General features: G+C 41.4%; 2 protein-coding genes and 1 long non-coding RNA gene across 3 annotated transcripts; 1 reads left to right on the plus strand and 2 right to left on the minus strand.

The window, feature by feature from the left end:
• Positions 1-892: 892 nt before the first annotated feature.
• Positions 893-4,764, minus strand: LOC140788319 (uncharacterized). The gene is made up of 2 exons (XR_012109011.1): positions 2,023-4,764; positions 893-1,976 (listed from the first exon to the last, which is right to left on the minus strand). It is a non-coding gene; the product is annotated as an uncharacterized lncRNA (long non-coding RNA).
• A 5,102-nt stretch (positions 4,765-9,866) lies between these two features.
• Positions 9,867-32,163, minus strand: LOC140788315 (hexose carrier protein HEX6-like). Its single transcript, XM_073137524.1, has 3 exons — positions 31,806-32,163; positions 31,407-31,729; positions 9,867-11,067 (listed from the first exon to the last, which is right to left on the minus strand). Exons 1-3 carry the CDS (start codon positions 32,002-32,004, stop codon positions 10,006-10,008), a joined length of 1,584 nt encoding a protein of 527 aa, XP_072993625.1. The 5' UTR covers positions 32,005-32,163; the 3' UTR covers positions 9,867-10,005.
• A 7,609-nt stretch (positions 32,164-39,772) lies between these two features.
• LOC140788487 (uncharacterized mitochondrial protein AtMg00860-like) lies at positions 39,773-55,523 on the plus strand. Its single transcript, XM_073137748.1, has 2 exons — positions 39,773-39,910; positions 55,176-55,523. Exons 1-2 carry the CDS (start codon positions 39,773-39,775, stop codon positions 55,521-55,523), a joined length of 486 nt encoding a protein of 161 aa, XP_072993849.1.
• The last annotated feature ends 16,566 nt before the right edge of the window (positions 55,524-72,089 follow it).

Here is a 72,089-nt window from a genome sequence, read left to right on the forward strand (position 1 = left end):
AAAAATGGCAATTATTAACCCTAGAAATATGAATTTTTGTCGACCGCGTTCGAACACATTTTGCATTCTCTGTATTTGCGAACTTGATGCAGGCGTTCGCAAGCATGTTCGAACACGCCCCACCCATGTTCGAACGCGACATAGAAAACTTATTTTTTTCTAAATTAAACACTAAAACAAGAATAAAAGACACTCATAATAATGTATCCATGCTCGAGACGACATCGGTGAAGTTCGAACTGTAGCAAATGGAGATGAGGATGGGTTGTTGATTTAGTTTAAGGGATAAAGGCAAAGGGGAAGAAGTGGTTGAGATCCTAAGGAGGAGGGAGGACTCGACAGACGAGGGAGATTAAAAGTTAGAAGAGACCTTGCTAGTGGTAGGGTGGCTGGTTGGTGAAGAGAAAGGAGAGAGATTAGGGTAGAGAGACTAGAGAGAGGATAGAGGAGGCAAGAAATCAATATTCATTAAGCATAATGATTTTGGCTATCATTCACACCATTATAGAGGCTAGCCAACAAGCCAAAATAACAATTATTAACCCTAATTCTAGTGGACTCCTGCCGATCACGTTCAAACGCGCCCGACCACATTCGAACGCACAGAAGGTGTTCACTGTCATGAAAACTGATGCAAGTGTTCACACACGGGCGTTCGAATGTGCCTGACCGCTTTCTCTGTTTTTGCAAACTGATGCAGGCGTTCGAGCATGCCCCTTTTCACGTTCGAACGCGACCTATAGAAAATATATTTTAATAAAAATGAATAACTAATGCAATAAGAAAAGACTCTAACAAGGTGTATCATTATATGACTTGGTCAAATTGGATCTATTTGCGACACATTGGGCTCATAGGGTTAAGCCTATTATCTAGTTATTTATTTGCATTCTTTTTGGCAGCTACCTTGTTAGTTGAGTCATAAGATATATTGTGAACCCAATTTGACCCGAAGTTGTATTGGTTGATTGAGTCTTTATCTTGGTCAGTCTAGAGTTAGCCTTTATAAATATGTGGAGAAAACCCTAATTTTATGATTATCTTAGTATTGGATTGATTTGCCACCCCTACCTCTCTCTATCTCAATCTCTTTGCCACCAACCTCATCTCCTCCACCTCCCTCCTTGCCAACTGCAGCATCATTGTTGGTTCATTCTCTTCTAGCCTTTAGGGTAATAACCTGATACTGCCATATGACTCTCATGAGGGTTCTCCCCTCCCCCCTCACCCCTCACCGTGAATATCACATGTGGATTAGGCGCTCAACAATATACTGTGAGAACAAAGAGACCCAAAAGTAAAATGGAAGCAGAAAGGAGCCTACAGGCCACAAGTAATCCATCCAAATACATTAGAAAGGGCGGAAACCCTTACAAGAGTACATGCAAAAAGTAAGATACAATAAGGAGAAAATATAAACCCCTTATACAAATAGTACAAAAAGAGCACGAAAGGAAAGTGGCCTATCGACCTAATGGTAAACTACTGCCAAGCATCACGCTAGGGTGTCAATCAATCTACATCATATTTCAACATGGAATGAGCCTAACACTCTACAAGTGGAACTATCACTAATCAACTATCATAGATAACAATACACCCATCATGAAAAGTGCATGTGCAACTATGTAGTTAATCATCATGACATAAAATGAAACATGCATGTCGTGTATTTGGTTAGCATGGTCTGACCAGACTGTTACTAACCCTATCCACCACTTACACGTGGCAGGCTTTCCACACGAGCCCTCGATAACCAACAGCATGCTTGACAACTATAAAGGCCCCCACGGGAAGGTAGACTCTAGCGATAGAATCGTGTGTCCGTCACCCGGTGAACAGCATGATAGGTTATCCATCACCACAGACTAGAGACCTTAGTCATAAGCATATCACATAAGTTAGTATCACACATCGATAAGAGTATATAAGCCTTTGGCTCTACATCATCAAACCACTTTGCAGAAACTCATACTCTCATCAATCAATAGTAAGTCGCTCATTGCTCGGCAAAACAGCTACCTCATTGTTTGGGATACACAGATTAAGATCTTAGGCATAGACCCTACTATATAATAATATAAATATCCCATGCCCCTAACCCTTGTTGGGGATGTGTCGGGTACTATTGAGACGTAAAGGTCATTGCCTTTATTATTGTGCTCATGTGTTAGTGGCATGATAAATTAAAATATGACTATCAAAATGTAATAGCAAGAGGGGTTGTCATATCTAACCATGATGATAAATACACATAGTAGTTGTGTTAGGTTAAACAAATGTGTCACTATGGTAAACAAACTATCATGTCATAGATGCTTATATTTATCACGCATCACATCAAGGGATAATAACAAAGGTTGATAGACCACTAGCTTGGATTCACTAAAATCCTTCGCAATAAGCAAGCCATTCTAATCACGACCTGCTCGGGGCAAGCATTGGTCCCAGGGAGCTATGCAACAAAATTATTAGGTTAGTGATACGAACTTGGTCGGATTGGATCCATTCTCTTCATATTGGACTCGTTTGGGTCGAGTCTAGTTATCTAATTTAGTCATTTACCTTTTTTACTACCTACTATTTTGGTTCCGCCATAAACTTAAGTACCTACTATTTTGGTTGAGCCAAAAACTCAAGTACCTACTAAATATGGACCCAACTTGTTAATTCATTAATTAGGTCTAGATAAGTTAATTAATTATTAGTTAGGACATGTATCATGAGTCCTAGTCGAGATATTCCCATCCTTTCATCGGTTGGGTTGATTTTATGGAGTCATTGTGTCGTCGTTTCGGTCCAATCGAATACGATGATTTTCAAGTGTTGCTAACCAAGGTTATTCAAAAGGCCTCTGTATGAAGATATCAAAAGAACTTTAAGAGAATTAGCAACCGAGTTGAAGGGTGGGGCGAATTCGTTGAAGAGCACCTACATTAGCGGTCTTCGCGCCGATATTCAAGTCGAGGTCAAGACTTTGAGGCCTAGATTGTTGGATGAAGCCTTCACCCTCGCTGTCATAGTAGAGGAGAACATAAAAGCAACAATGACAACCATGAAAGGTAGTCGGACTACCCTTCAAACTAGCAAACCAATGAGCACATCCACAAGCCAAGCGCCATGGAGCAACACTACACAAACGGCCTCAGGTCCGGCACATCCATTGCTAGTTTGGCCAAGTATCAACTAGCCTTATCCACCACAACCTGGTCCAAATTAGAGGGTACAACCATGGATGAATGGATGACGTCTTACCCCAACGGAATTAGAAGAACGATGCTCTAAGGGACTTTGTTTCTATTGTGATGAGCGCTTCGTTCCTAGACATAAGTGTGCTAAGCAATCAGCTGCTTTCATGCTTATGGAAGAATCAAATGAGGATGATGTTGAGGGAGACATTGAGGACCAAATAGAGGAAGAACCACACAACATTGAAGAGGACGACGAACAAGAAGTTCACGCTAAGTTATCATTGCAAACCTTTGCCGGTGAGACCACTCAGAAAACCCTTCGAGTGGAAGGTATGATTGAAAAGCATAAAGTTCTAATCTTTACTGATTCAGGTAAGACCCACAACTTCTTGGATACGCAGATGGTGAGATGCTTGGGATTGGAGTCGGAGCCTTTCATAGCTTCGATGTGGCAATAGGAGATAGAATGGTACTAAGAATGAAAGGCATATGTTGCAAGGTTCAGCTAAACATTCAGGGCCATGTCTTCTACATCGACCTCTACCTACTGTCCTTTACAGGAGATGGTGAGATGTTGTGCGTGCAATGGCTTCAAAAAATTGGACTGGTCACCTTTGACTTCGCAACTATGGCTCTAGAGTTTAGCTATGAAAATTGCCCTATCAAGTTGCTTGGAGAGCCTAATAGAGATGTCAAAAGCACCATGCGGTCCCTTGAAGAGCTAACTAGAGTCGAGGGCCAAGGATACCTCATGTATCTAATCATGGGAGCCAAGGAGGATGATGTTTTACCTTCTTTAGCAGCTGATTTGAGAGTTGTCTTGTAGGAGTTCAAAGATGTGTTTGAACCATCGCATGGCTACCACCTCATAGAACTCAAGACTACCAAATTGAAATTATCCCGACGGCGGGTTCGGTTGATGGTCAACCATATCGTTACCCCTCCATCCAAAAAGAAGCAATAACTAAGATGGTCCAAGAGATGCTATTTAGTAGAGTGATGAGACCAAGTCGGAGCGCTTGTTCTTTATCGGTCTCGCTGGTTAGAAAGAAGGGTGGTACTTGGCGATTTTGTGTGGACTATTGAGCACTCAATGCTATCATCGCCAAAGACTAGTATCCCATTCCAGTTGTTGAAAAGAGGAATATCAAAGTTGGATTTGAAAGCGGAATATCACCTGAAAAAAAAACTTAGACACAAGTATATATCTAAATACTAGGCAATGATATCACTCGTTCGCTTAAGTAAAAGTCTGTAGAAATATTAAGAACGAAAACAGAGATGAACGCCAAGATTTTAACATGGAAAAACCCAAACGGAAAAAAAACCACGGATCCAAACTCGGATCAAAACCAATCACTAGAATAGTAGCAGTTACAAGACTGACTCACAAAACAACCTGTCGATCTAAACGACTTTGTTCTTCTCAGTCTTACTCGCTAGAACCCACGATTCACTGCTTCTCGTGATTGAAGTCCAACCTCAGTAACCCTTGAGATTGATCTTTCGTCTAGATAGCCTTTAAGATGAAAGATTAACTTTTTTAATGTTGAGTGGAACCTTGTTAGTTGAAGAACCGATGTAGCCTCAAGAAGTCTCCTTCAATAATGCTTCTTCAACCACCCTCAAGATAGGGCATCACAATCCTTATATATGATCTCCAAGATAGGGCCAAATCCAAGTCTTATCCGTACACACGAAAGTCCAATTTTATCAAACTTCGTTGTGCGTTCGAACGCAGCCCGGGTGCGTTCGAACGGCATGACTTGAACTCAGGTGCGTTCGAACGGGCCCGAGTGCGTTCGAACGCGACAACTTGAATTCTTCAAGTTGCGTTCGAATGCGTTTGTGAACGCAGCTCTCGGTCTGTGTGAACGCAATACCCGCGTTCGAACGTGTTTGTGAACGTGGTGTGAACTCGACGGCTTTTCTCCAATAATCTTAAAATTCTTCAAACCAGAGATATTCTAGACTTGTGTAAAGCTCATATACATGAAAAAATACACTTAGAATATTTTGTACATAATTGCCAACAAATAAAAACCTAACATCACCAAATAAGAGTCGAACCAGCCAACATGCACAAAACAACGTTCCGCTCCCATGACGGCCACTGCGAGTTTCTTGTTATGTCTTTCCGACTTGCCAATACTCCAACCACATTTTAGAGCTTAATGAATGATATTTTTAAGCCTTTGTTATGATGTTATGTGTTAATATTCTTTGATGATATATTGATTTATAGGCGAACGTGGAAAGAGCACTTACAATATCTAAGGATCGTTCTTGATATATTGCGGCAACACCACTTGAAGGCCAAGTACTCCAAGTGCTCATGGAGGCTACAAAGAGTGGACTATCTAGGCATATCTTTTTTAAAGCATGGTTCGGTTGATGCACCACTTCCATGACACACCGACGGCTAGACATGAGGGGGTGTTACGCACCTATAAACGGCTATCCCAAAGCTGCGTATTGATAGGTATGAAGAAAGATGTGTAGGCATATGTGCAGACCTACGAAGTATGCCAAAGAGCCAAATTTCAATCAACAAAGCCCGTCGGCTTGTTACAACCGCTATTGATACTCAAGCAAGTTTGGGAAGATCTAGACCAGGACTTCATTAATGGTCTACCCACGGTGAGAGGTCATATAGTGATCATGGTCGTGGTAGATAGCCTCAATAAGTATGCACACTTCTCAGCTTTAGCACATCCGTACATGGCAAAGAAGGTTGCAGAGATCTAAGTGCGCGATGTGGCCAAATTGCATGGTATGCCAAAATCAATTATTTATGATCGTGACCTTATATTTGTTAGTCAATTTTGGTAGGAATTCTTCGCTCTTCAAGGCACGCAATTCCACATGAGTTAGCATACCATCTGCAAACGGATGGCCAATCTGAGGTGCTAAACTGTTATTTGGAGCAATACTTGCGATGCTTCATGGGAGATAAGTCGCAACAATGGCTACTTATTTACCATGGGCTAAATAGTTGTACAATACGGCACATCACTCGGCCATTGGCATGACACCATTCAAGGCCGTGTATGGCTGACTGTCGCCCACATTGCGCACCTACCTTCCATCAACCTAAGCTGACCGAACCGAGGTGCATCTATGTCTTGCGTGATCGAGATGGAAGTGCTACGAAGACGCAAGGTGCACCTAGCTGCTGCCCAAAATCAAATGAAACAGGTCTATGATCAAAAGTACCAAGAGAGGACTTTTAGGGTTGGGGATTCAGTCTATGTGAAACTTCAACCTTATGGACAAAGCTCGATTAGACCCATTCTCAATCATAAATTGGCCTCAAAATTTTTTGGACCATACCAGGTGGTCAAGCGAGTTGGGCTAGTGGCTTATTGATTGGACCTACCCAAGGAGTCATGAATTCACCCCGTTTTTTATGTCTCAAGCCTTAAAGCTCAGATTCCTCCTACGGTGCCGACAAGATCTATTCCACCTAAGCCGAGAGTTGAACCAAGTGAACCTATTCCAGCTCAGATTCTAGCAAAGAGGTGCACTCGAGTTCAAGGTAGATTGGTGATTGAAGTATTGGTGGAGTGGTGCAGGCGCACTGTTAACGAGGCGACTTGGATGGCCAAATTGATACGATTTGGACTTCACCGATGACATCTTGAGCATGGATACACTTTAGGAGTGTCTTTTATTCTTGTTTTAGTATTTTTTTTATAGAAAAAAAGTTTTATGTATGTCGCGTTTGAACGCAGCGTTCAAACGTGCTTGTAAACGTCTACATTAGGTTCGCAAAAATAGAGAACGCGAAATGTGCATTCGAACTTGATCGGGCGTGTTCGAACGCGGTTGTGAACGCCTGCATCAGGTTCACAAATACAAAGAACGCAAAATGTGCGTTCTAACGCAATCGGCAAAAATCTACTATTTTAGAGTTAATAATTGCCATTTTTGAATTGATTGGTTAGCCTCTAAAGGTGTGCATGGCAACCATGAAATCATTATTGAATGAATTGAGTTTTGCCCTTGTCTCCCTCAATCGGCCAATCACCCTAGTCCCTTAGGGGGCGGCCCACTCCTCCCCCTTCTTTCAATCTATCACTTTTCCCTAACCCTTCCATCATCCAGAACCCTTCCCTTTCTCCTCCACGTATTCACCGGTGCCACCCCATTACCGCTAGTCCATCACCCTCCATCATCACCTAGGATCTCATGCCTCCATCCATAGATCCAAAGATGTACTCCTTGATGTTCGCCCACTAATCGGACGATATCTAGAGATCCCACCATCCGATTCACCTGAAACTAGATCTTTTGGAAAGATCCTTTCCATGGCTTTAACATATTAAAATTTCATGTCGATCTGATGGCTGTATCTTTTAAGATCTAACTTCAAAGTTCTATGTCAGATCTTGTCCAGATCTGAAAATCAGAATAGATCGAGCCTTAACCAAAAGGGGAGATCGTATCACAAATCTGACTTCATAGTCCTCTATTTGGACTTGACACCTTGAGGACAAGGTGGACAAAAGCATGGTGGAGTAATACGAACTTGGTAAGATCAAATCCATTCTCAGTGTATTGGGCTCGCCTGGGCCGAGTCTAGTTATCTAGTTTAGTCATCTACATTTTTAGCACTTCCTATTTTGATTAAATTTAAGTGCCTACTAAATATAGACTCAACTTGTTAATTCGTTAATTAAGTTTAGATAAGTAAATTAATTACTTTAGTCAAGTTAGGACATGTATCATGAGTGCTAGTACCACTTGGACTCGCCAAGTCACCTTCGTTATAAGAGTAGTCTGAATTTAACTCGGTCAAGGGTTAGCCTCTATATATAGATGTAGAGAGCAGCCCTAATTATCATTAAGCAAGGATTATTTGGCTAACGCTTGTCGCCCCCTATCTCCTCTCTTCTTCTCTTGGCCGTCAGCACAACTCTCCCCACCTTTAACTGAGCCACCTTCTTCTATGAGCAAAATTCTCGACCAGCTTCTCAACCATTTCTTCCCTCCTTAATCTTCTCCTCAATCTCTATTCCCTAATATTCATCAAAGAACACATCAATTGCTGCACCAATCTAGCCATTAAGGGCAGCAAGCGTGCAAACTAGTCCAACTAGATCCAATTCGGATCATTATTCCACAGGTTTGTCTCTCTAACTTTGTGCACTACTTCGATGATATCTCCAGATCTAGCCAACCAACTATTACGATATTGAATTTGTTGAAAGCTCTCTTCTAGATCTACAACATATTAAAATTTCACATTAACCCAATGGCTAACTCTGCTAGAAAATATCTCAAAATTTCTATGCAAATATGTCCAGAACTACACCTTGTTATGATTTTATCTTCCTTGAGGGTGATCGTAACAGACAACACCTATTTTGATGTTTAAAGGATAGTGAAAGAGAGAATAAATAAAAAAAAGGAAGGAGGAAAAGAAGGGAAGAAAATACCTACAAAGGGCACAGACTCTGCTAACATAAAATCAGGCTTGGGCCATGATCAGGAAGATTTTATGATGGGGCTCGGGTTGGCCCAACCTAGTTCGAAGGGAGGGGTCTTCCCCCTCCTCACTTCACACCATCCCCATGAGGAGGGCTCCTCGCCAGTGGCAAATCAACACTGGACCACCATAGGCAGAAGGGGGAGGAGGACTCACCAAGCCGACGAATTCATAGGCTTTGTCCACGACAACAGCAACCACAGTGGCAGTCGGATGGTAGGGGATAGAAATAGAGAGGGGATGATGGAGCAGCAGCCCACTACCCTAGGACTGGCCACCACTCACGTCGTCAGTGGCATCCATAAGGGATATGATTTCTTCACTTACTATTGTTACAATTATATCATTGTCGTTGTGATTGGAATCCGAAAACACTTATACAATATGAGTTTCTTTAACGATGTGACCTCTATCCCATTATTTAATTTCCTTAAATCTTTATAAGTTAAATACTTAACACTAGAATTCAGATTTCTATTTAAACTCACAACTGGGTCACATATTGATTGAAATACTTCAATTAGTCAAAATTTTGATACAATCTAGACCATGCTATAATATTTGGTGTAGATTTAAATTCGTCAAATCTCTTATTTTTATTGTATCAAATCAAAGAGACATGCAAATGTTACATCATATAGTCATCAAGTTCATCTATAATTATGATTTAAAATTGGGCTTCTTACAAATCACATTCTATATTTTATCTATTTTGTGATTCATATTCCGTCTTTGACAATTTTATAACCCGACCCCTCCTTTTTCCCTATAATTCTTATTTAACACCATAGGTTAACTTAGACGGTATTAGAAAAAGAATATTCTATTATAATATACAAAATAATTTATTAATAGCTAAATTACTCATGTCTTCTTCATCCTCTTTTTATTCTTCCCAAAGAAGAAGAACAAGAAGAAAAGGGGGAGGAGGAGGAGGAGAAAGAGGAGGGGGATGGGAAAGATAGGAAAGGCGGCAGCGGCGATGATGACAACAATGATAATGGTGGATGAGGTAGGTAGGGAAGATTAAAGAGAGATTTAGAAAATAAGGAAATAGTGGGGGGCATTTTAGTAACTTGATCGATATTAGTGAGTCAAAGTAACATCAGTGTTAAATGAAAATTATAAGGAAAAATGAGGGGTCGGATTACAAAATCTTTAAAATTGGAGCATGAATCACAAAATAGGTAAAATATAATGTGTGATTTATAAAAATCCCTTTAAAATAAAAGCATAACTACATCTGTTTTCTATTATTTGATATCCATTTAATACAAATTGTCATTTTGATTTGGCATCACTTTGATCCCAACATTTGTGCATCTAATTTGCTTCCATCTGATTAACCCCCACAATCCTCTTCCAGAACCAATGCTCCTCCCACACTTGGGCAATCTTTTCAATGGGCAAGTTCTTGGTTTCTGGTAGCAAGAAATGAACGAACGCAGTCATCACCAACAACCACCCTCCAAAGAAGAAGAAGATCCCATACTTCATATTGCATAGCATAGCTAGAAACAATTGGGCTACAAGAAAAGTGAAGAAGAAGCTCACTGCAACTGTGATGCTCTGCCCTGCTGACCTTATCTCCAATGGGAATATCTCACTTGGAATCAACCAACCAAGAGGCCCCCATGACCATCCAAATCCAGCAACATAAATACATATCAACACCAAGACAAGATATGCATAGCCTTTGCTCATGCCACCATGATCTCCAAGTTGTGTTCCGATTATTCCCCCAATCATAACTTGGGAAACAAACATTTGTATCCCTCCTACCATGAACAATGCTCGTCGACCAAATTTATCGACTACAGTCATCGATATAAACGTAGACCCTGTACCAATCACTCCTGTCACAACCGATGACAAAAGAGAAGCACTCTCTGCTAGACCGATGGTTCGAAACAAGATTGGTGAATAGAAAGCTATTACATTAATCCCTGTCACTTGCTGGAAGAATGGTATCATGATAGCCATTACGAGCTGCGGGCGATACTTGGGTTTAGTAATTCTTCGAAACGGGTGACGAACGGACCTTGAGGTGTTACTGGCTGTGATCAAATCCTGTAACTCTTCGTGGACATCATTGGAGCCTCGAATTTTTTGTAGTAAATTTGTTACACTTTGAACATCCCTTCCCCGTTGAATTAGACTGTTAGGGGTCTCAGGTAGGAAGAGTGCGCCAAGACTCAGGAATGCAGCAGGGACTGCAGCAAAGGCCAGTGAGACTCTCCATCCCCATCCTCCCTTGATCTTTTCTGTGCCATAATTAATGAGGTTTGCAGCGAGCGCTCCTATGCCGACACTGAATTGGAAACTATTGTTGAAAGCTCCTCTGTATTGACGTGGAGCCATTTCAGAGAGATATAGTGGAACTGACTGGAAGAAAATAAGTTAGATATATGCCAGATGGAGATAACTTTTAAGGCTAAGAATTTTCAGCTTAACAGTATTATTATATAAGTAGTTTGAGAGAAGTCAATGTGGAAGCCATCAATGAATGCTCCTCGACATTGACGTGAAATCATTTCGTAGAGTCATTTAATTGAATGGCGATACACTTATGAGCAATTAATATAGACATACTGAAAGTAACATATGTTGGCAGTAACAATCCGATTTAAATAGTCATAAAAAATTGATATAATAAAAATAATAAAATTAAATAAATTTATACATTATAGAATATAAAATTTTGCATAAATTGAGTCGAATATTAAATATTATCTTCTTAAGACAGTGCAGTACTATTTCTCAAATATAGAACTAGAAAACTAAAAAATTTATGACTGGAATGAATTAATTAGATAATATTTAGTATATACTTATGTATAGAAATGAACAGGTATGACTAAGGGGTGCAAAATTTCAGTTGGAATCTAAGTCATCTAGAATCAAAATGGCACATCAAAAGGATGCATCTCTTTAAAAGAAACTAAAAATTAAATTTAGACGACTCGTGAATCGAATCAAGTCAGGCAATACATGTGAGAAGGTTGGTACTTTATCAAAAGGATGCATCGTTTTACTCACAAAAATGGGTACTCTTTTGGGGTCCAAACCCATGAGAAGGTTGGTACTTTATATACTCTAACAACATTCTCCGATAGACAATGTGCTAAACTCTGCCATGATAGCTACTTTAAAATTAATTTTTATTTATTTTTTTATAGATTTAAATAAGTGAATATATAACACTAAAGTACTTTTTGAGTTTTTTTAATTTTATTATGAATCAATCATTAATAATAGGTAGACCTCACTCAAATTTGAGTCAAAATTTGTATAAAATTTATATTCAAATACATAATTTTTCCTAAAAAAACACCACGCGTTAACAATGTCTTGTTGCAGGAAGTGGAAAAAAAGTCACTCTTCAAGGTTTGTGAGCAGAATGGGAGTAAGGGCTTCTGCAAGTTTCACCCCCCTCCAGCCAAATAGAAGAACTCCAAATCCTGAAAGTTTTCACCTCCTTGTCTTTTTGCTTTTGCTATCGAACATAGTTCGAGAAGAAACTAATGATTAAGGTCTATTTATACAGCATGCTAAAAGTCTAGAACCTGGCTGTCGGAACGAGTGTTTAGAGATCAAGTACAATTAGATCTATATTTCTCCACATTGTATAGATTATTACAAGTTCAAATGGTTTTATAGATCTATATTATATAGATTATTACATTGTATAGATTATTACAAGTATCATATATATATGTATATGATAATATACATATATATATTTAAGTCATTCTCTATCAACTAGATATCCTTGTCGTCGTGATTTTGTAAATTTCGTTCTATAGTTTCATTTACATTATAAATTGTGTAAGAGCTACATTTTTATAGTTATAAATTCGTGAACAAAATCATAATTAATTGAGTTATAAAATATATAGATTTTGAAATAGTTTTAAAGATTCGGTCCTTTATGGAGTTGTAGCACTAACATAGTTGCTTCTCATCTTTATTTAAGGGACTGAGAGGTAGAGGTTGAGACATCCATCAAAATAAGAACTCTAGAAATTTTTAATCTCAACTTAAATGTGTTCTCTAATTCCTTGAGGAAGTAAAATTTCTGTCTATTATGACAAGAGGTTTTACATATGTCTGATTGCTAGTTCTACATCAGAGATCGATTAAGAGCATCGGAATCTAATTGACATCCAACATCGACATGAAGAGTTTGATGCGTGATACATAGTGAATATTGCAAACTAGATATGAAGCAAGAAATGGGGATTTCAACACTTGGTCAATGGACTATCTAGGGGGTTAGAGCTACTTGTTTATACAAATGAAATATAATGAATTAGACTATGATTTGATTTCAATCCTCTTGCAAATGACTTAATCGATTAGGATATCAACTAGGACTTTGACTAATCCAATTAAAAAAATAAGTCAAATAGGCTAAATCGACTTAATCCATTAAGCCCAATGTTCCTTGAGTTACCTAATCACCTTTGAATCACATCACTTCACCATGCTTCCACTACGGATAGAGTGGAATCCATGGTGGTTCGATTGGATCAATGGAGGCTTAGTGCAGCTTGGTGATTGGTGGAGGAAGGTAGCTAGGGTAATAGGGAAACAAGTGGGGTGGGTTCAGTGAATATTGTGAGTTGAAGATCATAGGGGAAGAAGAGGGAGGAGAGGTTGAACCTAAGGGACTAGGTAGAGTCGATGGAGGAAGGAGGGATGGGTGGTCGAACCCTAAGTAGGTGGCCGCTTGGAGTGAATCAAAGCGAGATAGAGAGTGGGACAGTGATAGGTATGCCTTCCTAATTCCATGATCATTGCGAGACCAAATTCTTTGAAGAAATTGGATTTCAACTATTTTGGAGAAAGTTAGGGTTACTATAAATCTTCAAGATTAAGAGTGTTCTTGAGAATCAACGATTCGATAAATATAGAGTATTGGGAGATAATAGATTTAGTGTGGAGGAATGAATCTATCAGAGTGGATCGTGGTAGGATGGCTGAGTTGTTGGAGGATCTTAGCTTGGGCAGCAATGGTGGTGATGGTGGACTGCTGGTGCAGGGAGGTAGATAAATTAGTAGAAGGGAAGATGGAGGAGTTGAACTGTTTGTTGGGGTCAAGAGGGATGGGTCAGTCGAGGAGGTAAGTGGCTTGATCAACCCTAGGTGGTGGTTGGCCAAACTTGGATGTATGGACAAACCAGGGAAGAAAAAGAGAGAGAGAAGAGGCAAATACCATTAATTTCTCCAATAATCCAAAGTGGTTGCCCTTTTACATATTTAGAGGCTAGCCATACATTCAAAACACTCAAATTAACCTAATGCGAGTTGTCCCCATCGTCGATCATTTGAATGGCCTATTCTGGCGTTCAAATACCAAAACTCCACTTTGGCTCTCGAGCTAGGGTGTTTGAACACCCAGACTCAAGACAAGAATGATCTTGAATGGCTATGGCATTCAAACGCTAAGAATGGCTGTTTGAAAGCCTCTCTCCGAGAACCCTACTTTTGCAACAAATAAAAAACCGCTATAATCCATAAGAAAAAGAATATGATCTAAGGATTGAACAAAACTAAGACCGTATCAACCCACCACGCTTCACTCACATTACCCTCAAGGTAAAAAATTGGGAAAGCGATCCATGATATTAGACTCGAGCTCCCATGTTGCCTCATCATATAACAAGAACTCGATTAGATCGGATCCCTTCACGGCACATTGGGCTTGCTTGGGTCAAGTCCAGTTATCTAATTAAGTCATTTACATTTTTTAGCACCTACCATTTTCGTTGAGCCATAAACTCAAGTATTTGCTAAATATGGACTCAACTTGTTAATTCGTTAATTAGGTTTAGATAAGTAAATTAATTATTTTAGTTGAGTTAGGACATATATCATGAGCTAGTACCGCTTGGACTCACCAAGCCACCTTTGCTGTAAGAGTCCGAATTTAACTCGGTCAAGGGTTAGCCTCTATATATACATGTGGAGAGCACCTCTAATTCTCATTAAGGAAGGATTATTTGGCTAAGGCTTGTTGCCCCCTATCTCCTCTCTTCTTTTCTTGGCCGCCAGTCACAACTCTCCCCACTTACAACTGAGCCACCTTTTTCTGCTAGCAAGGGTCTCGATCATCTAAGAGCACATCTACTTCTGCACTAATCTAGTCATTAAGGGTAGTAAGCATGCAAACCAAACCATGTAGATCCAGTTCGGACCTTTATCCCGCAGGTTTGTCTCTTCCATCTTCATCCACTGATTCAATAATATCTCCAAATCTACCATCCAAATCATAAGATATTGGATTCATTGGAAATCTTTCTTCGAGAGTTACAACATATCAAAATTTTATATCAATCCAACGGCTAGATCCACCGAAAAATCTATCGAAAGTTCTATGCAAATCTATCGAGGACTGCACCTTGTTACGATTTCATTTTCCTCGAGGGTGATCGTAACAAGTTGGTATTAGAGCCGAGCAATCCTTGGTTGAGTAAGGAAATAAGATGTGGCAGATATAGCAGCCCATGATCCATCAATAACCGGCATTCATCAGGGCGAAGTACCTACAACAAGGGAGTTCCTTGGAGGTAAAAGCTTGTCATTTGGACTTTTGCATCTTCTGTTGTACCTTGACAATCAAAATATTGTTCAACTTAAAATACCCAATCCGTTGGATCACTGCCTTGGAAATTTGGAAAGTCCAAGCGTGTGGTTCTCCTCCGAATGGCATTGTCGGATTCGTGAAAGATTCTTGGTTCAAGTCTAAACCTTTGTGCATATTGATCACCTTCTCTAAATCCTCGAGCACGTCCATCACCATCTCCATAGGGATCAACCTCATCCTCATAGTGCCCCGGTGTTGCACGCTTCTCGTGTTCCACCACCGCCGGTCTTGAGTTTTGTAACTGAGGTGGGGGATGATGTGAAGGCATAGGTAGGAGGGGATCATTGACACTCATATGACGCAACTGAGTTTTGTAACTGCTGGTTCTTCTTGAAACTCCGTTCGTCGTCGAGAAGATGACGAACCCAATCGATTCACGACATATTCCTTGAATTCATTGTGATCTTTTTGTATGTTATCAACTCTATGTAATAATGTTTGGAACATGCCCCTTAGTTCATCCATATTTGAACCCATGGAAGTTAGTTGACTCGGTCCTACCGTGGTCGCTCTAAAGGAATTGGCATCACGGTTAGGATCATCGTGCATTGAGTCCTCCCTTGTCAGTGTGCTCTCCATAGGTTTTGTTGATGTCATCTTCCTTGTTTCAACCATTAATAGAGGTATGAGGTTCGCCTGCTCTGATACCAATTGATAGACTCTGATACCAATTGTTAGGCTCTGATACCAATTTGATAAGATCTGAAACCAAAGATAGGCTACGCTAAGATTCCTTCAAGATCTGAATTTATTACAAAAATCAGGTTGGATCTATAATTACAAACCAATCGAGTTCTCCGATAGTCAGATAAGATCGAGGAAAAATATTTGTCAGATATTCTCCGATAGTCAAATAATTACGAACCAATCGGGTTGGATCTGTAACTTCCTAATCTACAACTTTCGTATTTATGCCCTTCATAGATTCGAACTGTAGCGGGGACGAAAATATGGAATAACGTGGGTGATGATGGTGGTGACGGGTGGAGTGGATGTTAGGGTTATGGATGGGTATGGAGATGAGGGTGGATTGTGGAAATGATTAAGAAAAGTAGATGAAGGAATGAAGTGGTTGAGATCCAAAGAAGAGGGGTGATTTGATAGACGAGGGAGATTAGAAATGAGGAGAAACCTTGCCAACGGTAAAGGTGGAAGGATGGTGAAGAGGGAGGAGGGAGGAGTCTAGAGAGAAGATAGGAGGCAAGAAATCAAGAATCCAATTCCAATATGAAGTTGGTTGCCATCCACATATTTATAGAGGCTAGCCAATAAATCCTAAAACAATATGAAACCCTAATTCTAGAGGATTCCTGTCGATCGCGTTCGAATGCACTCAAAAAGCCCCTTCTCTGGATTTACAAACGCGACACAGGCGTTCGTTCACAAGTTGTTCGAACGCGGGTGTTCACAAACGCATTCACAAGGCGTTCACAAATGCGGACACCTAATGAAATAAGAAAAAATCCTAACTAAGTATATCAACATCTTATCTTTACCAACGAAATTTGTTGTCTTGTCACCCAGTTCAACCTCATGTCTACCCGAATATCTTCGCCCCATCATCATCATTGTATTGATACCCCTTACTAGCTCCCTTGACCTCTTTGTAAAATTTCACCATAAGAGCCCATTATTTATCTTATGAGCTCTTTTCCAGCTTTTGTCAATGTTGATCCTGTGCTACCTCAGATAGAGAATTCTTCCTTCTTTTATCTAGGTGTAGGGCGACAATAATGCCGATAGAATTTTGTTTCCTTTCTCCTACGTTTTCACTTTTCCATATTATGTTTTGCTCATTCTTCTCTGCTCGGGCATGTAGAGATTTCTTCCTCCTATGTTTGAGGGTGGCCCCTTTTACCCACTTCTCTTTAATTGCCTAAATATTGGGTTGTAGGCCTAGTGCCCAGGTAGGCTCTTTTTGAATTTTTTTCTATTGTCCTGGCTACTTTCATAACAAAAATTATCTTACAATTTTATTAGTTAAAGAAATTACCATTAGATGTTATGCCTTTAAGTTTATATAATTGTTATATTTGTTATTAATGTAAAATATGCATTAAATAATTATTTAGCTTATCATCATTAACATTATTAACAAAGGGTAGCAAATTAGTTTGTACCTCATTTTAATCACTATTTTAATTCATCAAATGATATTATTCCTTAACTCAGCTTTAATTATATTAATATATACAACTGTGTTATTTAATTAAATATAAAATATTAGTTTGACAATTCAAATCATAATATTAATAAATTTGTTATATTAAGTATTAGATTGTTACATTCATCACTTTCATGTCATGAGTTAGTGATATTCCATTAGGATTTGTGGACTATAGTTTGGGACCCACAGATCTTATGCTTGTAACCCGACATAGAAATCCTATTGGCAACCTACCATTACTATTTAAATTAATTGTATAAATTAGGATTAGTGTTACTCATCGACAATTATACTTGTTATATTTGTAGATTCGTTACCATATGAAGAGGATATGTTACGATTTAGCTAGATACGGCTTGGACTTGTCTAACCCGCCTCAAAACAAATAACTTTTGCTTTCAAAGAATAAATATTTCTGGCAATCGAGTTTGAATGCCAAGAAGTCGCATTCGAATGCCTGCATACGTTCTCAAATACAGAAAATGTATTTAGTGCATCCGAACTTGCTCAACCCGCATTTGAACGCCTGCATACGTTCATAAAGACAAAGAACGTATTTAGCACATTTGAACATGCTCAACCCATGTTCAAACTCAAACGGTGAAACTGCAACGTTCTAGGGCTATCTTTTGATTATTTTACTTGTTAGGTTAGCTTCTAAATATATGGAAGGCAACCTTATTGAACTATCGATAAATTATTAAAGTTTTCCCTTCCTATACCTCTATCTCCTTCCTCCAACGGCATCCATCATTGGACGTCATCTCCTTCCTCCTTCAATATAACCGTAAGCCCTTGCTTATCAAGGATCATGATACGATTCAGCTAGTTATGACTTTTGTTTAGTTTTTTTGTTTTAGAAATAGGTTTTGTTTTGGGAAGAATAGGATTTCTAGAGGATTTCTAGCAGTCGCATTCGAATGCGACATCCTACGTTCGAATGCGACTATCGAACGTCTATATACGTTCGCAAAAATAGAGACTATGTTTAATGCGTTCGACCGCGTTCGAACGCCTGTATATATTCGCAACGACAGAGAACGCGAAATCCTCGTTCGAACGCGTTCGACTGTGTTCGAACGCAATCGGCGAACTGCATTATCTTAGGGATATCTTTTAATTATCTTAGGGTTATTTTTTAATTATTTTGTTGATAGATTAGCTTCTAAATATGTGGAAGGCAACCTAATTTAGGATTATTGATGAAATATTGAAGTTTTCCTTCCCAACTCCCTCTTTTTCCTCCAAGGGCATCCAATCTTGGATGTCATCCTCTTCCTCCCTCCATCTGACCATGCCCCCTTGTCTCTCAAGGATCGATCCACGCTCTCCCCCTTTGTCTAGCTTTATGCTCTACCCCACCACCATAGCTACCAACCTCCACAAAACCTAACCACTATTTTCTCCATAACTTTTGATCTACAAGCCTGATCAATGTGATCTCAGTTGAGTTGGAGTCCTCACTTCAAGAGGAACAATCTATCCAAGTTACAGATCTATCAGACGATTAGATCTCTCGTAGATTTCCTCAAAAGTTTCTCCCTAAGGAGAGTTTAGGTTGATCTTCAGATTATTGCATTCTTATTATCCCTAAATCTTCAGATTATTGCAGGCGTTCGAACGGCGACCGAACGCACCTGTTTTCCACTTCTCTGGATTTGTGAACGCGATACAGGCGTTCACAGCGCGTTCGAATGCGGTGTTCAAACGCACAATTCACACTCTCTAGACATGATGCAGGCATTCACATAAACATTAAAACAAGGAAGAAAGAACCCCTAAAGAGTATCCATGCTCAAGACGACATCGGTGAAGTCTGAATCGTATCAATCCACCACGCTTTCGCAACCTTGCCCTCAAGGTTTGAAATTTGGGAAGCGATCTATGATATCTGACTCTAGCTCCCATGTAGACACGTTAGTTGGTTTGCCCAGCCACTCAATCAGCACTTCAGTCTCCAATCTGGATCCATGGCGTCTTCTCGTGTGGCCTAAGACTCGGACCGGTTTAGTGGGGCCATCTTCCTCCATTGGTTCGGGCAAGGCCGAACCCACCACATGGTTAGGCCCGATCTGGGCCTTCAATGTTGATACATGGAAGACCAGATGTATCCTAGTTCCCTCAGGTAGGTCCAACAGGTAAGCTATTGGACCGATTCGTTGTAGCACTCGGTACGAACCATAGTACTTGTAACCCAACTTCTGGTTCAAAATTGGTCTCAATGTGGATTGCTGGTACGGTTGAGCTCGAACGAACACCCATTGATCCACCGATTGTCCTTGGACCTCCGGTAGCCCTTCGATGAAGTTCATGGAGATGTCCTCCCAAATATGCTCTACTATAGGCAGTGGTTGCAACAGCCCGCTGGGTTTGAGCGTCTCTAATTTGACTCGTTGGCAGATTTGGCATTCACGCACATATTTCTTCACGTCCGACTTCATTGTTGTCCATATATAGTTTTGGGCCAGCTGCTTGTAGGTACGTAAGACCCCTCCATGGCCTGCTATAAGAGTATCATGGAAGTGTGCCATCAATTGTCTCTATAGCTCTTTGTCCGTGGGTACCTTGATCCGCCCGCGCTCGAGTACCAACCCGTTGGGTTCCTCATGCTCGGGGTGGCTTGATGGGTTCTCTCTCAACTCCTCCATGAGTCGGACCAGTTCACTATCCTCTGCCGCGGCTCTCCGTAGATCTGAGAAAAAAAGGAAAAGTGGGTGCTGAGAAAGAGACAAGCTCACTTGCGTCCCTTACGCTTGGAAGTTCAATCAACTGTTGATTTCCATCCAGCAGCACTCTGGTCATTCCTCCAAAATGTCATTGAGAGGTTTGTAAAGTCAAATGTCACGAGCCCCAAGCTTCGAAGCCATTGATGTCCAGCCACACTTGCATTTTTAGCTGCAAACTCATCCTCCAATCCATCTATTAGCATCACCGATCCCATTGATTTAGCGCAGCGATGCCCAGGTACAAACTTCTCATCACAACGAAAGCATAGGCCTTTGGCTCTTCGTTCCTCTATTTGACCAGGTGTGAGTGCTCGTCCCGGACCTGTAGGTGCGTACTTCACATCTTGGGATGGCTTCACGAGTGCTCGAGGAGGCACCATTGCAACAGCGGTCCTCAGTACGCCGGTATTATTTCCCACCGCTATGGTTGGTTGAGCTTGATTGCGGCCTTCTTGGCTCATCCAATTTTGTTTTAGGTGTAACTTCATGGCCCTATGTTTGTGTTCCATGAGCATCGCATCTTCGAAGGCCTCCTTTAAGGTTCTAGGCCTTAAAGCCCTCACATCGGCTTGTATGTCTCCCCGCAGCCCGGAGATAAAGGTGCTGCAAAGTTGCTGATCCATTTATAGGGGATGACATTTGCCACTTATCCTCTCAAATTCTTCTTGGTATGCTCCAACCATGGTCTTTTGCACCGTCTATGAGAGGAGAGCATCGAAGTCTTCATACCCCGACGCTCCAAATCGCCACGTAATATCAGCACAAAATTCAGCCCAAGTTTCAATAGCCTCATTGGCATTGGCTGCTCGAAACCAATGAAGCGCTGCATCTTCAAGGTGGAAGCTCGCAAGCGTCACCATGTATTCTTCCGTCGTACCTTGGTATGCGAAGAATTGCTCCGCCCTATAAACTAATCGATCGGATTGCTACCTTTGAATTTGGGGAATTCGAGACGCATGATTTATCCATGGACGTCGTTGTCTCATTCCAAATCATGTCCAAGTCCTTGTCTAACCGGAGGAGGATGCACTATGAAGGGTTGACTATCCCTTCTTTGGTTTTGATTAACTCGCCATGGTTTCAGATCGTATTGACCCACCCACGGATCTTGATCTCCAAGGCATAGTGGTTCACTCGTCGGATGGGTTCACCTGCAACTGGCCCTGGTAGAACCATCCTTGTTTGCCTCTGCTCATAGGGTGGTGGCAGCAACGGCTCTTGTGGTTGCAAATTCTGAACTGGTGGTTCATGGGAGTGGACTTGCGTCTCGAATTCCCCAAGTTCCCACATCATCTCCATCATCATCTCGTTGTTGATTGCCATTTATTCGGAAAGAGACCCCAACACGGCTTGAACACTAGATCGAGTGGTTTCGCGGGTGGAAGTCCCCACAACCGTTTCCTCCTCCTCTACTGGGAGAATCTCTTCTTCATCATCTCGCCGTGCAACCATGGCTCTGGTTGTTGTCATAAGGAGCGCGTGTCCGAGGAACGGTGGCTCTGATACCAGCTTGATATGATCTCCCCTTTTTGGCTAAGGTTCGATCTCTTTCGATTTTCAGATCTAAACTGAATCTGGCACGGCACTTTGTAAATAGATCCCAAAAGATGCTGCCATTGGATCAACTTGATATTGTAGCCGCGGAAAAGAGCTTTCCAACGAATCTAGTTTCAGGCGAATCAGATGTAGGAATCTTGAGATATCGTCTAATTAGTGGACGAATATCAGGGGGTCTAATCAAGATCCGTGGATGGAGGCACGAGATCCTAGATGATGGTGATTGGGGGTGGACCGATGTTAATGGGGTGGCATCGGTGAAAAGTGGTGGTGGAAAGGTTATGGTTGATGGAAGGGTTAGGACAAGTGTTGGATAGATTGGAAGAAGGGGGAGGAGGGCCACCCCTAAGGGACTAGGGTGATTGGCCGGTCGAGGGAGGTTAGAAGCAGCGTCGAGCGGCGTCGCTAGGGATCGAAAGAACGAGAGCGAAGAAGATGAAGGAGGCAAGGCAAAACTCAATTCTTCAATAATAATTCTATGGTTGCCATCCACATCCTTTAGAGGCTAACCAAACAATTCAAAATTAACCCTAAACAGTATATTTTCGCCGACCGCGTTCGAACGCGCCCGCTCGCATTCGAATGCGCCTAGTTCGCTCTTCTCTGGATTTGCGAACGCGATGCAGGAGTTCAAACGTGAGATCAAACGCACCTATTTCCCACTTCTCTAGATTTGCGAACGCGATACAGGCGTTCATAGCGCGTTCGAACGCACAATTCACACTCTCTGGACGTGATACAGGTGTTCACAACCGCGTTCACAACCGCATTTGAACGCGACTTACAGAAAACTTATTTTCTTAGGAATTAAACATTAAAACAAGAAATAATGACACCCATAAAGAGTATCCGTGCTCGAGACGACATCGGTGAAGTTCGAATCGTATCACGTGGTCTAGTACTCGCAACCGCTCTCTTTGAACCTGCAGAATTTCCAACCGACGTTCTAGGTGCAAACCGCCCATCTCGATTGCCCCAATTATTTTTCGCTGCCATCTTTAGAGCCTTATGCTTTTGCTCCATCCTCACAGCCTTCTCAAAGGCCTCCTCAAGAGTAGTAGGACAAAGAGCACGAACAACCGCTTTTATCTTCTCTCACAGCCCTGAAATAAATGTGCTCATCAATGTCGGTTCGGGCCAAGGTGGCTCGCAACAACTACTTACTCTTTCAAACTCAGCTTGGTATTCCAATACGGTCATCCTCTGAGCCATCTTACTTAATATGGCAGCAAAATCTTCATATGCCACTGTCCCAAATCTGCATGTAATCCTCCTATAAAAGTCAGCCCAACCGATAAATCCAACTCTACGAATAACCGATCTATACCAATGCAATGCAGTTCCTTGGAGGTGAAAGCTTGCCATTTGGACTTTTGTGTCCTCCATTGTCCCTTGACAATCAAAGTATTGTTCAACTTGAAACACCCAATCCGTTGGATCACCATCTTGAAATTTTGGAAAGTCCAAGCGTGTAATTCTCCCCCAAATAGCATTATCAGGTTCGCGAAAGATCATTTGTTCAAGTCTAAACCTTGGTACATGTTGATCACCTTCTCTAAATCCTCGAGCACGTCCATTACCATCTCGAAAGGGATCAACCTCATCCTCAAAGTGCCAATCCTCCTTATCGACGAAGCGCACCGGTGCCACACGCCTCTCGGGTTCCACCACCGTCGGTCTTGGATTTTGTAACGGAGGTGGGGGATGATGTGTAGGCATAGGTAAGAGGGGATCATTAACACTCACATGACGTAGCTGGATCTGTGGGGTATCAGTTCGATGAGGTCCCACCACTGGTCCTTCTTGAACTTCTTATCGTCGTCGAGGAGATGACGAACCTAATCGGTTCATGACATATTCCTTGAAATTATTGTGATTCTTTTAAATTGTGTCAACTCTATACTTCAATGTTTGGAATATGCCCCTAAGTTCATTAGCCAAGCCGATATTCACAGCCATGGACATTGGTTGACTCGATCCTGCCGTGGTCGCTCCAAAGGAATCGGCCTCATGATTAATGTGATCGTGGATTGAGTACTCCCTTGTCGGTGTACTGTCCATAGGTCTCCTTATTGATGTCATCTTTTTTGTTTCAACAATTAATGTAGGTCTGAGGTTCACCTACTCTGATACTAGATGATAAGCTCTAATACTAGATTGATGGGTTCTTGTATCAAAAGGTCGACTACAAAATAATTCCCTTAAGATCTGAATTTATTATAGAAAATAGTCTGCGCAACTCTGGGAAAATATTTGTCAAATATTCTTCGGTTGTCAAAAAATTACGAAACTAAGTGGATTGAATTCTTAACTTCCTGATCTACAACTTTCATATTTATGCCCTTCATAGAATTTGAACTGCAACTGGGATGAAAATACGAAATAATGTGGGTGATGGTGGTGGTGACGAGTAGAGTGGATGTTAGGGTTATGGATGGGTACGAAGATGGAAGTGGATGGTGGATGTGATTAAGGGATATAGATGAAAGGAACAAAGTGGTCGAGATTCCAAAGAAGTGGGGTGCTCGACAGTCGAGGGAGATTAGAAGTTAGGAGAAACCTTGCCAACAGTAGAGGTGAAAAGATGGTGAAGAGAGAGGAGGGAGATTAGGGTAGATAGATGATAGAGAGGCAAGAAATTAATAATCCAATAGCATAATGAATTTGGCTGCCATCTACATATATATAGAGGCTAGCCAACAAGTCCTGAAACAATAAGTAACCCTAATTCTAGAGGATTCCCGCCGATCGCGTTTGAACGCACCTGATCGTGTTCGAATGTACAAAAGGCATTCTCTGTATGTGTAAACGAGATGTAGGCGTTCGAACGCGCCCGACCGTATTCGAACGTGCATTACGTGTTCTCTGTTTTTGTAAACCTGATGCAGGCATTCGCAAGGGCGTTCGAATGCGACCCCTCCTGCATTCGAACATTCAAACATGACCTACAGGAATTTTATTTTAATAAAAATAAATAACTAATGCAGTAAGAAAAGATTCTAACTAAATGTATCAAAGGAGTGAAGGGCAAAACCCCTATGCTTCTTATGCAATGAACGCTTCACACCCTGTCATTAGTGTGTGAAAGTGACGGAGAGCATCATGTTGATTGATTAGTAAGATGATCCAGGAGAAAAATTGGCTGAGAAAGAGGTTGATGAAGAGCTTCTTAAGGAAGCCCTAGAGTTACTCGAAGAGAAGCATGTGCAAGCTGAAATTTCAATGCACGCCTATTGCAAAATCATTGCACCGAAGACGATTCAAGTAGACGAATTGGTCAAGAAGCATTGCATGCACATCCTTATTGATTCGAGGAGCATGCATGACATCTTAGATGAGCGCTTGCTGAGGAGGATTGGGTTGGAAGCTGGACCAACCAATGCATTTGATGTAGCAATTAGCGATAGAACGAAGTTGATGGTTGATAGTTTGTGTCACCGAGTGGAAATTTAGGTCCAAGGACACGAATTGATTGTTGATTTGCACCCTCTTGTTTTGTGAGGTGTTGATCATGTCCTAGGTACTCAATGGTTACAAAGCTTAGGATCGGTGACGTTCAACTTTCTCGATATGTGAATGACATTTTAGCAAAATGACAAAGTGGTGCGTGCGGCTAAATGTGGTGAAAACGCAATCTAGCCCTACCTTGCAACCTTTGGTGGAGCTACCACAGCCAAGGGAGTTAGCCTATCGTTTTTAGATGTCCCTAGTAGTAATTGAGCCTCCCTTAATCTCAAGTAAACCCCAAGAATTGTAGCAATTACTATCTAAATTTTCTATATTGTTTGAAGAGCCACAAGGATTGTCGTCGTGCAGAAATTCAGACCATAAGATAGCTATTGTACCGGGAGATAAATTGGCAGCTTTTTTCATGCCTTCTTTTCCCTTCTTTGAGGAGTTTAGGAGCGTAAGTATCGATGACCCATGTGTAAGAGGGTTATTGCAGGAGGTTAGAGCTGATCTGGAGAGCTATCCTAATTTGGAGGATAGATACGGGTTATTGCTTGACTGTAGGTGCATATGAGCGGCCGTGGATGTGTCATTCCGGTCCAAGCTGCTGGAACACTCAGGAATAAAAAAGGACATCAAGGCACACATGAGGGCGTGCGAGACATGTCAATGAGCTAAGATGGAAACGTTAAAGCCAGTTGGACTTCTTCAACCTTTGCTTGTGTTGGGTCGTGTTTGGGAGGACATCTCTAGGGATTTCATAGAAGGATTATTGCTGGTACGCAGATATTCGGTAATCTTTGTTGTGGTGGACAGGTAGAGCAAATATGCTCATTTTTCAATCTTGGCGCACCGTTTGTTTGCCAAATCGGTAGCCAAATGTTTCATCCAAAATGTCACCAAGCTTCATGGAATGCCTCGCTAAATCATTTCATATCATTATCAAATATTTATTAGTGAGTTTTGGAGTGAATATTTCAGGTTGTAGGACACAAAACTAAACTTGAGCTAACATACTACCCACAAATCGATAGGCAAACGAAGGTTATTAATCAGGGAATTGAGCAATACCTTTCAATGCTTTGTGGGTGATCTAGCGACATGACCCCATTTGAGGCAGTACGGGCGGGTGGTACCAATGTTGTGTGGGTATGATCTAGCGGCTTCATTGGAGCGGACTGAGGTTGATATGGCGTTGATGGATGCTAATCTTAGGAGGTTGCAGGTGCATCTGAGAGCAGCCCAGAATTGAATGAAGCAAATGTATGATCAGCATCATCGCGAGAAGGAGTCTAGTGTGGACAACATGGTGTTTGTATGAGTCCAGCCCTATCATTAAGTCACATTGCGCCCTATTTAGAACAAGAAATTGGCATTCAAATTTTTTGGTCCATTTCGAGTTTGTGAGCATGTTGGACTAGTTGCCTACAAGCTTGAGCTACCAGAGGGAACTAGAGTACACCCAGTGTTTCATGTTTCATTGTTGAAGGTGAGGATTGGGCTAGATTAAGTAGCGGGTTTGGTTCTACCCAAACTCGAGGAGGATTTGCATAATGTTGAGCCAATACGAGTACTAGCATGATGACGGAGACAACATGGCTCGAGGCTAGAGACTGAGATCTTGGTTGAATGGTTGGGCAAACCATTCGATCGAGTCCGAGATCGCCGATCGATTCCCCAACTTCATACCTTGAGGGCAAGGTGGGCTATTACGATTTAGCTAGATACGGCTTGGATCTGACCAACTCGCCTCGAAAGAAATAACTTTTGCTTTTGAAGAATAAATATTTTCGGTAGTCACATTCAAATGCCTGCATACATTTGCAAATACAGAGAACGTATTTAGTACGTTCGAACACGCTTGACCTGCGTTCGATCACAATTTGCGAAACTGCATTGTTCTAGGGCTATCTTTTGATGTTTTTGCTTATCAGGTTAGCCTCTAAATATGTGGAAGGCAACCTTATTAAACTATTGATGAATTATTAAAGTTTTTCCATCCAATACCTCTATCTCCTTCCTCCAATGGCATCCATCATTAGATGTCATGTTCTTCCTCCTTCAATTTGACCATGACCCCTTGCCTATCAAGGATTGTTCCACACTATATCCCTTCGTCTAGCTTAGTGTTCTAACCCACCATCACTCCCAGTGTCACCTCCCATTACCTAACCATTATTCCATCTTCCACTAATCATGTCCATCCCGCTACCATTTGACCATCGGTCAGTATTTCCCTTATAACTTCTTATCTACACCTCCGATTGATGATTTTGGTTGCATTAGATCCTTTATTTCAAGAGAAACAACCTAACAAAATCTCTGATCTATTGGATAGCTAGATTATCCGCAATTATTCTTGAAAGTTTTGCCTTAGATTGGAACCAGGACTGATCTTGAGTTACATTTGCAACTTCACCAAGAGCGATCGTAATAGGATCTCGTGGTGTAGTTAGAGTTGGTTAACTTAAAAATGATGTCTGCTGGGCAAGTAAAATTCTCTATAGTCTAGGAATAGCGTAATATTGAAATGATATTTTACTCTATGATTTTATTGCATTCATATCATACATAGGTAGATATTTATTCACTATTCAGCAAAATTATATTTAATTTACTAGTTCATAGTTATTCATGGATTATTGAAGCATTTCTGATTATGATATCTTCGATATGCATGTCTTATGATTGACGATGTTAATTACTTAATATGATTCGGACTTTACCGATGACATCTCGAGCATGGATACACTTTACGGGTGTCTTTTATTCTTATTTTAGTATTTATTTTATAAAAAAATAAGTTTTATGTATGTCGTATTCGAACGCGGGTGGGGTGCGTTCGAACGTTCTTGCGAACGCGATATGGGCACGTACGAACGCACTTGTGAATGCCTGCATTAGGTTCGCAAATACAGAGAACGCAAAATGTGTGTTCAAACACGATCAGGCGCATTCGAACACGGTCGGCAAAAATTTACTATTTTAGGGTTAATAATTGTCATTTTTAAATTGTTTGGTTAGCCTCTAAAGGTGTGGATGGGAACTATGGAATCATTATTGAATGAATTGAATTTTGCCCTAGCCTCCTTCATCTTCTTCTCTCTCATTCTCTCGTTCCCTGGCGTTGCCGCTTCTAGCCTCCCTCGACCGACCACTCACCCTAGTCCCTTAGAGGCGGCCCACTCCTCCCCCTTCTTCCAATCTATCTATCACCTTGCCCTAACTCCTACCATCACCCATAACCCTTCCACCTCCACACATTCACCGTGCCACCCCATTACCGCCCAGTCCACCACCATCCATCATCACCTAGGATCTCATGCCTCCATCCGTAGATCCAAAGAATGACTTCCTAATATTCGTCTACTAATCAACTGATATATAGAGATCCCACCGTTCGATTCACCTGAAACAAGATTCGTTGGAAAACTCTTTTTTGGGGCTACAACATATTAGAATTTCATATCGATCTGATAGCTTCATCTTTCGAAATCTATTTTCAAAGTTTTATGTCAAATCCTATCCAGATCTGAAAATCGGGATAGATTGAACCTTAGCCTAAGGGGAGATCGTATCAATAGTGGTATCGGAGCCCCCTAGCCGAAGAGGAGATCGTATCATTACTGCACCACTTGCACGTATCACCCTATTGTTAAAGTCTACGTCTCGGTAGTGCCTATTTACCCGCTCGACCCAGAGTTAGACGGCATGTGCAAAATAACAAATGAAAGTTCTGAATTAGAAATGGAAGGATTTCTTTAGTGCCTTGTCCTAGCACGAATCAAGTATGTCCTAATCTCTATAAGGAGCTACAAACTAGAGGTTGGATTACCGATTGGAAGGAGAACTCTAAAAATCTTAATCTCATCTTAGAAGAGTTTTCTAGTTTTCTCATGGAGTTTATGTTCCATCTTTAAATAAGGAGACTTCTATATTAGTTGCAAAAATGCTCATCGGCATCAAACATATGGGAAAACACATTTTTGAGGATTGATCCATTGCTCTGATGCTAACCAAAAGGAGGCAATATGTTTCACAAAATTGTTTAATCATGGTTTCTTTTCAAGATGTAACTTAATACTATGATATTGGAGTTTCAGAAGGGGTTTGCAAGTGAATATTATTTTTATTACTTAGAAAAATAAGATTGATCGGCTTTGGGTAAGTATGGTTTCTTCTCTCTCTACACAAGAGAGATTTTCCACCTAAAAAAATGTCATCTTGTGTTAGCCATGTTTACTTTTCCTATTCGTATTTGGCTTCTTATTTTTTACTCTAATTGGTTCTTCGCACATTGACTTGAGTTCAGATTGAGTAGGATCTAGATTTCATAAATGGATTTTATTTCCATGTTTCATTATATGCTTTTTTTACTTTTGACTTTGAGTTAGGCTTTGATTTTTTATATCTCTAAACTTATTCGGTCCAGGACTCCTATGTCCCCCACAAATTTTTTGTTGTGATAGGGAGAACCCAAGGTGGGGATGTAGCATATCTCAGCTCAAAAGAGATTCCAAACATATCTTCGATGTCGCTATGCTCTAGATGGGTGAAAGATTTAGATGGTGTTCTTCTATGGCTTTGTCATTTGCTATTTGATTTTGTGTGGGAGGAGCACTAGCGCATGCAATGGTTGCATGGGTAGATGAAACTCTAGGATGGGCTGAAGCAACACTCAACCATTGGTGAACTCGGCAGGTTGTGGGTGTGCTCGGTCTAGTTGTAGGTAACGTTCAAGAGCGCACAAATTGTGAAACAAATGAGGGATCAGCCTAGTGAAGCCCTCTATACATGAAGAAACCTAAAGAAAGGTGGCTAGGTCTACACCAAACTGCAAATCAAGTTTGGTTTAGGTTTAGGGCGTGCACGTGGGTTGATCAACTACGAGGATTAGGCAGGCCCTAAGATTACTATTTGGGGACGGTGGGATTTAGTGGGCTATTTGTATGTATATTTGTATCTAGCATTTGATTTGATTTTTGAATTTTATCCTTTGGTTATAAGGAGATTTTGAGTAAAAATTCTTGTGTGTTTGTGTTGTTTATTTTCTATAGTTATGTTTAGTTTTTACATAATCTTGAGTATCCATGGAAGATCATTTTTCCTAGATTAGGGTGAGTATAAATTTTCATGTTGGGAGGAATATTTATTAGGTAACTCAATGGTCACTACAAAAAAATTGTCCATGAAATTTTGAATATGGAGGACGAAGGCTTCATTGTTGTAGTATGATCTCCAAAACTACGATGATTTTTCTGTAAATGTGCATTCTTTTCCCTAATTCGTGGGACACTTTACTTAGAACAAGACCTACAAGCTAAGGACACCATGTGGACGCTTACACATCTCTATGATTGAATAATGCTTATCGAAATCAGACTAGCTACTTTTGTGGTTAGAATGTCATATTCATAACGGCCAAGTCATAGAAGATGCTTTCAGGTCGATGTCCCTCACCTTTGTGGAAAATTTGGATTTCATAGTTGTCGGTATACCAAAAGAGAACATCGGTGGTTTTATGTTTGCTAGGTCTTATATAATGGTTAGGCCCTACATGTGGACTTTGTTATTCTGTTGCAGAATTTAATATATATAGAAAAATCAAAGTAATGAAACTATAAATGCAATCATTTTGGCCCCATAACTAGTGTACGAGTTGTGGAGAATGGAGTACAAAACCAACTCATTAATCGATTATCTACTCAGCTAAGTGACTTCTACTCCACACAAATGCCACCTAAGATGATATTTACACATCTAGAAAAATCGACATTTGAGTTAGCAGATTTACTAAATATATAAGTCACTGAATAGTTTATCAATTTATATTATAACCTTATAATTTATCAAGGGTATCAAAGCCCGTCATTCAATTAGCTGCAACCTACAATTTGGTATAACTACCAAAATTAAATAAAAGCTCATCATTGAGTTATCCTATCTCTAATGAACATATTAGTACGTTATATGCTTGTTTGGATGTCAAGCCAACAAACAGTCCACATTTTGAGCTAATATTGGTGTCGTCAGTGTAGGCCCCGTGGCCTTAAGAATCATTGTGTTCTTACTTATTCTGCATCAGTCTAATCCAATTGGCAATTCTCTTCCTCTACGATGAGAAAAATACTATTACCATATTCACACATCAAAGACTAGGAATGGTAATTCTAACCTGATTGGCACATCCAACGCCGATGCCAAGCAAAACCCTGCCCAAGACGATCATGTACACGCTAACCGCCGCCCCTCCAAGGGCGGCGCCGGCGAGGAACGCCACGCCGCCAAAAACCATGGTCGGTTTTCGACCGTACGCCCTCGTGACCGATGACGCGAAGAAGGTGGAGAAGAACCCCGCGACGTAGAGCGACGACGTGAAGGCGGTCAGGAGCTGGCTGTCGAACTTGCAGTAGTTGCTGATGTGGAAGTCCTTCTTCATCTTGGCGTATACTTTTGGGAAGAACTTCTTCAGAAACGAATCCATGGATGTCACACCTCCTATATACCAGGAACTAATAATTATGGAGTGGCCAAAAATTAGATCATGTAGGTGGAAGTGAGAGATTTAGGTGACCTGAAACTCCGATATCGTAGCCAAAGATGACGCCACCCATGGCAGCCATGATGCAAGTGAAGACGACGAAGATGGTGATCGTTCCATTGTACCGCACCGGTTCGCTCTTCGCGGCGATTCCGACCTCCATGAGAAGGTAGGGTGGAGGTGGGATTTTGGAAGTGTGGGTACTCAAGTTCGATATTGAAGCGGAGGGCATCTCTCACTAAAGTGGTGGATAAGGGGTAAAAGGGACAAAAACAGCAGGAAATCTTGACTGAATGGTTTCGTTTCCTTGTGACAGGCGACAAATTCTACTATGGCGCTTCACTTGCTTGAAGGTCGCCAACGGAATCTTTGGTTGGCACTCCAAGCACTTGATGTTACTTACTTTTTATTTTATTTTATATTACTTACTTATATTTGGTCTTTTCTTTCTTTAAATTCTATAATTTTGAAGTATTTTCATTTCCAGCAGTTAAAATCTAATTACCAATTATTGAACTCCTATGCATCTAGTAGCCTTATTGACCAAACTGATCCGTCTTATAAATTTAAGTACCAAAATAGATCTGTTATGGACATGTTAACTAGCACCTCATTCCTAAAAAAATGTTAATTGATCATCATTTGGCGTTTTATTTTTAATAGAGAGGAGTACACAAAATAAAAATGTTAGGTTTTTAGTGTTTCACAATGTGTACAAATACTCTAAGTCTTTATTTATACATAGCATTTCTACAAGTTTTGATAAGGTTCAGATTGAAGAATTTTGAGTTTTAAAGATTTTAAGTCGCAACGTTCGAAGAGCATCCGAACGCACCCTGCAAGCATTCCAAAATTATGAGAGCAGTTTGTGGGCGTGCGAATGTAGCATGCAGCAGTTCGAAGCGCATTCAAAAATTTCAAAAGTAGTTTGTGGCCATTCAAATGCAACCTGTAGTTGTTCGTAGCCCGTTCGAAAATACAGAGAATAGATTTCAACCATTTGACCGTACTTGAAATTCATGTCAGGTCGTTCGAACGTGCACGACTGGTGTTCAAACGCACCATGGAGATTTTATGAAATTTGAAATTCTGTCCGTGAGTCTAGATTTTGCGAAATTTGAAATTCTGTGAGTCTAGATTAGGATGCCCTAACCTAGGATGGTTGGTAATTGCTTTTGAAAAGAAGTTATTGGAGTTATAACATTCTTTCACCAACAAGGTTCATCTCTTCTTCAACGTTTTTATACGCCACAACAAGTTGTTTAAAACTTCACAAAATCAAAACAAGTTTTTGCTGACGTTTTTATATGCCACAAAATTTTTCCTAGTCTATATACAAATGCTACATAAACCCTAGTTGGTAAAGGTTTTTGCTAGGCTTCGCATTTAGGAAAAGATTATTTTCTAGGCTTATAGACGCCGTTGGTAAAACATTTACTAACGTTTAAATGCCAAAAGAAATATGCTAGCTTGTGAAAATAGTCATCGGCACAAATATTTTAGCCAGCAATTATAAACGCCAGTTCATATTTTTACTGTCGATTAATTTATCAGTTTAAGTTGGATGGCGAATATTTACAGACGTCGATAAAAATACATGTATCGATGTTTAGATACACACCAAGAAAAATATATGTATTGACATTTACTAAATGTCAGCAATAAAACTTCAATCGATAGATCTATGCGCTACAAAAAAGATATATTTCAACATTTAGACATACTGACAAATATCGTTATTCGACATTTATTAAAAGCTGGTATAAGTGTTTTCCTTATCATGTTTATGTGTTTGGTCAGCATATAAACACACCAAAAAAATTTTTGAAACCGTTTTCACATGATAAGAAATAAGATATCAATAAGATAAATAACTTGTACTTCAAATAACTTATAATTTCCAAAAGAATGGCAAAATAACTAGTTAGTCTCTTGGATATAACTTCCACAACTTCAATAAAATATAATAAAGTTTGTCTTCAAAAGAAGATATATATGTCCAATACAGAATAAAAATGTATCACATTAACCGGACAATATTTCATAATAACAATTTTCAATTTAAATAGAAATATAATAAATTGTCTTAAGAAAGAAGACATATATAGTACAATACATAATAAAAAAAGTTAAAACTTAAGATCTATGACATTAGTCCACTTCATTTAGACACTTGTTTAATATGTAGAAAAATACAACATATAATCAATTACATTTGTAGATAAAAACCTTATATAAATAAAGGATAGGTAAAACAAGTAACTACAACTTACTAGATATGACAACCAAGTAACTTGATGTGAACTTGGTTCCAATGGAAAATATTTGGGTGTAAAGGAGAGTAGAAGAAGAAGAAGAAGACGACTTTCCCAAAGGGTCTAGGGGGATAAGCCAATTGAGGAGTGATATACCTTGCTAGAGTCTTTTCTTGTTGCATTAGTTATTTAATGTTAGAAAAATAAATTTTCTGTATGTCGCATTCGAACACGGAAGGGGGCACGTTCAAATACCTTTGCGAACGCCTGCATCAGTTCGCAAAAATAAAGAACGCGAAATGTGCATTCAAATGCGGTCGGGTGAGCTCTTTCTCCCTCTCTCTCTCTCTTCTTCTCTCTTCGTCTCTCTCCCTCTCACTATCCCTCTCTCTCTCTCTATCTTTCTCTTTTTCTTACTTTGGGCTCGGGCTCGTCGGAGCCGAGCCGCCGGCGAGAGGCCGGCAACTGGCTGGCCACCAGCTGCCGCTGCCCTCCCCACCGACCCGGTTCCGTAGTTCCCTCCCCTCCTCTCTTTCTTCTCTTCTTCTTTTCTCTTTTCTTCTTCTTCTTCTTCCTTCTTTCTTCTTCCTTTCTTCTTCTTCTTCCTCAATTGTTTCTCCTCTTCTTATTTTATGCACAGTGCTGGGCTCGAGTCCAGCACTATAGCAGGCCAATGCTGGGCCCGAGCTCAGCACTGTAGCAGAGATCCTTTATCCTTTTAATTTTATTATTTATTTATTTAGGTATTTCTGTCTTAATTAATACAAATAGATTTAGACATTATTTATTTTAATAATAATACATATTCATTATTATGATTATTATTAATTAAAGTTTATTGATGATTAATTAAGTTATAAACTATTACACATAAATATAGGTAATACTTATATTTTTTTTTATTTACTTATATGTATATTAGACTAATAGATAGATTTGTAAATTATAATTATTAGATTTATATTCTAATATTCTTATGATATACATTTTAAGTAATTTTATTAATTTATTATACATTATTATTTTGTAACAAATAAGATAATGACTACATAGTCCCAAATTAATCAAGATATAATTTAATTATAATTAGGTTTTTTTATCTATATTTATATTTTATTTATAATAAAAATCTAGCCAATTATAAAATTAAGTAGAAATTCTAAAATCTAATAAATCATCATATTATAATAGGATAAACAACTAACTTTATGTTACTTAAACATTTTCAGATCTCGAACCCCTTATTTGAGACCCCGTGAACCTTGCTAACGAGAAGTGTCACACGGTTGATGGGCGGATGTAAGGGATACGTGGTTTGTATCTTCTGATCTTATCCCTTAGATGCTTTTCTCAAATTAGGTTATATTATATATTTATGTACATGCATGTTTTGGCCTCCAGCATGATTATATGATTTTTGTCTACAAAATGATTATAGTCAAGCATATTTTATCATGCATTCGATTATGCTGATCTAGGATATGAGTACATTGGTGATATATATAGAGATGATTAGAGATGATTCTACTGTTATGATTGTTTACCGAGTTAATCTGTAGCATGAGTATGCATGTGTTGACGATATAGTTGGAGACTACATTGCATCATTTTCTCTTGATTCCTATTCCACCTAAATTCCTGTTATGCATTTACTTGTTATCGTACTGGATATATGCATTTGCTCTGTCATTTAGAAGGAAAGCATGAAATATGATTGATAGGATAGTTGATAGAAAGCGTGAGGATACTCGAGTGGGCACGAGGGTCAAGGCGTGCCTGGAGATGATTGATCGCTCGACATAGTCGCGATCCTGTTGGCCTTATGTCTGAGGTCGTTAGTCTGTGTGCGTAGTAGACATTCGGACACATGCCGTTCGCTAGGACATATGTGGTAAGTTATCCTCACGAGGTTTCTATCAATTATGTAGGTGCCCGGTCTGGATGGATGTTGATACCCTAGCGGGTGGCAAGATATGGTTATATTAGAGATACTCTTACGGGTGGCGGAGTATGCTCCGAGCCTTTGGACATGATATTGAGACCAGGTACCGGGTATTGACTGTGCACAGTGGTCTAGTATGATGATATTATACCGAGATGTCGATGATGATCGTGATGTTGAGAAATACATATAATTTCATTATTATCTGACATACCTGATTATTGAGTGGTCAATATACATCATATATGATTGCATTTGATATCATAACGTGATCATGGTCGGCATGCATCATGTGTCATATTTGAGGGAGAGTTATGATGATAGTATGATACAGAGATTTGTTTACTCATGGTCGAGGATTATATACTTGTATCAGTTATGACATGTTATCTACTTTTCATTTATATATTATTGAGGATACATTCATATACTCATTCATGATATGATACTCTTTCTGATTCATATTATCCAGTACATGATTTACTCTCTATTTGGCATCACTGATTCGGGATAAGATCTATTCACTGAGCCTTTTGCTCATAACTCTCTTTATTTCTTTTCTAACCCCTCAGATTTGTGGTACGTGATAGCGACCTGAGATATCTTGAGAAGATATTTTAGAGTGATGATGAGGTGAGCTATTGATGCGAGACGGTATAGAAGATAATTTAACCAGACATTGAGTTGTATCGTTGTTTGTTATAGTTGTACCTTATTATATCAGATGATGATTTGTATAGTATATGTCAAATTTTATAACACTCGTGTATTAGTTGTTTAGTTGTATCTTGATGGTTTGTTGTGGCCTGTGTGGGCCCTATTAGATTATGTAGTGGTCTACTGTATATTATTATGGACTTGGATATTCATATGTTAACAAGTTTATTTGGTTGATAGTATAATGTATTTAGTGATGGATTATGTGATCATGGATAGGTTAACAGGTTTTAGTTGATGATGTCATGATTATATGTGCACAGGAGAGTATCTGTGCGTGACGGGCCCCGCCCGACCTGTCGCGTGTGCCTTGTGGGCGTGTGGGCGTGCACGTGCCGTGACGGGCGGGAGTGTTACAGTTTAGGTGGTATCAGAGCTTAGGTTTAAGGATGATCTGGCAAACCATCAAGTATAGTAGTTGTCGGTTTATCTTAGGGCTACCCTAGTAGTCAATCTCGATGAGTTTGATATTAATTGGTTGAGATGGGAATCTAGGTTGTGATGTTAAGATTATTAAGTTTTGATACTTGTTGATATTGATAGAAATAAATTGTGATATTGGTATATTGAGAATTTATCTGAGCGACTAATGAGTATCTGTGCGTGACGGGCCCCGCCCGACCTGTCGTGTGCGCCACGCATGCCGTGTGGGCGCGTGGGTGTGCACGTGCCATGCCCGGTGGGGGCGTTCCACTTCTTTATCCTCTCTAGTCTTTCTATCCTAATCTTCCTCCTCCCTCATCACCAACTAGCCACTTCTACTATTAGCAAGGTCTCATCTATCTTCTAATCTCTCTCGTTTATCGAGTCCTCCCTTCTCCTTGGGATCTCGGCCACTTCTCTCTGTTCGTCTTTGTCCATTAAACTACATCAACCATCCACCCTCATCTCTATTATCATCCATAATCCTATCATCTATTCCACCCGTCACCACCACCATCACCCCCACTATAGCGTATTTTCATCCTAGTTATAATTCGAATTTGTGAAGGGCGTAAATACGAAAGTTACGAATCGATCAACCTTACTTTCATAATTTTCTGACTACGGAAGAATATTTGGTGAATATTTTCTTTCAATTGCACGGACAGCTTCCTACAATCAATCCAGATCTTGAAGGGATCGTTCTAGAACTAACATTTGGTATCAGAGCCAGGTGAACCTCAAACCTCCATTAATAGTGGAGACAAGGAAGATGGCATCAACAAGGAGATCATTGGAGAGCACACTAACAAGGGAAGACTCAATCCACCAAAACTCTATGATAACCTCTGATACCAAATGATAGGCTCAAATACCAAATTAATAAGATCTGGAACCAAAAGATCGGCTACAGAACAATTCCTTAAGATCTAAATTTATTATAGGAAGCAGTCTGCGTCACCATGGGAAAATATTCGTCAGATATTCTCCAGTAGTCATAAAATTACAAAACCAATTGGGTTGGATCCGTAAATCCTTGATCTACAACTTTCGTATTTAACCCTTCGCATATTCGAACTGTAGCAGGGACGAAAACATGAAATAACGTGGGTGATAGCGGTGGTGACGGGTGAAGTGGATGTTAGGGTTATGAATGGGTATGGAGATGAGGGTGGATTGTGGAAGTGATTAAGGGAAGTAGACGAAGGGAACGAAGTGGTCGAGATCCCAAAGAAGAGGGGTGGCTCGATAGTCGATGGAGATTAAAAGCGAGGAGAAACCTTGCCAACGGTAGATGTGGAAGGATGGTGAAGAGGGAGGAGGGACGAGTCTAGAAAGAAGATAGAAGGCAAAAAATCAAAAATCCAATAGCATAATGAAGTTGGTTGCCATCCATATATTTATAGAGGCTAGCCAACAAGTCTTAAAATAATATGAAACCCTAATTCTAGAGGATTCCCGTCGATCACATTCGAATGTGCCCAATCCGTTTGAACGCACTCAAAAAAGCTCCTTCTCTAGATTTGCGAACGCGACACAGGTGTTCGAACATGGGCGTTCACAAGGCGTTCGAACGCGGGCGTTCACAAGGCGTTCACAAGGTGTTCAAACGCGGGCATTCACAAGGCGTTCACAAGGGCGTTCGAACGCGACTCCACCTACGTTCGAACGCGACCTATAGAAATTTTTATTTTAATAAAAATTAACACCTAATGCAATAAGAAAAGATCCTAACTATATGTATCACCCTAACCAAGAGGTTGATTCCCTTAGGGTGGCCATGGTAGGACCGAGTCAACCAACGTCCATGGATGTGAACATGGGCTTGGCGGATGAACTTAGGGGCATATTCCAAATATTGCTACATTAGGTGGACGCAATGTAGAATGATTATAATGTCTTGAAGGAATATGTTATGAACCGATCGACTTCGTCATCTCCCCGACGAAGATCAATGCCTTTAGACGGACCAATTGTGGGACCACACTGAACCGATACCCCACAGGTCTAGGTATGATATGTTAATGTCAATGATCCTCTTTTACCTATTCCTACACATCATCCCTAGCCTTTGATACCAAACCCGAGGCCGGCGGTGGTGGAACCCAAGAGGCGTGCGGCACCGGTGCACTTCGTCGATGAAGAAGATTAGCACATAGAGGATGAGGTTGATCCCTTTGGAGATGATGATGGGCGTGCTCGAGGATTTAGAGAAGGAGAGCAACAAGCTCAGCGGTTCAGACCTGAACCAAGGATCTTCCCACTAGTTGCATTGCTAGTATCATCGGTTTAGATGAAATGTCTTTTTACAAGCTCAACAATGCTATCCGGGGGAGAACCGCATGCTTAGAATTTTCAAAATTCCAAGGCAGTGATCCGACGGATTGGGTGTTTCAAGGAACAGTAGAGGACACAAAGGTACTGATGGCAAGCTTTCACCTCCAAGGTACGACATTGCATTGGTATCGATCGGCTATTCGAGGTGGAAGATTTACCGGTTGGGCATACTTTTGTAGGGGGATTACACGTAGATTTGAGACAGCGGCGTATGAAGGTTTTGCTGCCACATTAAGCAAGATTGTTTAGAGCATAGCCGTATTGGAGTACGAAGCAGAATTTGAAAGAGTTAGTAGTCATTGTGAGTCACCTTGGCCCGAACCAATATGAGCACCTTTATTTCAGGATTGCGAGAGGAGATCCAAGCGAATGTTTGTGCTCTATGTTCTACCACTCTTGAGGAGGCTTTTGAGAAAGCCGAGAGGATGGAGCAAAAGCACAAAGCTCTAAAGATGGTAGAGAAAGTAAGTTGGGGCAACCGAGATGGACGATTTGTGCCGAGAACGCCGGTTGGAAATTTTGCAAGTTCAAAGGCAATGGTTGCTAATATTGGAGCACAACCACCTTGAGACCTCTTCCGATGTTAGAGGAGCCACAAGACCCCCCCGTTCGAACTCTCACACCTGCCCAGATTGAGGAGCGAAGAGCGAAGGGCCTTTGCTTTCGATGCGATGAACGTTTCACCCCTGGCCATCTGTGTTCCAAACCGACCGGGTGTGTGATGCTCATTGGCGATCTCAAGGGGGACGATGTGGTTGTTGGTGATAGAGAGTATCCATAGCAGGTCCATGAGGAGGACATGGAGGAAGGCGCGGAGGAAGATATCCAAGCTGAGATATATATGCTTGCATATTCGAGTACTTCCGCGCCGAGGACATTTCGGGTGGACGGACTCGTTAGAAAGCATTGCGTGCACATCCTTATTGATTCAAGGAGTACACATAACTTTCTAGAAGAGAGGTTGGTAAGGAAGTTGGGTTTGGACGCTGAACCGACCGTGGGGTTTGAGGTTGCTATTGGAGACGGCACGAAGCTTCGAGCGGAGAGCTTGTGTCGCCAGGTTGGTATACGGGTGCAAGGACATGACATCATTAAAGACTTTTATCCATTGGCACTGCGAGGAGCGGACATTGTCCTTGGACTCACTGGTTGCAAAGCTTGGGACCCATCATATTTGATTTCTAGAGCATGTGGATGAAATTTAAATAAGGAAACAAAGAGGTGCGGCTTGATGGCTTCGATCCTCGCCGATTCCAGTGATGTAGCCAATGGTGGGGCCACCTTGTGCGAGTGATTGAGCCTATCTTCTTCATTTAGGACTAGTAGGAGATGAGCCTCAAATGAGTCCAGGTACTACAATTGATTTGTCTAATTTATTAGATAAATTTTTTGAACTATTTGAGGAGCTGAAGGAATTGCCACCAAGAAGAACGACGGACCATCACATAGAGATTGTGCCCAAGGCTACACCGGCGAACGTGAGACCGTATCAGTATCAACATGTGCAGAAGGAAGTTATCTCCAAGATGGTGGCCGAGATGCTAGAGCAAGGTCTCATATAACCAAGTCATAGCTCTTAGTCATCGCCCGTGTTATTAATACAGAAGAAGGATGGGTCGTGGCATTTTTGTGATACGATCCTTCCTCGGCTATAGGCTCTGATACCAGCTTGATACGAACCCTCTTTTGGTGCTATGGCTCTGATACCAGATTGTTACGATCTTGCACAGAACTTTAAGATAAGATCCCGAAATATCCCGCCGTTGGATCACTGTGAAATTTTGATATGTTGTAGGCCCGGAAAAGAGCTTTCCAACGGATCTAGTTTCAGGCGAATCGGAGTTGGGGATCTCGAGATATCGTTCGTTTAGTAGACGAACGTCAGGATACTCTGTTTTTGGATTCCGTGGATGAAGGCACGAAATCCTGGGTAATGGTGGATTGTGGAGGGCCGGTGTTGATGGGGTGACACCGGTGTAAAAGTGATGGTGGAAGGGTTATGGATGATGGAAAAGTTAGGGATAGCGATGGATAAATTGGAAGAAGGGGGAGAAGAGGGCCACTCCTAAGGGACTAGGGTGATTGGCCTGTCGAGGGAGATTAGAAGCGGCGTCGCCGGGGAGATTGAGGGAACGGGAGCGAAGAAGACGAAGGAGGCAAGGCAAACTCAATTCTCAATAATCAATTCCTAATTTTGGTTGCCCTACACATACTTTTATAGGCTAACCAACAACTCAATCTTATCCTAAAACACAATCTTATCCTAAAACACAATCTTATCCTAAAACTCAATCTTATCCTAAAACTCAATCTTATCCTAAGGTAAATCCAAGCTCGAGACGACGTCGGTGAAGTCCGAATCGTATCATTTTGTGTCGACTACCGGGCACTAAACACTATCATCATCAAGGACTGGTACCCCATTCTGATCATAGAGGAGCTGCTGGACGAGCTTGTAGGGGCGACCATATTCAGCAAACTTGACTTGAGGGCCGGGTATCATCAAATTAGAGTTCACCTAGCATATGTGCACAAAACTACATTTTGGACTCCGGACGGGTAGTACGAGATCACCAATGCTCCAGCAACTTTTCACGGCCTCATGAATGATATTTTTTAGCCTCTACTGCGACGGTATGTCTTGGTATTCTTTGACAACATTTTGGTGTACAGTAGGACTGAAATGGAGCAGTAGTGGCATTTAGAGGATGTGTTGAATTTGTTGAAGCAAAACCAGCTGAAGATTAAGAAGGCCAATTGCCTATGGGGAGTACCACAAGTAGAATATTTAGGTCACATCATAACAGTGGAAAGAGTGGCGGCGGATCCTCAAAAGGTGGCGTGTATGACAGCTTGGCTAATCCCTACTTCCACCACAGGATTACGCAACTTCTTGGGGTTGATTGGGTATTAGCGTCGCTTCATCGCTGGGTATGGCAAGATTGTTGCTCCTCTCACTTCTTTGCTGAGGAAGGATCCTTTTAGATGGACAGAGGAAGCCAATGTAGCCTTTGAAAATTTGAAAACTGTAATAACAACGAGTTCGTTGTGGAATGCGATGCCTCTGGAGTTGGCATGGGAGCTGTACTAATGCAAGGAGGACGTCCCATAGCCTTTCTCAGCAAGGCTTTATCATAGAAATCCCAGCAATTATCAACCTATGAAAGAAAGATGTTGGAAATCCTACATGTGGTGATAAAGTGGTGGCCTTATTTGATCGGTAGGCAATTTATCATTCCATACTTTATGGGACAGCACATTCACACTCCGGTACATTCACACTCGCACCTTTTCTTCTCCCATTTTTCCTTTCTTTGATGAGCTAAGGTATGCATGTACATCTGACCCGGATGATATGAGGTTGTTACATAAGGTATTGGATGATCTGGAGCGCCATCCGTAGTTGGAGAACCAAGGCGGTTTGCTGCTGGACCGTGGGTGCATTCGGGTGCCCACAAATGACGAATTGCGGCAGAAATTGTTAAAACACTTCTACCAAACTCTAGAGGCTAGTCATGAGGGTGTCTTAAGGACTTATAGGAGGATATCACAGAGTTGCACATGACCAGGACTGAGGCAAGATGTGAGGAGTTTTGTTCGAGCTTACGAAGTCTATCCAAGGGGGAAAGCAACCACATTAAAACTGGTCAGATTACTTCAGCCTCTACCGATACTAGATCGTGTTTGGGAAGATATTTCTATGGATTTCATAGAAGGTCTTCTGATGGTATGTGGTTATTCCATTATTTTTATGGTGTTTGATATATTGAGCAAGTATGTGCGCTTTTCTGCATTGTCACATCCATTTTCAGCCAAGTTAGTGGCTAAAATTTTTGTAAGAGATGTTGCTTGGTTGCATGGCAAGCCATGCACGATTGTCTCGTATTATGATCGTGTATTTGTGAGAGACTTTTGGATGGAGTTTTTCATATTGCAGGGGACTCGATTGAACTTCTGTTCGGCCTACCATCCATAGACGGATGGCTAAACTGAGGTGGTCAATCAAGGCATTGAGCAGTATTTGCGGTGTTTTGTGGGAGAGATGTCGAGACGATGGTTAGAATTCTTACCGTGGGCGGAGTGGTCTTATAACACCACCACTACAGCAGTATTGGCATGACTTCGTTCGAGGTGGTGTATAAGCGTACGGCTTCAACATTATGCGCTTATAACCCAGTGGCATCTACATATCGAACGGAGGTGGATTTAGCATTGATACATAGAGACACCATATTGAGGAAGTTGCATGCCCATCTTAAACTTGCTCAAAACTGCATGAAGCAAGTTTATGATCACAACCATCGGGAGCAGGAGGTTGACATCAGTAATTGGATGTTCGTGAGGGTGCAACCATACCGATAGGTAACCTTGTGTCCGATACAAAACCAGAAGTTAGCACATCGCTACTTCGGTCTATTTCGGGTGTTAGAGCGTATCGGTCCAGTTGCATATCACTTGGAGTTGCTTGAGGGGTCGAGAGTATATCCGGTCTTCCATGTTTTATTGCTGAGGGAGTGGATTGGAGATCATTAAGTCATTGGATCAGTTCTACCGGAGCCTTTGGAGGAGATAGAGATTGTGGAGCCAGTTCGTGTACTTGCTAGGCGCCGATGACGACATGGTACCAAATTGGAGATGGAGGTCCTAGTCGAGTGGCTTGGCAAACCATCCGACGAGGCGACATGGGAGCTGGAGATAGATATTTTGCAGCATTTTCCCGACTTTACACCTTGAGGTGGTAGGGGAAGCGTGGTGGGCTGATACACCTTGCTAGAGTCTTTTCTTATTGCATTAGTTATTTAATATCAAAAAAATAAACATTCTGTAGGTCGCGTTCGAACACGAAAGGGGGGCGCATTCAAACGCCTTTGCGAACGCTTGTATTAGTTCACAAAAATAGAGAACGTGAAATGTACGTTCGAATGCAGTTGGGCGCGTTCGAGGGCCCGGATCAATTCACATCGACAGAGAACGTCTTTTGTGCGTTCGAAAGTGGTCGACCCCGTTCGAACACGATCGGTGAGAGTCTACTAGAATTAGGGTAAATAATTGTTATTTTGACTTGTTGGCTAGCCTCTATAAAGGTGTGGATGGCAGCCAAAATCATGATGATGATTGAATATTGGTTTCTACCCTCCTCTATCCTCTCTAGTCTTTCTACCCTAATCTTCCTCCTCCCTCTTCACCAACCAGCCACATCTACCGTTGGCAAGGTCTCATCTATCTTCTAATCTCCCTTGTCTGTCGAGTTCTCCGTCCTCCTTGGGATCTCGGCCACTTCTCCCCCATTGTCTTTATCCCTTAAACTACATCAACCATCCACCCTCATCTCCATTATCATTCATAACATTATCATCCACTCCACCCGTCACCACCACCATCACCCCCACTATAGCGTATTTTCGACCCAATTGTAGTTCAAATCTGTGAAGTGCGTAAATACGAAAATGTAGATCCGAAAGTTACGGATCGAGAACCTTGGTTTCATAATTTTCTGACTACGGGAGAACATTTGGTGAATATTTTCCCTCAATTATGCGGACTACTTCCTACAATCAATCCAAATCTTAAAGGGATCATTCCGTAACTTACCAAGGAGATTAGAGGCGGCATAGCCGTGGTAGGAGAGAATGAGAGAGAAGGAAAGGAGAAGATTTGGGGAAGAAACTCAATTCATTCAATAATCATCATAAGGTTGCCTTCCACATATTTAGAGGCCAACCTAATAAGCAAAATAGTCAAAACATAGCCCTAGAAATAGTGCAGATTTGTCGAACGCATTCGAACACGGTCGAGCGCGTTCAATGCGCTAATTACATTCTTTGTATTTGTGAATGTATGTAGACGTTCGAACGGGAGCGTTCGAATGAGACATCGAATGTGCTAAATATGTTCTCTGTATTTGAGAACGTATGCGGACGTTCGAATGCGACTTCCCTGCGTTCGAACCCAACAATTAGAAAAAAATTTATTCAAGAAAGAAAATAAAAAAAACTCTACTCGAGATAACTAAGTCCAATCCCAATCATATCGATCCACCATGCTTCCGCCACCTTGTCCTCAAGGTGTGAAATGAGAGAAACAATCAATGATGTCCAACTCAAGCTCCCATGTAGACTTGCCGGACAGCCTGCCGAGCCACTCTACTAGAATCTCTGTCTCTAGTCATCCTGCTCCCCGTCTCCTACGCCTAGCAAGCACACGAACTAGCTCTAGAACTCTCATCTCTTCAATCGGCTCTAGTATATCCAACCCCACCATTTGGTTGACGCCTACTCAAGCCCGCAACAAGGACACGTGGAAAATGGGTGTATCCGTGATCCCTCTAGAAGCTTCAATCTATATGCGACGGGGCCAACTTGCTCCAATACACAAAAGGGCCCAAAGTAGCGATGCACTAATTTTTGATTGTGCACCGGTCTCAATATCACTTGCCGATAAGGCAAAACGCGCACAAACACAAGATCTCCAACCGCGAACTCCAACTCGCGATGTTGGCGGTTGTAAATTTGCTTTATTTGGTTTTGTGTTGATGCCATGTGAGTCCTAAGCCTCCGTAAGGTGACGTCTCGATCAATCAACTCTAGATCTGCCTCCGTTCGCACTACTGTCGCCTCTAGGTCATATGTCCATAGGGAAGGTGGGAGTCTGTCAAACACTGCTTCAAAGGGTGTCATCCCTATGCTGGTGTGAGACACAGTGTTGTAGGACCACTCTGACCAAGGAAGGTAATCACGCCATCTCCTCGTATGCTCTCTGACGAAGCATCGCAAATATTGCTCAATGCCCCGGTTAACCACCTCAGTCGGCTATCTTGTTTGACGGTGGTAAGCTGAACTAAGATTTAACCAGGTCCCCTAAAGTGTGAAGTACTCCGTCTAGACATTGCTGATGAAGACTCTATCACGGTCAGACACGATTGAGCGCGGCATGCCATGAAGCTTGGCCATGTCGCGCACGAACACCTCAACAACTGCCTTTGTCGAATATGGGTGCGCTATGGTTGAGAAGTGACCATATTTGCTCAGCCTGTCTATCACCGCAAAGATGACAGAATACCCTCTCACTAGCGATAGCCCCTCAATGAAGTCCATAGAGATATGCTCCCAAATGCGCTTTAGAACGGGCAAAGGCTGTAGTAGTCCAATCGACCTCAAGGAATCAGTCTTTGATGTTGACAAATATCACAATCCTGCACGAATCTCTTCAGCTCCTTCTTCATTCCAATCCATATACAACTCTAGGAGAGCCTCTTGTAGGTCCTCAAGAGGCCCTCGTGTCCCACCTCTGGTGTGGAATGGAAGAAATCCATGAGTTGCCTTCGCAAAGCATCATCCCTGGGTACTTGGATGCGCCCACGATCCAACAGTAGTCCTCCTCTGCTCTCAAGCTCTGATACGATCTCCCCTTAGGCTAATGCTCGATCTCTTTTAATTTCCTGATTTGAACTAGATTTGGCATGGAATTTTAAAATAAGATCCTGAAATATTCTGCCATTTGATAGACCTGAAATTTTGATATGTTGTAGCCCAGAAAATATCTATCCAAAAAATCTAGTTTCAAGCAAATCAGATGTGGGGATCTCGAGATATCATCCGATTAATGAACAAAGGTCAGGGTGGTCTGTTTTGGATCCGTGGATGGAGGCACGTGATCCTAGGTGATGGTGGTTGAAGGTGGATCGACGTTAATGGGGGAAGGGATATGGTTGATGGAAGGATTAGGACAAGTGTTGGATAGATTGGAAGAAGGGGGAGGAGAGGGCCACCCCTAAGGGACTAGGGTGATTGGCCGGTCGAGGGAGGTTAGAAGCGGCGTCGCCGGGGATGAGAGAATGGGAACGAAGAAGATGAAGGAGGCAAGGCAAAACTCAATTCTCAATAATCAATGATGATTTTGGTTGCCATCCACATCCTTTTAGAGGCTAACCAACAACTCAAAATTAACCCTAACAATACAATTTTCGTCGACCACGTTCGAACGCGCCCAACTGCGTTCGAACGCACCGAGTTCACTCCTCTCTGGATTTGCGAATGCGATGCAGGCGTTCGAACGTGCCTGTTTCCCACTTCTTTGAATTTTTGAACGCGATGCAGGCGTTCACAGTGCGTTCGAACGCACAATGCACACTCTTCATCCACGTTCACAACTCCGTTCACAACCGCGTTCAAACTCACTCCACCCGCGTTCGAATGCGACATACAAAAAAATAATTTTCGTGGAAATTAAATACTAAAATATGAAACAAAGACACTCCTAAAGTGACTATGCTTAAGACGACATCGGTGAAGTCCGAATCGTATCAAGCTCAGGGTGACTCATGGGGTCACTCTCTATCTTAAGTATCAACCTAAACACCTTTGGATCCGTGGCGCCTGTAGTCCTCAAATCAGCAAGAAAGAGAAATACTAGTGCAGAATAGGCTGCAAGCTCGGCGAGCACAGGCTACCGTGAGAGTGCGTCCACCACCTTATTTTTTGTCCCCTTTTTGTACTACAAGTCGTAGTTGTATCCTAGCAGCTTGGTGACCCACCTCTATGGTGCCGGACTGTGAACCCGCTGCCCCCTGAAGAATTGCAAACTCCGCTAGTCCGTTCGGATCACAAATCGTCATCCGATCAAGTATGGTCTCCACTTGATCACCGCGTGCAGGATAGCGAGCTTCTCTCGCTCGTATGTAGAAAGCTACTATGACCTCCCTCATAAGGCCTTGCTAAGATAAGCAATAGGTCTCCCGGACTGCATAAGAACAGCCCCTATACTCGACCCGGATGCATCGCACTCAATCACAAATGACTTTGTGAAATCAGGTAGCGCCAACACCAATACTATCACCATGGCAATCTTCAGCTCCTGACTCACGCTCAAAAATACCTTATAAGAACAACGGTCATTTGTAAAATAGAATAGGGTTGTCGAATCCATAGGGAGATAGTTGTAAAAAGTACACTGAAAGGATACAAGGAGATACCACGTAAATTACTACTGTTTATAAAAAGTTAAATAAAAATAATAAGCAAGTAAGATAAATTGGGAAGAGAGTGACTAGGCATTGGGGCTCTCTCATAATATTTAGATTTTATCAGTTTTTAAATTCAATCTTTATAACTCAATTTAGAGGTTTCATGTAACAACCCAACTCTCTCACTCTACTCTCTCTCTACTCTCTCTCGCACTCTTTCCTCTCCTCGTTGCCGACGTCGGCCTGTCGCCACCTCCCCCGAAGCCGCCGCCGCTGGTGAGATCCCTCATTCCCCTTCTCTTTCCTTTTCTTCCTCTCTCTCTCTCTCTCTCTCTCTATCTTTCTTGCCCGAGCTCGGACTAGTCGGAGCCGAGCCACCAGCGAGAGGCCGGCCGCTGGCTAGCCAGCAACGGTCGGTGACCTCCCCGCCGGCCCAGGTCTGCAACCCCCTCCCTCACCTTCTCTCTTTCTTCTCTTCCTCTTCTCTTCTTCTTCTTCTTCTTCTTCTTCTTCTTCTTCTTCTTCTTCTTCTTCTTCTTCTTCTTCTTATTCTTTCTTCTTTCTTCTTATTTCTTATTTCTTCTTCCTTTCTCCTTTCTTTTCCCTCAGCTCCCTCCTCTCTTCTTCTTCTCCTTCTCCTCCTTTCTTCTTCTTCTTCTTCTTCTTCTTCACCTTCTTCTTCTTCTTCTCCTTTCTTTCTTTTTATTCTTCTTTCTCAACTTCTGCTCCTTTTTTCTGCATAGTGCTAGGCTCGGCCTAGCACTGTAGCAGGCAATGCTGGGCCGAGCCCAGCATTGATGGCAGTGTTTTAATTAATTATTTATTTATTTCTTTTATTGATGTTATTTATTTAGGTTTTTCCTTCTTAATTAATGTAAATAGATTATTTAGACATTAATTATTTTAATAATAATATATATTCTTCAATATGATTAGTATTAATTATAATTTGTATAATCAATGATTAATTACATATAAATATAAGGAATACTCATATTTATTTATTTATATCTCTATTAGATTAATATATAGATTTGTAAATTATAATTATCAAATTTATATACTAATATTTTTATGAGATACATTTTAAATAATTCTAATAATTTATTATACATTATTATTTTGTAACAAATAAAATAATCGGCTTATGTATTTCTTTATTATTTTATAAAGTAATGACTACGTAGTACCTAATTAATCAAGATATAATTTAATTATAATTAGGTTTTTATCTATATTTTTATTTTTATTTATAATTAAAAAATCTAGCCAGTTATAAAGATAAGTAGAAATTCTAAAATCTAATAAATCATCATATTTTACTTGAACAGATTTTAATTAGATGAATGACTAACTTCTTGTTACCTAGACATCTTTCTGAAATTATGATATATTATATTTTATGTGCACGCATGTTTTGGCCTCTAGCATGATTATATGACCTTATATATAGATGATTTCAGTCAAGCATATTTTATCATGCATTTGATTATGTTGATCTGAGATATGAGTACATTGGTGATATATAGAGATGATTATACTATTATGATTTTATGTCGGGATGATCTCTATCATGAGTATGCATGTGATAGATTAGCAAAAGTATACATGTGTTAGATACATAGTTAGAGTCGGCATTGCATCATTTTTCTCTTAGCTTCTTTATCACCTAAATTCCTGAGTTGCATGATTTGTTGCAGTACTGGATATATGCATATGATTTATCATATATAGGAAGTCATAAAAGTACATGTGCATGTGTATGTAATGTGATATGATGTGATAGCTGCAATGGTATCTGGTCCGGACTAGTACTGGACATACTCTTAGCATATGACAGAGTATGGTAATGGCTGATGGTAGTACTCTTAGCGTATGACAGGGTACAACTATAATTGATATATCCTTAGCGTATGGCAGGGTATGATTACTTTCTTCTGAGATACCCTTAGCGTATGGTAGGGTATGATTTATCTAAAGAGATACCCTTCGCGTATGGCAGGGTATGATTTATCTATAGAGATACTCTTAGCATATGACAGGGTATGCTTTGAGCTTGTGACATGATGTGTATCGAGTTTGGGGCCGGGTACTGTAGTCCAGCATGATGAATGATATTCAGAGTTGAGACAGATGATTGTGATAGTGAGAGATATGTGGATTATATCTGGCTCTAACATATATGATTATCTAGTGGTTGGCATGCATCATGCATCATCATTGATGTGACTAGTATCATTGGATCATAATTATTATATATGATATGTTGTTATATTCGGTGATGTTATATGGTAATTTTATCATGTGATATATTTTTTAGCTGAGAATATAATATGCTCATTCATGAGAATTGATTTCATTCATATATATGTCATTGAGGATACATATATACATGCTTATACATGGCATCATGCTGCTTTCTGATTCATATTATCTAGTACATGATTTACTCTCTGTTTGGCATCACTGATTCGGGGTAAGGTCTATTCACTGAGCCTTTTGTTTATGACTCTCTTTATTTCTTTTCTATCCCCCACAGATAATATGGTACGTGATACCGACTCGAGATATTTCGAGGAGATATTTTAGAAAGATGAGGTGAGCTATAGATGCAAGATGGTATAGAAGATAGTTTAATCAACTTTAGCACATGTAGTTTGGGCAGAATTTCTCTCAACTTTATTTTAATATTAAAATATAATTTTGAATCAATAATTTATCATTTTATAAACTGAAACATGAATTTAGATAAACCTATTTAAACAACTAGAAAGGCACTTATAGTTTCAATTAAGCTAGTATTCTTAATATTATAAGGGTATTTTTATGCACTTATCACACTCCCCAGCTAGCTTATTGCTAGACTCTAGCAATTTCAAGTGTAGAAAACTCCTCGAGATATATTTATATATAATATATATTTATGCCACTTTCATAGAGAACACGATTGCATTTGGTAGATGCAACAAGCCGTTAAACTCCTAGGTTACCTTCCTAGACGAGTGTTGTCTCGTGATGGTTTTCAGTAATGCTACCCATAAACATTTAAAAACATACAAAAGATTTAAGGAATATAGACTTAATGCAGGATAATAAGATCATAAGCTCATACTCATGTGTTTAGTAAAAAGATAATTTCTTATTTTTAAGAACAGCATCAATTAAAGTAAAGAGGATAAGCGATGTGCTCAAAAGTTTGTCATATGAATAAGAAACTTCTACCTTCTTTTAGGTAAACCATTAAATCCATTCCTAGATTTTACTTTCTCTTTTTTTAATCATATTATTCCATGAACACTTTTCGCTTCTTGAGACGATTATGCTCTATACTTTAGTACAATTAATTTAGCATTTCTAACGTTGAATCTGCGAGAAAGATAGACTCTTCTGCAGGTACTAATGTGCCGGTGATTGGTTTAAATCTTCGACCGTTGACTTTATAGACACGCCCATCTTTAGGATATTCTACTTCTATTGTGCCATTTTCAAATATGCGCTTGATGATGAAGAGTCCATTCCATCTAGATCTCAAATTGCCGGGATGTAAATGCAGTCTAGAATCATATAGAAGAACTTGTTGATCCTATACAAATTGTTTTCTTACTATTCTCTTGTCATGGAAGGCTTTCATCTTATCTTTTGATATTTTAGTGTTCTCATAAGCATTAGTGAATCAATGCGTGTGAAAGTGGAAGAAGACGAATCACGGAGACGGACCTAGCCAAGAGGACTTTCGTGTATACGGCTCACTTCATCTACACTTGGTTGGGTTTACATGTCCGATCATTAGACTTTCAAAGGGTGAAAGAAGTGGAAGACTTCATTTTTACTGAATCACTTTCATCAGTTGAAGGAGACAAGGCTTCTGGCCCAACCTGAGGGCGGGTCCCACTGGAGAGGAGAGTTTTGACTGCGGGAGAGGCAGGTCCGAGTTTATGCAATAGGGAGCAGAGCAGGTAGGTCTTCTCCACGCCACACTTGAAGAGCATCTGCTCCCCCTAAACTATAACAGGTCCCATCTCTCTCCAAACCTAACGTGGTAGTTTCCCATCATAGGGCTTTCTATCTATAGATTGAGCCATTACCCACCAAGGATCCCATTCGTTCAGAACTCAGTTGACTGCTTCTATAAATAAGGCGGAGCGTCCTTGGGCCCGCTAAGCTAAAGTCTTTAGCCCTATGAGAGAGAAATTCAATTCCAAAGGTAAGAAGATCTCCCTGACCCACCGACCTGGAATCGAATGAGTTTGCTAATCTCTGTTATGTAACCCCCCGCCCTTAGTTCTCCTGTGCTGTACGTTGTATATGATCCATCTATTGAAGAAAGGCCTAGAGTAATGCCATAGCTTTTTGTTTTTTTTTTGCATCCAAATCTTTATTTCGCTCCAACGCTCTCCTTTGGTTTCAATCTCCATAACAGCTTGGCAGATAGTGCTTTGTTTGTTTGCCCATCTTTTGAATTCCATCCAAGGCCGCTTTTTGTCACTTTCTTTTTCCCGATTAGCGAAAAAGGGCTTGAGTTATCAGATAGTTCTCTCCCCTCGGCAAAGTGGATAGGAAAGAGTGAAGCTTCCATTCCACTAGCAAAGAATAAGGAGAGTGACTTTCTCTTTTGAACCGAGCTCTCTCTTAAGCTGACTTGAAAAAAAAAACAGTGGTACACCCCTCAGAGATATAGGGACCACCATGCTCATTGTATCGGGATTCGGAAAGGATGATAGGGATTCTCCGACTATCCGAACTTTTAGTCTCTTTCTGTTCCCGCTTCGAATGGGAGATATGCAACTCCTCCAACTCAATTACTTAGAGTTTGCGTACATAATCTACTTCAGTCAGGTTAAACTTGAAATTCTTTATAGCCCAATATGCTTTATGTTCGAGCTCTACTTGAAGGTGACAAGGTTTACCAAAAAAAAGTCTATAGAGGGACATACCCAAAATTGTTTTATATGCGGTACGGTACGCCCAAAGTGCATCAATAAGGTGCAATGACCAATCCTTGCAGTTAGGATTAACCGTTTTTGCCAAGATATGTTTGATCTCCCTATTGGCAAGCACTACTTGCCCATTTGTTTGCGGGTGATAAGGTATAGAGATTTTATGAACGACACCATATTTACACATCAAACCTTCAAATCGATGATTAAAATGAGAGCCTTGATCACTAATAATCACTTGTGGTGACCCAAAATGTGATAAAACATTTTCTTTTGAAAACATGACAATAGTAGTACGATCATTATTTCTACATGCTATAGCTTCAACTCATTTCGATACATAATCCACTGCTACAAGAATATAAAGATAACCAAACGATAGTGCAAACGGTCCCATTAAGTCTATCCCCCAACAATCAAAAATATTTCGAACGTGGTCGTCGAAAATTCACTATTTCTAGGGTTAATAATTGTCATTTTTTGAATTGTTTGGTTAGCCTCTAAATGTGTGGATGGCAACCAAGAAGTCATTATTAAATGAATTGAGTTTTTTCCCTAATCTTCTTCTCCCTCGTTCCCTCATTCCCCGGCTCCGCCGCTTCTAACCTCCCTCGACCGAACACTCATCCTAGTCCCTTAGGGGCGGGGCGGCCTACTTCTCCCCCTTCTTTAAATCTGTCTACCCTTGCCCTAATCCTTTCCATCATCCATAACCCTTCCACCACCACTTACCCACCAGTGCCACCCCATTATCGTCGGTCTACCACCATCTATCCTCACCTTGGATCTCGTGCCTCCATCCACGGATCCATTGACGGACTCCCTGATGTTCATCTACTTATCTGATAATATCTCCAGATCCCACAGTCCGATTTCCTAAAATTAGATTTGTTGGAAAACTCTTTTCCAGGGCTACAACATATCAAAGTTTCACATCGATTTGACTGCTAGAACTTCCAGACCCCTTTTCCAAAGTGCCATGCCAAATCTTGTCCAGATCTGAAAACGAGATAGATCAAATGTTAGCCCAAGGGGAGATTGTATCAAAATAAGATTTTTATAGGTTGCGTTCGAACACGCTTATGAACGTCTGCAGACGTTCACAAATACAGAGAATGCATTTGGGGCGTTCGAATGCGTTCAAACGCGTCGGACCCCATTTGAACACGGTTAGCAAAAATCCATTGTGTCTAGGGTTAATAATTGTAATTTTTGAAATGTTTGGTTAGCGTCTTAATGTGTGGATGGCAACCAAAAAGACGATATCAAAGAATTGAGTTTTTGCCCTAATCTTCTTCTTCTCCTTCTCTCTCGTTCCTTCATCCCACGGCTCCGCCGCCTCTAGCCTCCCTCGACCGGCCACTACCCTAGTCCCTTAGGGCGGCCCACTCCTCCCCCTTCTTCAAATCTCTCTACCTTCACCCTAACCTTTTCCACCCTCCATAGTCCTTCCACCACCACCTTCATTACCAGTGCCACCCCATTATCGCCATCCTATCACCTCCATAATCCACCTAAGGTTTCATGCCCCAATCTACGGATCCAAAGAACGGACTCCCTGATGTCCTCCCACTTATCCAAATATAACTCCAGATCCTGCCGTCCGATTTACGTAAATTTAGATTCATTGGAAAGTTCTTTTCTAGGGCCTGTTAGAATTTTACGTTGATACGACGACTGTATTTCCAGGAATCCTCTTCTAAAGTTCAATATAAGATCCCGTCCAGATCTAAAAATGGGATAGATCAAACCTTAATATAGGGGAGATCGTATCACAAAAGTTGGTTGGATCATTTACATCACTTGAAGGAGGTCTTGAATTTATTACAGCAACATGAGTTGAAGGTCAAGCTATCTAAATGTTTATGGGGAGAGCAACAAGTGTACTACCTTGGGCATATCATCTCAACCTCAGGCATTGCAACCGACCTAGGGAAGATAGCTTGCATGATGGAGTTGTCAACGCCGAAGAACCCCAAGGAACTACGAGAATTTTTGGGTTTAACAGGATACTACAAGCAGTTTGCAACGGATTATGAGAAGATTGCTGCCCCATTGACTCCAGTGTTAAGGAAGGACAAGTTCATTTGGAGTGAGAAGGCCATCATAGCCTTTGAAGCCCTTAAGACTGCCATGACCGTAGATCCCGTACTTGCATTGCTCGACTTTACCAAATAGTTTGTGATGGAGTGTGATGCTTCAGGGGTTGGCATAGGAGCTGTCTTAATGCAGGAGGGACGACCTATTGCTTATCTTAGCAAAGCCTTATCTAATGGTTCGAGGCATTTGTCGACATACGAGTGTGAGATATTGGTGATTTTGAATGCGATCACCAAGTGGCGACCTTACCTTATTGGTCGATGCTTTTTTATCCGGAGGGACAAGTAGAGTTTACCCTGCTTCTTGAAAAAAATGAGTACATACACTAACATAGCAAAGATGGGTGTCAAAACTCATGGGATATGACTACGAAATGGTGTACAAGAAGGGGAGATAAAATAGGGCTGTGATACGATTCAGACTTCATCGATGTCGTCTCGAGCATGGATACACTTTAGGGGTGTCTTTTATTCTTGTTTTACTGTTTATTTCAGGAAAAAAACATGTATGTCACATTCAAACGCGAGTGGGGTGCGTTCAAACACGTTTGTGAATGCCTACATCAGGTTCACAAATACAAAGAATGCAAAATGTGCATTCGAACGCGATCGAGCGCGTTCGAACGTGCGAACGCGATCGACGAAAATCCACTATTTCTAGGGTTAATAATTGTCATTTTTGAATTGTTTGGGTTAGCCTCTAAAGTTGTGAATGGCAACCAAGGAGTCATTATTTAATGAATTGAGTTTTACCCTAGTCTCCTTCATCTTCTCTCTCATTCTCTTGTTCCCCGGTGCCGCCGCTTCTAACCTCCCTCGATCGGCCACTCACACTAGTCCCTTAGGGGCGGCCCACTCCTCCCCCTTCTTCCAATCTATCTATCACCTTGCCCTAACCCGTTCCATCATCCATAATCCTTCCATCTCCACTTACTCACCGGTGTCACCCCATTATTGCCGGTCCACCACCATCCACCATCATCTAGGATCTCATGCTTCCATCCACGGATCCATAGATAGACTCCTTGATACTTCATGAACGATATCTCGAGATCCCATCGTTTGATCCGACGACGGCATCTTTCGGGATCATTTTCTAAAATTCTGTGTCAGATCTAGTCCAGATCTAAAAAATAAGATAGATCGAACCTTAGCCTAAGGCGAGATCGTAACAAGAGTGGTATTAGAGCCACCGTTTCTCGGACACGCGCTTCCTATGATGAAAACCAGTACCATGGCTACACGACGAAATGAGGAAGACGAGATTTCCCCAATAGAGGAGGGGGAAACGGCTGCGGGAACTTCCACTCGCGGAACCGCCCGACCAAATCTGAATACGAAAGGGCCTAGCATTCGAGCCATTTATCGGATAACTTTCTGAACAAATGGCCATCAATAATCAGATGATGAGGGAGATGATATGGGAAATATGGGCGCTAATGGTCGACAACCATGTGAACCATTATTGAATGGAGGAAGACCACTAATGGTCGCTGGATATCCCTCATAAGAATCCTCATCAGTGGTGAGAGTGATGATCCAAAATCGCGAGTTCCAACACTTGGGCCGCCTTACACCACGTCCCTTTGCAACCTTGGCGAGTTGGCAACCAAGGAGAAATTGCGTATGGCCTCTAGCGACCTTCCACCATTCTCCTAAGTCAATCGACGATCGACCGTGACAACGTCGTCATCGACGATAATGTTGCAGCTCCCCACCGAGCTACAACTCGTAGGAGAAGGCCGCAATCTTCCACCCACAGTAGCATCGGCCGTTGACAGCCCCGTAAAGACCTCGTGGGCTGCTGCTTTTCTCACCCAGACGGCCAAAAGCTTCTTGCCATGGCTACGACTAAATGAAGAAGAAGGAGATGAAGATTTTGTTTTTATCAACCTCAACCTTCCACAGCAGTCAACCGGCGCCACCCCAAGAGGGACCTTAGCAGTAGCTTTTTCATATTCCAGACGGCTGAAGGCTCCTTGTCGTGGCTGTGATGGGACAGAAAAGAAGGAGATGAAGATTTTATTTTTTGGGCCAACTTCGGCCTTCCATCGCCGCCGACTGCCGCCACATCGCTGGGAACCCTGCCAAAGCAACTACTAGAGGTGGTCATTGCTCAGCCATGGTTACACGTGCTAAGGCAACTCCTATGGCAACGGCTGATGGAGAGGGAATTATGGGAGAAATATTAGGGATTTCAAATTTTTTTTGAAAACCCTAAGTGGTTAGAATTTCAAGATGGCTACATGGTTAGGATTGACCAAGATGAATTGCTAGACATGAGTTGGGTTGAACCTAAGATCCAAGGGGGTCAAGTCATGTGTGAGTCATCTCTGGACTTGGGGACTCAATTAAGTCAAATAAGGGACATGATTAGAAACCCTCTACTTGACTTAAGTCGAATTTGCTTATACCAGGACAAATTTGACTTGGATCCTAATCCATGGAGTGGGCAGAACGATTATGAGCACAACCAATAGTCAGTTTGGCTAGTTGAACCTAACTCGAGTCACTAGGTGGACCTAATCATGATGCACGAGATTTTTATAGCTAAATTGACATTGAATCAATTGGTTCAACCACCCGAGACTAAGTGGACTCAATGTAGACGGACCCGAATCCCACCTTGGGCCAGTAGGAGTACAAGTATCAAGCTCGACTGAGGATGACCCACCAAACATATCAAGTTTGACTCGAGTCACCTTGAGGATAAGGTTGCAGAAGTGTGGTGGATTGATACGATTCGGACTTCACCGATGTAGTTTCGAGCATAGATACACTTTAGGGGTTTTTTTATTCTCGTCTTAGTGTTTATTTGAGGAAAAAAAATTGTATGTTGCGTTCAAACGCAGGTGGGGTGCGTTCGAACATGTTTGTGAATGCTTGCATCATATTCACAAATACAGAGAACGCAAAATCCACTGTTTCTAGAGTTAATAATTGCCATTTTTGAATTGTTTGGTTAGCCTCTGAAGGTGTGGATGGCAACCAAGGAGTCATTATTGAATGAATTGAGTTTTGCCCTAGTCTCCTTCATCTTCTTCTCTCTCGACTGGCCATTCACCCTAGTCCCTTAGGGGCAGCCCACTGCTCCCCTTTCTTCCTTGCCCTAACCCCTTCCATCATCCATAATCCTTCCATCTCCACTTACTCACCGGTGTCACCCCATTATCTTTGGTCCACTACCATCCACCATCATCTAGGATCTCGTGCCTCCATCCACAGATCCATAGACGGACTCCCTGATGTTCATCTACTTCTTGAATGATATCTCGAGATCCCACCATCTAATTTCCCTCAAACTAGATTCGTTGGAAAGTCTTTTGCAGTGGGACAACTTATCAAAATTTTACATCGATCCGATGGTTGTATCTTTTGGGATCCTTTTCCAAATTTCCATATTAGATCTAGTCTAGATCTGAAAAACGAAATAGGTCGAACCTTAGCCTAATGGGAGATCGTAACAATCCGCCAATGCCCTATCACGCAACCTGGAGTTGAGACTTGCAAGTATTGCTGACCCTGCATATGCAGCAAAGTTACAAGAAATAAAGGTGGATCCAAGGCAGCATGAAGAGATTAAAGAGAGAGATGGGTTGCTAATTTTTTCGGGTCGCATACTTATACACGCCAATACCGAGCTACGACGGCGATTATTGGAGTACTTCCATGACATTCCTACAGTTGGGCATGAAGAAGTGTGTAGAACATACAAGCTATTGTCCCAAAGTTACACTTGGCAAGGGATGAAGGTTGAGGTGAGGCGCTACGTCGATGAATGCCTAGTTTGTCAACGCGCGAGAACCGAAGCCATGAAATCAGCTGGCCTACTCCAACCTCTCCTAATTCTAGGATTTCAATTTTGGACTTCCAGAAGTTAAAGGATATGTTAAGCTCTAATACCAAATTGTTAAGCTCTGATACAACTGATAAGCTATGCAACTATTCCTTCAAGATCTGAATGTATTATAGGAATCAGTCTGCGCAACCGTGGGAAAATATTCGTCAGATATTCTCCTGTAGTCAGAAAATTATGAAACTAATTGAGTTAGATCTGTAACTTCCTGATCTATAACTTTTATGCCTTCACAGATTCGAATTGTAGCAGGGACGAAAACACGAAAAAATGTAGGTGATGGTGGTGGTGACGGGTGGAGTGGATGTTAGGGTTATGGATGGATATGGAGATGAAGGTGGATTGTGGATGTGATTTAGAGATATAGACGAAGGGAACGAAGTGGTCGAGATCCCAAAGAAGAAGGGTGGCTCGATAGTCGAGGAAGATTAGAAGTTAGAAGAAACCTTGCAAACGATAGAGGTGAAAGGATGGTGAAGAGGGAGGAGGGAGAAGTCTAGAGAGAAGATAGGAGGCAAGAAATCAATATTCCAAAAGCATAATGAAGTGGGCTGCCATCCACATATATATAGAGACTAGCCAATAAGTCCTAAAACAATATGAAACCATAATTCTAGAACTTTCTCGTTGATCGTGTTCAAATGCGCTCGATCGCGTTTAAACGCACCAAAAGATGTTCTCTGTATGTGCGAACGCGATGCAGACGTTCGAACGCGGGTGTTCGAACTCGCCAGACCGCGTTCAAACACACAATATGCGTTCTCTGTATTTGCGAACCTGATGCAAGCGTTTCGCAAGGGCGTTCGAACACGACCCCTCCTGTGTTCAAACGCGACTTATATGAATTTTATTTTAATGAAAGTAAACACCTAATGCAATAAGAAAAAATCTTAATTAAGTGTATCAAAATGACATATAGATTAAAAGTTATAACCAAAGAGTAAGCCTAACTTCAGATAGCATCAACCTAAAACACATAGATAACATCCGAATTTTAAATATATTGTATATAAAAATTAGAGAATATTAAATGTACCTTTTTCTTATAGAAAATCATATTGATTAGATCGATATAATATAATAAAAAAAGACTAAGCAGATGCCAGAATCTATTTGTCCAAAATATAGTTTTATAATCTTCAAATTATGACATAAGTTTGATATATAAGACATGAGAATTGAAAATAATACATAATAATAAAGATTAAATAAATAACTCTTCTTTTCAGATAAAAAAGAATCATATTAATATTATATACCAATTAAATGTTATGCTCAAAATACCGTAGTAAGAATTATTTTAGACTTTATATTAAAATAATATGTTTCTCAATTGCAAATTTTCTATTACAAATTATTTTCTATTATTAAAATAATATAGCTAGCTTATTTATTTATTACCATTAAAATTAAATAGTATACCGTGGAAATTATAGAACTAACATACATACCTAATGATTTAAACTATCTCAGGCTAACAGGTTACTTATCTATCAAGTATGGGTTAGTACTACTATTTGTTGACTTCCGTATGTTATATATATATATACATCCTACATGTTACTTCACCTGGTTCGACTAATTTGTTCCTAAATTCTTTAATTTGTCGAAGACCTGCGTTCGTCGTTCTTTTTGACTTTTCCAGCTACCTAGCTAGTTGATCTTCTTTGACAAGAAAGTGTGATCAATCACTTCTTTATCAAAATATAGGTAGAATATCATTCTCATGCTTAGTCAACTTACCACCTGTCCAACCAACACAGATTTGGAAATTAATGAGTAATCTAGTTTTCTATTCTTTTTATTTGGGATATTGATTAGAGCAGAAAAACATCGAGAGAAGGTACAAACAGAAATCTAGTCCACAAACTTACTCGGAAACCATATCCCTCATCACCACGATGATAGCCTCTCTCACTTAAGGCGGTCGTACGATTTTTTCTAACTCAATCTTTATCATAATAAAATCACCTCTACATTTAGGCAAATTAATAAAATTTATAATTTCATGTGCAATCGAGATATTATCATGGATATGTCTACGAGCGATAAATATTGTTTGCTCAGATTGATTAATTCAGGCAGTAAAGGTTTTAATCTATTAGCCAAAAGCTTGGCTAAGATTCTATAATTCACATTGCAAAGGTAAATGGTGTAAGGCGGCCCAAGTGCCAGAACTTGCGGTTCCAAATCATCTCCCTCACCACTGATGAGGATTCCTGATGAGGGATATCCAGCGGCCATGTGTGGTCTTCCTCCATTCAATAGTGGTTCGCACGGTTGTCGACTCGTCGAAGAATTCCATTCTGACGTTGAAAGAATCTTTCCAACCGTTACGCGCCGGAGGAAACTGCTGCCTTGAAGCTGGACTCTTCGTCATTTCTGCAGGGATCAGGAAAGGTGTGGCTAGCCTTTCGCGGTATGTCGGCGAGGTTTCCGATGCATGGGAAGATGTGGAGGTTCTGGGGGTTGCTACAATTGTAGAGGATCCCATCGTAGCTAGTGGCGGTTTGTTGCGGTTGACCATGGGTCGGGGTGTAGAAGCTCGATCTTGCTAGTTAGCCGAACTCTCCTGAATTTCTGCAGGGATCAGGAAAGGTGTGGCTAGCCTTTCGCGATATGTCGGCGCGGTCTCCGATGCATGGGAAGATGTGGAGGTTCTGGGGGTTGCTACAATTGTAGAGGATCCCATCGTAGCTGGTGGCAGTTTGTTGCGGTTGACCATGGGTCGGGGTGTAGAAGCTCGATCTTGCTAGTTAGCCGAACTCTCCTGAATTTTTGTGGGGAACGGGGAGGCCATGGAGGATGTTGGGTATGCTGCGGAGGGCTCCCCATGCTGCCTTGTGATTGCCATGCTTGTTGAAGAAGGTTTTGGCCACGCCACTATAGCGTCGGTCGATCTCTGGCTAAAGTCATGACTTGTGACCGTGTTTGACGTTAGCGTCTACCTATATGGTGAAGGGTCATATTCGTATGCCGGTGTCCATCGCCGCGATGCCTCCTTCTGGGTGGTGTTCTAGGGATTGAACACAACTCGTCCCGCCTTGTCGGTATATGCATACACTGTGGTGGCCTCGCTGTAAGGCACCTACGTCCAGGGAGACCACTATGACATTCACATAGAGATTTTGGGCTCCTCCTATTGTACAACTTGAGTCTTGGTGTTCCAAAAGAAATTTTAATCCTAGTTGCAGTTCGAATCTTCAAAGGGCATAAATACAAAAAACGTAGATTGAGATGTTATGGATCGATCCAACTTGGTTTCAAAATTTTCTGACTACGAGAGAATAGTTCGTGAATATTTTCCCTCGGTTGTACGGACTACTTTCTGCAATCAATCCAGATCTTGAAGGGATCGTTCCGTAGCATATCACATGGGTGGAACTCATGTAATTTCCATGTGATATATTGGTCAAGGTTTTAACATAAAAAATAGGAGAAAATCCCACTTTTCCACTATGATGGTCCAGCTAGATACGGCGTGGATTTGACCAACCCGCCTCAAAAGAAATAACTTTTGCTTTTGAAGAATAAAGATAGGAGTAGTCGCATTCGAACGTTTGCATATGTTCATAAATACAAATAGTATATTTAGTGCGTTCGCACACGCTTACCCCATGTTCAAATGCACTGTTCAAATGCTTACATACGTTCACAAATATAAAGAACATATTTAGTGCGTTCGAATGCACTTGACCTATGTTCGAATGCACTGCATATGTTCGCACATATAGAGAACATATTTAGTGCGTTCGGATGAGCGCGACACTTGTCCAAATGCGATCGGCGAAACTACATTGTTTATAGGGCTATCTTTTAATTATTTTGCTTGTTAGGTTAGCCTCTAAATATATGGAAGGCAACTTTATTGAACTATCGATGAATTATTGAAGTTTTCCCTTCCTATACATCTATCTCCTTCCTCCAATGGTCGAGCCAAGTAGCAGGTGTCCCGACTTGCCACAAGCGTGTGGTTTTGGCCTCCATGCCTCTTCTCCATTAGGATGGCATACTGGAAGGCATCTTCTAAGGTGGCAGGTCAAAGTGCTTTCACATTTGCTTAGATTTCCCCTATAGCCCCGATACAAACAAACTCCGTAGAAGTGGATCCAGCCAAGTTGAGTTGCACCTTTTACTTATTTTCTCAAACTCCTCTTGATAAGCACCAGTAGTAGGTCATAGAACAAGCTTAGTGAGTAAGGCATCAAAACCCTCATATCCTTCAGCGCCAAAATGCTGAGAAATTCTAGCATTAGACTCCTCCCAATGCTCCAACCTGTCATTAGTAGAAGCCAACTTGTACCAATGAAGGGTGGGCCCTTCTAAATGAAAACTTGCTAGCAGTACCTTGGGATCTTCTTCTATCTGTTGGAAAGCAAAAACATTGCTTAACATGGTACAACCATTCAATAGAGTCTCCTCATTTAAATTTGGAAAAATCAATGCTCATTATTTGGGTGCAAATACCTTGATCTTCCATAGGTGGGTGTCGTAGTGTAGGTCTCTAAGGAGGGCAGCCTTGGCCTATTTGGTAGTAGCCTCTCATTCATCATGATGTGGTTCATCCTCTTCGGAGTAGTGCCACCCTTCGTCTTCCATAAAGTCCCTTGGGTTCTCTCGATAAATCAGTACGCCTAGCGGTGGAGCGAGTAGCTCCCCTTCTATTTCTCCTTCTCATCCTTATGGCGTGGGCAGCAATGGTTCATTCCCTAGTGGTGGTTATTCCCAAAGTTGTTTCGGAGGTGTGGGGGTGGTCATCCTACTCGCAAATGCATTGGCTACGAGTGCCACCATCTTCTCTTGGGCTACTCTTGCTGCTTCCCATTCTGCCCTCATTTCTTCCAACATATGAATGAGTAGCTTGTCCGTGGAGACATGCCTACCCTTCAACCTAACGTGGCCAACCGTGGGCTCCAATTGGTTAGGGTCAATCAGAATATCCCTTGATCTTTCTTCTTTGTTCAAGGCTATCTAATGATCCTCCATATTCGTTATCTTATCAAAATTCCTTCGAAATCTTATGTTCAACATTAATAGAGCTTCAAGGTGGTCCAAGGTCCGACCTGCTCTGATATCACTGTAACAATCACCTTTCTAACCCCACAATCACTATGAGTCCAAATCTAGAGATAAAATTAGATTCTGACTCAGGAGAAAAAAGTTGGTTACCATGGATCTCGAAAGTTAAGAGGTTCCCGTCGATCGCGTTCAAACGACACCTGTGTTCGCAAGGGCGTTCGAACACGACCCCACCTGCGTTCGAACATGAATTATAGGAATTTTATTTTAATAAAAAAATAACTAATACAATAAGAAAAGATTCTAACTAAGTGTATCAGCCCACCACGCTTCCCCTACCTTGCCCTCAAGGTGAAAAGTCGGAGAAACGCTCCAAGATATCAGTCTCCAACTCCCATGTTGCCTCATCCGTTGGCTTGCCAAGCCACTCAACTAGAATCTCCATCTCCAATCTGGTACCATGTTGTCGGCAGCGTTTAGCAAGCACTCAAATTGGCTATGTGATCTCTATCTCCTCCAATGGCTCCGGTAGAACCAATCCAACAATCTCATGATCTCCAATGCGCTCTCTTAACAATGAAACATGAAAGACAGGATGCACTCTCGACCACTCCGGCAGCTCCAAACGATATGCAACCGGCCCAATATACTCCAACACCCGAAACAGACCAAAGTAGAGAAGTGCTAACTTTTGGTTACGCATTGAACGTAAGGTCACCTGTCGATACGGCTGCACCCTCACAAACACCCAACTACTAATGTTGAACTCCTGCTCCCTAGGACTACGATCAAAAACTTGCTTCATGCAATTTTGAGCAAGTTTAAGATGAGCACGCAACCTCCTCAATGTGGCGTCTCTATCAATCAAAGCTAAGTCCACCTCCGTCCGATCTATAGATGCCATTGGATCATAAACACGTAACGTCGGAGCCGTGCATCCATACACCACCTTAAATAGGAGTCATGCCAATGCTGCTATGGTAGGCAATGTTGTAGGACCACTCTGCCTATGGTAAAAACTCCAACCATCGTCTCGGCATCTCTCCGACAAAGCACCTCAAGTACTACTCAATGCCTCGATTGACCACCTTGGTTTGGCTGTCCGTCTATGGATAGTAGGCTGAATTGAAGTTCAATCGAGTCCCCTGCAATCTAAAAAACTCCGTCCAAAAGTCACTCATAAATACACGATCACGATTCGAGACATTCGTGCATGGCATGCCATGTAACCGAGCTACATCTCTAACAAAAATTTCAGCCACGAACTTGGCTAAAAATGAATGTGACAATGCTTAAAAGTGTGCATACTTGCTCAATCTGTCAACCACCACAAAGATAACAGAATAACCACGTACCAATGGAAGACCTTCTATGAAATCCATAGAAATATCTTCCCAAACACGGTCCAGTATAGGTAAAGGTTGTAGTAATATGACCGGTTTCAATATGGTTGCCTTAGCCCTTTGATAGACTTTGCAAGCACGAACAAAACTTCTCACATCCCGCCTCAATCCTGGTCACGTGCAACTCTGAGATATCCTCCTATAAGTCCTCAAGACACCCTCATGGCCAGCCTCTAGAGTGAGGTGGAAGTGCTCCAACAATTTCTGCCGCAATCCCTCATTTGCGGGCACTCGAATGCATCCGCAGTCCAGCAACAAACCGACTCGATTCTCTAACTCTAGATGGCGCTATGGATCATCCATCACCTCTTGCAACAATATCAAAATATCTAGGTCAGATGTACAAGAATACCTCAGCTCGTCAAGAAAGGAAAAGGTAGGGGAAGAATAGGCTGCAAGCTCGGCGGTATCGGGTTGCCGCGATAGTGCATCTGCCGCTCTATTTTCCGTTCCCTTCTTGTATTGGATTTCATAATCATATCCCAATAATTTTGTGATCCATCTCTGTTATGCCGGAGTGTGTATACGGTTTCCCATAAAGTATGGAAGACTCCTTTGATCGGTTCGTATAATGAATCGTCTACCGATCAAATAAGGCCTCCACTTTGTCACTGCATGCAGAATTGCCAATATCTCTTTCATAAGTTGATAATTGCTGATATTTTTGTGACAAAGCCTTACTAAGGAAGGCTATGGGACGTCCTCCTTGCATTAGTACAGCTCTTATGCCAACATTCGATGCATCACATTCGATAATGAACTCTTTAGTGAAGTCTGGTAGCGCTAAATTGGGTATCGTCGTCATTGCAATTTTCAATTTTTCGAAGGCTGAAGTGGCTTCATCGGTCCATCTAAAAGAGTCCTTCTTCAACAAAGAAGTGAGAGGAGCAGCAATCTTGCCATATCCGGCAATGAAGTGTCGATAATATCCAGTCAGCCCCAAAAATCCTCTCAATCCGTTCGCTGAAATGATGTGGCCTAAATACTCCACTTGTGGTACTCCCCATAGACACTTGGACTTCTTAATCTTTAATTGATTTTGCTTCAACAATTTCAGCACATCCTCCAAATACCACCAATGCTCCAATTCAGTCCTTCTATACACCAAAATGACGTCAAAAAATAGCAAGATATACCTTCGCAAGAGAGGCCGAAATATATTATTCATGAGGCCTTGAAAGGTAGCTAGAGCATTGGTGAGACCAAAAGGCATCAGTCGGAACTCGTAATGCCCGTTCGGAGTCCGAAATAAAGTTTTGTGCACATCCGCCAAGCTTGTCCAACAACTACTTGATAACCGAAATAGGATACCGGTCCTTGACGGTAATAGCGTTTAGTGCCCGATAGTCAACATAAAAATGCCATGTCCTGTCCTTTTTTCGCACCAATAGCACGGGGGATGAGTATGAGTTATGACTTGGTTGAATGAGACGTTGCTCCAACATCTTAGCTACCATATTTGAGATAACTTTTTTTTGCACATGTGGATACCGATATGGCCTCACGTTCGCCGGTGCAACCCCAGGTATAATCTCTATGCGATGGTCCGCCGCTCTCCTCGATGACAACTCTTGTGGCTCCTCAAATAGTCCAGAAAAATTATCTGATAAATTAGACAATTCATAGTAGTACCTAAATTTGTTTGAGGCTAATCTCCTGCTGGTCATAACTGAAGAAGACATGTCAAATCATATGCACAAGGTAGCCCCACCATAGGCTGCATCGCAAGAATCGGTGAAGACCAAACACCATCAAGCCGCACATCTTTGTTTCCTTATTTAAATTTCATCCACATGCTCCGAAAATCAAATGTGACGGGTCCCAAACTCTGTACCCACTGAGTGCTAAGGATAATGTCCGCTCATCGCAGCGCCAACGGATACAAGTCTATAATGATGTCTTGTCCTTGCACCCGTATACCGACTCGGCGACACAAGCTCTCCGCCTTAAGCTTCGTGCCGTCTCCAATAGCAACGTCAAATCCCATGGTCGATTCGGGATCCAACCCCAATCTCCTCACTAACTTCTCATCTAGAAAGTTGTGTGTACTCCTCGAATCGATAAGGATGTGCATGCAATGCTTTCTAACAAGTCCGTCTACTCGTAACATCCTCGGCATGTAAGTACCTAAATGTGCATGATCAATATTTTAGCTTGGATATCTTCTTCCGCACCCACCTCAATGGCCTCCTCATGGACCTCCTGTGGACACTCTCCATCATCAACAACCTCATCATCCTCTTCAAGACCATCTATAAGCATCACACTCCCGATCGGTTTAGAACACCGATGACCGAAGCTGAAACGCTCATCACATCAAAAGCAAAGGCCCTTCGCTCTTCACTCCTCGACTTGGACAGGTGTGTGTTAGACCCTAATACCAATTTGATAAGCTCTGATACCACTTGATAGGCTCTGGTACCAAATTGTTAGGTTCTGGAACCAAAAGATCGGCTATGGAACAATTCCTTAAGATCTATATTTATTGTAGGAATCAGTCCACGCAACCATGAGAAAATATTTGTCCGATATTCTCTATAGTCAGAAAATTACGAAACTAATTGGGTTGGATCAGTAAATCCTTGATCTACAACTTTCATATTTACGCCCTTCGCATATTCGAACTATAGCAGGGACGAAAACATGAAATAACGTGGGTGATGGTGGTGGTGACGGGTGAAGTGGATGTTAGGGTTATGGATGGGTATGGAGATGAGGGTGGATTGTGGAAGGGATTAAGGGAAGTAGACAAAGGGAATGAAGTGGTCGAGATCCCAAAGAAGAGGGGTGGCTCAATAGTCGATGGAGATTAGAAGCGAGGAGAAACCTTGTCAACGGTAGATGCGGAAAGATGGTGAAGAGGGAGGAGGGACGAGTCTAGAAAGAAGTTAGAAGGCAAGAAATCAAAAATTCAATAGCATAATGAAGTTGGTTACCATCCACATATTTATAGAGGCTAGCCAACAAGTCCTAAAATATTATGAAATCCTAATTCTAGAGGATTCCCATCGATTGCGTTCGTACACGCCCGATCATGTTCAAACGCACTCAAAAAGCCCCTTCTATGGATTTGCGAATGCGACACAGGCATTCACAAGGCGTTCGAACGAGGGTGTTCACAAGGCATTTACAAGCGTTCAAAAGGCGTTCACAAGGGCGTTTGAAGGCGACCTACAGGAATTTTATTTTAATGAAAATAAACATCTAATGCAATAAGAAAAGATCCTAACTATGTGTATCAGTGTGAGAGTTCGAACGAGGGGTCTTGTGCCTCCTCTAATATCGGAAGAAGGTATCAAAGGTGGTCATGGTCTAATACTCGCAGCCGCTGTTTTTGAAATCGCAGAATTTTCAGCCGGCGTTCTAGGTGCAAACCGCCTATCTCAGTTGCCCCAATTGATTTTTGCTGCCATCTTTAGAGCCTTATGCTTTTGCTCCATCCTCATGGCCTTCTCAAAGGCCTCCTCAAGAGTAGTAGGACAAAGAGCATGAATATCTGCCTAAATCTCATCCTGTAGGCCTGAAATAAATGTGTTCATTAATGTCGGTTCAGGCCAAGGTGGCACACAATGACTACTAACTCTCTCAGTATCAGCTTGGTACTCCAATACGGTCGTACTTTGAACCAGCTTGCTTAATGTGGTAGCAAAATATTCATATGTCGCTGTCCTAAATCTGCGTATAATCCTTCTATAAAAATAAGGCTATCCGGTAAATCTACCACCACAAATAATCGATCTATACCAATGCAATGCCGTTCCTTGGAGATGAAAGCTTGCCATCTACACCTTTGCATCTTCTGCTGTACCTTAACAATCAAAATATTCTTCAACTTGAAACACCCAATCTGTTGGATCACCGCCTTGGAATTTTGGAAAGTCCAAGCATGCAGTTCTCCCCCGAATAGCATTGTCGTGTTCGCGAAAGATTCCTAGTTTAGGTCTAAACCTTTGTGTAGGTTGATCACCCTCTCTAAATCCTTGAGCACGTCCATCACCATCTCCATAGGAATCAACCTCATTCTCATAGTGCCAATACTCCTCATCGATGAAGCGCACCGGTGCCGCACGCCTCTCGAGTTCCACCACCGTCGGTCAACAAAGGTGGGGAATGATGTGTGGGCATAGGCAAGAGGGGATCATTGACACTCGCGTGACGCACCTGGACCTGTAGTGTATTAGTCGAGAGAGATTAGAAGTTAGGAGAAACCTTGCCAATGGTAGAGGTGGAAGGATGGTGAAGAGGGAGGAGGGAGAGAGTCTAGAGAGAAGATAAGAGACAGGAAATCAATATTCCAATAACATAATGAAGTTGACTGCCATCCATATATTTATAGAGACTAGTCAACAAGTCCTAAGACAATATGAAACCCTAATTATAGAGGATTCCCGTCGATCACGTTCGAGCGCGCCCGATCGCATTTGAACGCACCAAAAGGTGTTCTCTGTATGTGCGAATGCGATGCAGGCATTCAAATGCAAGCGTTCGAACTTGCCCGACCGCGTTCAAATGCATAATATGCATTCTTTGTATTTGCGAACTTGATATAGGCGTTCGCAAGGGCGTTCGAACGCGAATTATATGAATTTTATTTTAATAAAAATAAACAACTAATGCAATAAGAAAATATTCTAACTAAGTGTATCACATCTCCGAAGGGATCAACATCATCCTCAAAATGCCAATCCTCCTCATCGACGAAGCACACCGGTGCCGCATGCCTCTTAGGTTCCACCACCGCCGGTCTTGGGTTTTATATCGGAGGCGGGGGATGATGTGTAGGCATAGGTAAAAGAGGATCACTGACACTCACATGTCGCACCTGGACCAGTGAGGTATCGATTCGGTGTGGTCCCACCCCTGGTCCTTCTTGAGGCACCGATCTTCGTCGAGGAGATGATGAAGCCGATTGGTTCATGACATAATCCTTTAAAACATTATAATCATTCTACATTGCATCAACCCTATGCAGCAATGTTTAGAACATGCCCCTAAGTTTATCCGCCAAGCTTATGTTCACACCAATGGACGTTGGTTGACGAGGTCCTATCGTGGTCGCTCCAAAGGAATCGGCCTCACGGTTAGGATTATCGTGGATTGAGTCTTCCCTTGTCGGTCTGTTCTCCTGTCATTTCCTTGTTGATGTCATCTTCCTTATTTCCACCATTAATGAAGGTCTGAGGTTCACCTGGCTTCGATACCAAATGATAGTGTTCTATGGTACCAAACTTGTAGGCTCTAATACTAATGATAGGCTATGGAACGATCCCTTCAAGATCTAAATTTATTGTAATAAGTAGTCTACACAACCAAGGGAAAATATTCACCAAATATTATACCATAGTTAGAAAATTACGAGACCAAGTAGAATCAATCCGCAACTCCCTGATCTATGTTGTTTGTATTTATTCCCTTCGTAGATTCAAACTACAACTGGGACGAAAACATGATATATTGCGGATGATAGTGGTGGTGTCTGGTGGAGTGGAAGTTAGGGTTATGGATGATAATGGAGATAAGGATGGATGGGTGATGTTGTTTAAGGGATAAAGACGAAGGGGAAGAAGTGGTCGAGATCCTAAAGAAAAGAGAGGACTAGATAGACGAAGGAGATTAGAAGTTAGGAGAGACCTTGCCAATGAAAGAGGTGGTAGGTTGGTGAAGAGGGAGGAGGGAGATTAGGATAGAGAGACTAGAGAGAAGATAGAGAGGCAAGAAACTAATATTCCAATAGCATAATGATTTTGGCTACCATCCACACCTTTATAAAGGCTAGCTAATAAGCCAAAATAACAATAGTTAACCCTAATTCTAGTGGACTCCTACCGATCGCGTTGGAATGCACAAAAGTCATTCTCTATTAATGTGATCCTGATATAGTCGTTCGAACACGGGCATTCAAACACGCCCGACCGCGTTCGAACGTGTATTTCGCGTTCTCTATTTTTGCGAACCCTATGCAGGCATTCGCAAAGTCATTCGAACGCGACCTCTTCCGCGTTCAAATGCGATCTACAAGAAATTTATTTTAATAAAAATAAATAACTAATGCAATAAAAAAAAAGACTCTAATAAGGTGCACGGACTGGGGTAATTATGGGTTCGCTATATGGTCAGAATGCCTCAGTCGCTAGTCTATGGTCAATGCCCATTGTTGGTGGAGATAGTGGTTCTATGTCCACTTGTAAGGTTGGCCCTATAGTTTGAAAGGTATTATCCTTATGCCTAAGTGGCTGTGGAGGAGGCATGTTGTAAAGATGAGTCATTACCGCAACACCTTGCTGTCGCAAATTGACAATGACTTGGGTCAACGTCTCAATGGAGGCTAGCAAGTCTCTCTAGAACTTTGTCGTGAATCGATCTAACT

Source organism: Typha latifolia, chromosome 5, assembly GCF_019914945.1.
Source record: "Typha latifolia isolate L0001 chromosome 5, TyphaL0001v2, whole genome shotgun sequence".
Lineage (NCBI taxonomy): Eukaryota > Viridiplantae > Streptophyta > Magnoliopsida > Poales > Typhaceae > Typha > Typha latifolia.

What these genes read in the sequence shown, in the direction of transcription:
- LOC140788315 (XM_073137524.1), bottom strand. Translation starts at nt 32,004, where the DNA reads ATGCCCTCCGCTTCAATATCGAACTTGAGTACCCACACTTCCAAAATC. An exon ending in CTACGATATCGGAGTTTCAG is followed by an intron (nt 31,730 to 31,805) that starts GTCACCTAAATC and finishes CCTGGTATATAG; the next exon opens with GAGGTGTGACATCCATGGAT. An exon ending in GCGTTGGATGTGCCAATCAG is followed by an intron (nt 11,068 to 31,406) that starts GTTAGAATTACC and finishes ATTTTCTTCCAG; the next exon opens with TCAGTTCCACTATATCTCTC.
- LOC140788487 (XM_073137748.1), top strand. Translation starts at nt 39,773, where the DNA reads ATGAGCACCTTTATTTCAGGATTGCGAGAGGAGATCCAAGCGAATGTT. An exon ending in CTCTAAAGATGGTAGAGAAA is followed by an intron (nt 39,911 to 55,175) that starts GTAAGTTGGGGC and finishes AATTTATTACAG; the next exon opens with CAACATGAGTTGAAGGTCAA.